At 45.4% G+C, this 72089-nt stretch overlaps 1 protein-coding gene across 8 annotated transcripts; it reads left to right on the forward strand.

Moving 5' to 3' along the window:
* The first annotated feature begins 31757 nt into the window (after positions 1–31757).
* LOC143816098 (gap junction alpha-2 protein-like) lies at positions 31758–54725 on the forward strand. Of its 8 annotated transcripts, none has more exons than XM_077296082.1 (4): positions 31825–31937; positions 32058–32165; positions 32700–32800; positions 53535–54719. In XM_077296082.1, the coding sequence occupies exon 4, from the start codon at positions 53541–53543 to the stop codon at positions 54552–54554; it is 1014 nt and encodes a 337-aa protein (XP_077152197.1). In that variant the 5' UTR covers positions 31825–31937; positions 32058–32165; positions 32700–32800; positions 53535–53540; the 3' UTR covers positions 54555–54719. The 8 variants fall into 8 exon arrangements, with proteins under 8 accessions (XP_077152192.1, XP_077152193.1, XP_077152196.1 ...); XM_077296080.1 differs by having other exon boundaries at positions 32742–32800; XM_077296078.1 differs by lacking the exon at positions 32058–32165 and having other exon boundaries at positions 31799–31937; positions 32742–32800.
* The last annotated feature ends 17364 nt before the right edge of the window (positions 54726–72089 follow it).

Consider the following 72089-nt stretch of genomic DNA (forward strand, 5'->3'; position numbering starts at 1 on the left):
CAAAACTCAGCAGGATACAGTGAGTTAAAATGCTGCAGAATCTGGCTGTGCAGCAGAGCTGGGAGTGCTGCACGAGACAGTTCTGCGCAATGGCTTGACCCTGTGTGGAGCAGAGCAGTGAATGCAGTGAGTAGGATGACACTAAGAATGCATGCAAGTTACAAGTATGACAAACTTATATAGAAATGGTAGTATATATTAAATTGACAAACTATGCTGTTAATGTATTTTCCCTTTCAAGCTTAGGCCCTATGGCTTTTAGGAGTTATTTGACTGCAATTACTTGCATGCTATAGGAGTAATTTTTCCTAATACCAGACAGACAACCTGGAAACACACCTTAAATCTTTGTCCTGGGTGTGATACAGATGAAATGTAACTTAAGAATTTACTGTCCACCAGAGCATGTCTTCTCCTGTGCTTTCCTCTCTGCATCTTTGTTGAGTTTACATGTTTCAGAATATTGTCATAAAGGAATTTTACAGTTTGTAATAAATACATTTTCATAGGTATGAAAAAGATACATAATATAATGTCTCTTTTATGCAATCTAATTAACTAGCTGAAGGACCGCACTGGTTTTGCATATGGTTGCTTTGTTAGTAGCATTAGAGCTTTTATTAACAGGCATCTCAGAAGATTAACCCCTTAATGCTCCATGGCATACTATTGCATCATAGAGTGTGTCAGAAGCAGAGTCCAGTCCAAAGAAGGCAGATGCAGGCTATATTATAGTCATGGCCAAAAGTTTTGAGAATGACACCAAAATTATATTTTCACATGATCTGAGGCCCTCTGGTTTTTATTAGTGTTTGTCTGATGTTTATATCACATACAGAAATATAATTGCAATCATATTATGAGTACCAATAGGTTATATTGACAGTTAGAATGAGTTAATGCAGCAAGTCAATATTAGCAGTGTTGACCCTCCTTCTTCAAGACCTCTGCAATTCTCCCTGGCATGCTCTCAATCAACTTCTGGACCAAATCCTGACTGATAGCAGTCCATTCTTGCATAATCAATGCTTGCATTTTGCCAGAATTTGTTGGTTTTTGTTTGTCCACCCGTCTCTTGATGATTGACCACAAGTTCTCAATGGGATTAAGATCTGGAGAGTTTCCAGGCCATGGACCCAAAATCTCTATGTTTTGTTCCATGAGCCATTTAGTTATCACCTTTGCTTTATGGCAAGGTGTGCCATCATTCTGGAAAAGGCATTGTTGGGCGCCAAACTGCTCTTGGACGGTTGGGAGAAGTTGCTCTTGGAGGACATTCTGGTAGCATTCTTTATTCATGGCTGTGTTTTTAGGCAAGACTGTGACTGAGCCGATTCCCTTGGCTGAGAAGCAACCCCACACATTAATGGTTTCAGGATGCTTTACAGTTGGCATGAGACAAGACTGGTGGTAGCGCTCACCTCTTCTTCTCCGAATAAGCTGTTTTCCAGATGTCCCAAACAATCGAAAAGGGGATTCATCAGAGAAAATGACTTTGCCCCAGTCCTCAGCAGTCCACTCCCTGTACCTTTTGCAGAATATCAGTCGGTCCCTGATGTTTTTTCTGGAGAGAAGTGGCTTCTTTGCTGCCCTCCTTGAAACCAGGCCTTGCTCAAAGTGTCTCTGCCTCACAGTGCGTGCAGAAGCACTCACACCAGCCTGCTGCCATTCCTGAGCAAGCTCGGCACTGCTGGTAGTCCGATCCCGCAGCTGAAACAGTTTTAAGATACGGTCCTGGCGCTTGCTGGTCTTTCTTGGGCGCCCTGGAGTCTTTTTGACAACAATGGAAGCCCTCTCCTTGAAGTTCTTGATGATGCAATAGATTGTTGACTGAGGTGCAATTTTTGTAGCTGCGATACTCTTCCCTGTTAGGCCATTTTTGTGCAGTGCAGTGATGGCTGCACGTGTTTCTTTAGAGATAACCATGGTTAACTGAAGAGAAACAATGATACCAAGCACCAGCCTCCTTTTAAAGTGTCCAGTGATGTAATTCTTACTTATCATGACTGATTGATCGCCAGCCCTGTCCTCATCAACACCCACATCTGTGTTAATGGATCAATCACTAAAACGATGTTAGCTGCTCCTTTTAAGGCAGGACTGCAATGATGTTGAAATGTGTTTTGGGGGTTAAAGTTCATTTTCTGGGCAAATATTGACTTTGCAAGTACAGTAATTGCTGTTAAGCTGATCACTCTGACATTCAGGAGTATATGCAAATTGCCATTAGAAAAAATGAAGCAGTAGACTTTGGAAAAATTAATATTTGTCTCATTCTCAAAATTTTTGTCCATGACTGTATGTAGCTGGTATCAGCCTCTAATCAGTGATCAGAGCTTTTGGAGAGTATGGGACACAATATATAAAGGGGCACTATGTGAGGATACTGGGATTCTGAAACTCTGAATATAAGGACAGTGTAGCAGTTTTAGCAAGTAAGGGTAGACAGTGTAACACTTATAACTAATAAGCTTGGACAGTGTGGCTCATATAGTTCATGGGGCAGAGAGTGTTGGGAGTATAGTTAATAAGGACAGACAGTGTGGTGGTTATATCTAATAATGGAGGAAAGTGTGACGGCTATAGTTCAGAAGGGTAGACAGTGTGAAGGTAATACTTCATAATGAGGATAGTGTTGCACTTATAGTTGATAAGGGGATGGTGTGGAGAGAATATATTATAATAGAGGACAGTGTGGAGGCCATGTACCATAAAAGGCACAGTGTCAAGGAAATACTTTGCGCAGGGAGCACAGTGAGGGTCAATTATTTATTCAGGGGCACAGGGTAAGGCAGATATTTTTATTCAGGGCTATTATAACGACACTTTTTTTTAAGAACTTCTTGTTGAGATTTGCTGCAGAAGACCCAGGGAAGATGGAAGTTGTGGATGTCAAAAGCCACCATAGCTTCTGGACAAGATGGAGACAAAAAGAATGAAAACATCTCGAATCAGAGCAGATGTCACCTATAAAGTAACTGGGTGTAAATGTTTATTTGTGATATAGACTATGTCTTATCAGTACTGCGGTTCCTGTATGGTCTGCAGTTTGATAAAGGTTCTTAGTAGTGATGAGCGAATATACTCGTTACTCAAGATTTCTTGAGCACGCTCGGGGGTCCTCTGAGTATTTTTTAGTGCTCGGAGATTTAGTTTTTCTTTCCGCAGCTGAATGATTTACATCTGATAGCCAGCATAAGTACATGTGGGGGTTGCCTGGTTGCTAGGGAATCCCCACATGTACTTATGCTGGCTAACAGATGTAAATCATTCAGCTGCGGCAAGAAAAACTAAAACTCTGAGAACTTAAAAATACTCGGATGACCCCAGAGCATGCTCGAGAAATCTCGAGTAACGAGTATATTCGCTCTTCACTAGATGTTAGCAACAACTTTTGGTATTTCCTTACCATTGTTAAGGGCATATTGTGTGTGGTTGGTTCATGTACATGTACAAATGTACATGGGTCATGTACAAATGTACATGGGGCTCACTTCATATTGCAATTGATTGCAGTACTAAGCCTTGCAATGTATCCATGTACTGATGGTTTTTCTGGAGATGTATATATATATGTTCTCTGCGTGCTTTGTCAGCACCTTAATGTAGCATAGAATCCTTAGTCACTGTACAGCATGAAAATGTAGTGACAAATCTAGGGTTTCTGGCCATTGATTCCAGTAGGAAACATGTGGTCTGTAGAGTGAATATACCTAACTAACTAACTAAAGCTTAGTTCTGGCCTTGCGTCTCTTGGTGCCAAAATATGTTGTGCTGCATGCACGTTTACTTACTGTGGCATCGCAGTGGGCTTTCAGTGTTTCTTAGAGCTGTGTCTGCTCTGAACGACACTATCAGGACACGCAGGCAAATGCGGAGCTCTTCCAGCCAGTGAGCAACACCGAGGAGGCTTGTGATATAATGCTTCCACAAGATGCAGCACCTTTCCCTTCAAAAGGTCCCTTCTGTTCTTTTACAGCTTTTACAGCAGGAATTCTCTCGCATCCAGACAGGTTCGGATACGATTCAGTTCAACTTCAATCTGCCGCTGCTCTTTACTCAGTTGGGTGCTGTCAAGAGGGGATGTCACTGTATCCCTCTCCAGCATAGCCTCATACCCTCCTCATTCTTTCAGACTCTGCTCAAGATGGCCGCACTTCCTCTTTCTGTCTTTCACTTTTATAAAATCCTCCCCTTTCACATCTTACAGACATATCATAATCTCTTAGCCATGTTCAAACAACAGCGGCATCTTGTGGCCAATTAACAACATTAACTATAAAGAAACAAATCCATTGACAACAAGTACAAAGATTATTCAGGCATGAGTACAATTACATTTATTTTCAATCATACCGCCCTGGTGAGCTGACACACATCTCACATATATATATCCCAGCCCATCCTGTGATGTATATGCCCGATGACTCCAGTGATGTATGTGCCCCAGCGTCTCCTGTGATGTATACTGTTGTGAATTCCATTCTGGAGCTCCCTCCTGTGGTTGCTAATGGTATTTTTGTGAGTTCTGCCCTTGGGCTCCCTCTGGTGGTTTCGAGTGGTACTGCTGCTCCTTTAGGTAGCTGTAGCAGCTGCCTTCACTAATCGCCTTGCCTGGGTTTGTTATTTCAACCTGCTCTGGGCTTTAGTTCATGCCAGCTGTCAATGTTTCAAGATTGGATTTAGTCTTCTCCTTGGATATTTCTCATGGCCTGTTCATTTCAGCAAAAGATAAGTTCTTGCTAGTTCTTGTTAGTCCATTTGCTTGAACCTTATTTCTCAGTTTTTGTTAGGTCTTTTTGTCCAGCTTGTCATTATGATATATTCAGGCTAGCTGGAAGCTCTGGGGAAGCAGATTTGCCCCTCCACACCGTGAGTCGGTGTGGAGATCATTTCTTGTGAACTCTGCGTGGATTTTTAGTTTTGAATTCTGACCGCACAGTATGCTTTCCTATTTCTGTCTATTTAGATTAGTATTTGGCCTCCTTTGCTAAAATCTGTTTTCATCTCTGTGTATGTTATTTCCCCCTCCACTCACAGTCAATATATGTGGGGGGCTATCCTTCCTTTTGGGAATTTCTCTGAGGCAAGATAGTTTTCTATTTCCATCTTTAGGGGTAGTTAGTTCTTAGGCCGTGACGAGGCGTCTAGGGAGAGACAGGAACGTCCCACGGCTATTTCTAGTGTTGGCGTTAGGAGTAGGGTTTGCGGTCAGAAAAGTTACCACCTCCTCAGAGCTTGTCCATGTGTCCTTTTAACCACCAGGTCATTTCAGTGTTGTTCCCTAACCACCAGGTCATAACAGTATACAATCCAGATTCTCTTGTGATGCATGTGCCCCGACAACTCCTACAATGTATATGCCTCCAGTGTCTCAAGTGATTTATGTGTCCCCAACATCTCATGTGATGTATGTGCCGACGCCTCCTACAATGTATATGCTTCCAGTGTCTCATGTGATTTGTGTCCCTAATGTCTCATGTGACGTATGTGCCCCAACCCCTCTTGTTATGTATGTGACCCAAATCCCTCCTGTGATGTATATGCCCCAGAATCTCCTACGTTGTATATGCCCCAGTGTCTTCTGTGATATACATGCCTCTGCATCTCCTGTGATGTACATGCCCCAGCATCTCCTGCAATGTATGTGCCCCAGTGTCTCCTATGTGATGTGTATAGAGCAGCCTCGGTATCTCCTATGTGATGTATATACTGCAAACATTCCCACTGCTTGGGTTCTATAAATGTAACGTGAGCAGCGATTTCCCCTTGTGATGAGACCTGTAGTGTAATATGCATGTGTTCAGAACTTACTCTTGTGAATTATTTTCAAAGTTCATTGCAAAGTGTTGGCTGTGCTTCAGACCAACGCTAATCTGGAAAAGTAGTTGCAAGTAGCAACATCATCCATACCCCCTAACATCATTACACCAAAGAGAAGAGGTTCCAGCCATCACATTAGGAGTGAGTTAATTCAGTGTTTGACTAAATATAGCAGGATAAAAATGAAGTTGATAATTTTGTACGGCCCCTGAGCGATAGCATAAATATTCAAATGGCCCCTGGCAGAAAAAATGTTCTTAATTCCTGCAGTAAGAGCTCTGTAATCGCTCTCCTGTATGTTGATTGACTGCCTGCTCTTCAGCATATATGTGTGCAGAGCAGGCTGTCAATGTACACGAGAGTGATTTCAGAGCACTCACTGTGTAATGAGCGGTCACTATTCCACCTTACTGCACTGGCCCAATAACTGGAAGAGAGCAGCTGCAGGGCGAATAATACTTAATTTTATCCCTAGAGCCATGCTTCTTGTAATTGATTTATATGCTATATATCTGCTGGTACATAGCATTTTTTAGGTGATAGGTTCCATTTGTATGCAACTGTGAAGTGTGCTCCAAATTCCCCAACATAGTGCATATCAATTTAGAAACAGATACTGATATGGAAATTTGGGTTGGATAAATCTATCCCGGTGTGTGTGCTGCTGCTGTTCCCAATAAGACTGAGTATTTTGAGCGCTCAAGGAATGAGACATGCACAAGCATTGTTGTGTCAATAACATTCCATCAATACTGATACTTTATTGTACATACATAGATTTATGATAGCATATAGAAAGGAGTGGTTAGGGGTTGTTAGGGGTGGTTAGTTAATTACCATATTGTCTAGCTCCTCTGTCATTGGCTATCTAAACATATATGGAATATTGTGATTAATGCACATATGACTGCTGATTAAGCAACTAAAATTGAGCTCTCTGCATCTAGGACAGAGTTGAGACATCTGATCAGCACTTAATACATCTGACACTGTTGGTCTGCCATTTCAGCAAGATTCAGCGATATTCTAGACATTATTTCAGGACATCTGGCCTAAGTTCCTGTTTTTGAGATGGAAAACCTCATACAATCTGTCTGGCTTATATCAGTTTATGTCAGCCATTTTAAGCCATTGATTATAATGTATATATTAGCTGTGAGTTTATGAGTATATATGATTATAGAGCAGTATACATGCAAGTGAGATCTACATGATATATATATTTATATCACAAGCCCCCCTTAGATATCACTTGCCCTAATCCTAGCCTCCTGTCCCAAAGCGCTGCAACTCTTTTGTGCTGTCGGTGAACTGACGCAAGCCTAACGCCTGCGCCCCACTCCGTACAGACTTTTCGCAAATGGGCGGTCAGGAGATCTGTCCCTAATGGGGGTTCGTTGCAATCAGTCTCTTAGTCAACAGCATGTGTAGTGAGCGATGTGTAGTCTTTATCAGGTAGGTCATCTATTCAGTCAGGCAGGGCATCCACAACATCATTCTGGCTTGGGTGTCATCTTCTGGTAGGGGAGCTTTCTTGCAATGCGATGAGTGGATCCAAGTGGGTCTTCCCTCCAGTTTCACAGAGTTTGGTGTCATCAGCAGCACTTGAACAGGACCATCAAATCTGGGATCGAGTGGTGTTCTCCTTACAAGCTTTTTTCACCAACTCCCAGTCTCCTGGCTTCAAGGAGTGCATACCGGACACTGTATCTGGATCTGGCAATGAAGAAAAAAACTCGAGAATGGATGTTAGCAAGTTTCTTGGTGAGTTCAATTTACATAAGCAGACTAAGTATCATATTACATAGTCAGCTGCTGAGGGAAAGGATACCCCTAACCTGGGACTAGACCCAAACAAAATTTCACATGGTGACAGCTTTTCTGGGCCTCTGGGAGTGTGCCTAACACTGAGTAGTGTGATTGGGAGTGTGTAGGCCTAAGTCTGACCCTACTGCTGACCAGATCTCTCGTGTGAGATTTGCTGTGAATGCGGATCCCTGGTCACTCTCTATCACTTCTGGGACCCCATAGCTGCATATCTCATCTCTGAGAGTAGCTTCTTTGCAGTAGTCTTTGCTGACTGGTTCCTCACTGGGAAAGCTTCTGGCCATCCTGAGAACACGTCCATGACCACAAGGGCATATTCGAAACCTCCACTTGGCGGCATCTGGATGTGGTCTATCTGGATCCTCTGGAAGGGGTACAGTAGTCTGGCAAGATGATGGGTGGGAACTTTCTTCATTCTTCCCATTCTTCCAGGGTTGCATTTGCCGCAGGTCAGACAGCTGCTAGTGAACTTGGCTGTTAGGGTGGGGATCCCTGGAGCGAACCAGTAAGCACCAATCGGGTCATTCATCTGTGTCTTTAATCTGTGTGTGGGCCCATGTGCCCACTGGACCACCATAGGGTACATGCTTCGGGGTAAACAGGGTTTGTAGTCCATTGAGTATACCCTTCCTTCTTCATGTGTTGCTCCCTTCCGCATCCAGCATTCCTTCTTGTCCTTTGGGGCTTGCTTTTGCAGCTTTTTTAGCTGATCCCAGGACGTCATTTGGTCAGGTTTCTTGTCTTCAGTCGTCCTGTAGTAACCGTCCGGCTCTACGACCTCTCCCACTTCTCCATATTGTCTTCCCTTGACTGCTTCTTTGGCTGCCATATCCGCCAAGTTGTTGCCTCGTGCCTCTACTGTGTTTAGTTTTCCATGCGCTTTGACTGTTAGTACTGCCACCACTTTTGGAAGTTGAAGTGCATTCAGCAGGTCCTTAATGGCTCCATAATGCCTCACGGTTGTTCTGCTTGCTGTGATGAAGTCCCTTGCAGCCCAGATGGGTCCAAAGTCGTGCTATGCCATGCGAGTACCTCGAATCGGTATACATTTTTGCAGTCTTGTCCTCTGCCATCTGGTAGGCCTTCGTCAGCGCTATCAGTTCTGCTTCCTGCTTGACAGACTAGGTGGCAGACTTCTGGACCACAGGATCTCTTGATTGCTGGTCACTGCACATCCCGTGCGGAATCTTCCTTCATCATCTGCAAATCTGGAGCCATCCACATAGAGGATCAATTCTGGGTTGGTCAGTGGCTCTTCTGCCACCTTGGGTAGTCCTGCTGTTTCCTGTTGCATGATGCTGAAGCAATCATGGTCATCCGTCCGGAGCAAATCCAGATCCCATGCAGACTTTTGATCAGAATTTTTATCTGAGGATCCGTATCTGTATCCCCCCTTGGGAGTGGGAGTAGAGTGGGCGGATTGAGGACTGTGCATCTGCAGTTGGTGACATTGTCGGGCAGGAGTAGAGAGCACTGGAGGCAAAGATGCCTGGCGGTGGAGAGATGTTTTGGCTGGGTTTGGTTGAGGATTGCTGAGATGTCATGCGGAGCCAGGATTTCCAATGGTTTTTCCAATGATGTCAGTAGTCCTGTCCAGGAGGGCGTGTTCTGCAACTGCTGCTCTCATGCGGGAGGAAGAGGCTCCCCTTGCAACTGGATCCAGGCGAGCTGAAAAGTAGTCCAAAAGTCTCTGCTTTCCCCCCCTGAAGCTGCATCAGGACTCCAATAGCAAGGCCTTCTTTTCTCAAATAGAGACGGAATGGCTTCTCGTAGTCAGATAGGCCTAGTGCTGGCGCTGAGACTACAGAGCCTTTTAACTTCTTAAACGAGCTGAAAGCTTCATCTGTCAGGAGGAACGGGGTCACGCTGACGTATTCACACAGAGGCTGCATTAGGACTGAAGCATCAGGGATCCAGGCTCTGCAATACGAAACTAGACCAAGGAAGGCCTGTAGCACCTTTGGAGTTGTTGGAGGAACCATCTTCTCCACTGTGGTCTTCCGGTCATCTGTCAGGTGTTTCGCCTAGTGAGCAATACAGTGTCTCTGGAACGTAACTTGCTTCAGGCACCACTGGACTTTGTTCTTTGAGATCTTGCAGTGCTGCTCCGCCAGGTAGAGTAGGAGATACAAGGAATGGGCTTTACACGTGTCAAAGTCAATTGCACAAAGGAGTAGATTGTCCATGTATTGTAGCAGGGTTACTTCTGCATGTTCTGTGACCCAGTTGGTGAGGACTGTGGACATTGCTCTGGTGAACTGTGAAGGGCTGTTCTGGGCCCACTGTGGCATCATTGTCCATGTGTGGTGTCCCCACTGGTGCGTTAAGGCAAACAGGTACTGGTCATTCGGGTGAAGGGGGACACTGAAGAAAACATTAGCCAGGTCGGTCACTGTGAACACTTTTGCTGTGTCAGGCACATTTGAGAGCAGAGTGTGCGGATTCGGCACAGTTGGAGTTTCAAACACCGTGACGTCATTCACAGCTCTCACGTCATGTACCATTCTGAACTTGGCTGGCTCTCCTTTTACAGTCTTTGTCTTGACGGGGAAAGCAGAGGATTGCAAGGCGATGTGCAAGGAACAATGATTCCTATTTCCAGGTAGACCTTCAGTTGTTCAGAGGCAGCTTGACTCTAGGCCTGGCCTGGGCCTTATGAGGGTACGGGGTACATGGCTTGAGTGACACCCGTACTGGGGCAACTTGAGGTTTTCTCACGTCCTGGGGTCCCTTAGACCATAGACTTTCTGGTACTACGTCCAATACCTCCTTGGGTAGGCCTCATCGGTTGTTTAACGTTCTTGTAGGGCCGCCAGCATGACTTTTCTTGGGTCAGGGATGAAGAAAGTGTCACTGTCCCATCTTCCTGGAACACTGTGGTTGCCTTCAACTTCTGCAGTAGGTCTGTCCCCAGTAGGTTGAGTGGGCAGGTTCTTGAAACCACAAACTGGAACAGGATAGAGTGTCCTGGCTGAGTGCACACGCTCAGTGGCTTTGTAAGCTGAGAATGTCTGACTTGACCATCAATGCCCATGCGAGGCATAGAAGATTCTGATAGGCAGGTGGGATCAGCGAGTTCCACAGGTCTCATCACAGTTGCACCGGTGTGCAGAAGAAAAGATCTGACAACGCCATCCACTTTAAGGGTAATTTGAGGTATTGGTTTTGCAGATGAGGTTTTACATGTCAGGAGTAGGGTTGAGCGACTTTCATTTTTTTAAGATCGAGTCGGGTTTTGTGAAACCCAACTTTGTCCAGAGTCGAGTCGAGTGCAGTCGGCCGATTATCGCTAAAAGTCGGGGATCGACCGAAACACGAAACCCAATGCAAGTCAATGGGGAAGCATAGTCGGCAGTGAGTGGAGGCCAGGAAAACACCTACAGTGTCCATTTTAATGCCAAAAACATCCATTCTTGTTTCTGAAGCTTGTCAATCTTAATTAACTTTATAATAATAGTTGGGCATAGGAAATTGGGGGTCATTTGGCAAAAGTTGTGGGGGGTAGGGCTGGTTCAAGGCTTTAGTGGGCCCAGGAAACGTGGACTACGTCACGGTGGTGGAGCAGGGAGAGGTAAGTATTTCAACGTTGCAAGTGCTGTGATCCTGAGCAAGCAGGGGGGGCCCACTCATTCGCATTGGCACTGGCATAGGGCCCCTCAAAGTACGGCGGTGTGTTTGCATGGCGGGGGCGCCTCCCACCAGCAGCGACACTTTTGCGTACTCTGAGGGGCCCTGTGCCAGTGACGTCGCCAACGAGTATGCCCCCCCCACCTGATGAAGGAACCTGCACTTTCATCTGCACCTTCCTCTTTGTCCCTGTGTAAGGTGGTATAACATGCGGGAAGGGGAACCTTACTTTCAGCAGGGTCAGATTCTGGCTGTGTAGAGTGCAAGGGGAATGTAGTGGTCTAGGTCAATGTACCAGCAGACTCATCTAGCAGTGGCTGGGCAGTGGGCAGGATGAGGAGGAAACAGATATAGGGCCAAAGAATAAAGTAGGCTAAATGCAGTTCAAAATTGGTAACAGGACTAAACAGGCGGCATTGCTTTGTTCAGTGGAGTAGCAAACCCAAGAGCAGCAGACACTGTTTTAAGGGCCAAACCACACTAGTAGGCCAAATGCAGTTTAATATCTGCTACTGTAGGCCAAAAGCCAGAAGGTTGAAGCTCAGCTGTATTCAGTTGAGGACAAACACCAGGCAGGGGCAGACACCGTTAGTAGGCCCTAAACACCATTTTTAAAAAAAAAAAAAACAGCACTTAATGAGAGCCAGAAGGTAGAAGCTCAGCTGTATTCAGTTGAGGACAACACCAGGGAGGGGCAGACACCGTTAGTAGGCCGTAACCAAAGTTGAAGGTCAAATGCAGTTTAATATCTGATACTATAGGCCGAAAGCCAGAAGGTTGAAGCTCAGCTGTATTCAGTTGAGGTCAACACCAGGGAGGGGTAGACACCGTTAGTAGGCCCTAACCACCAATTTTTAAAAACACAGCACTTAATGAGAGCCAGAAGGTTGAAGCTCAGCTGTATTCAGTTGAGGACAAACACCAGGCAGGGGCAGACACCGTTAGTAGGCCCTAAACACCATTTTTTTAAAAAAAAACAGCACTTAATGAGAGCCAGAAGATAGAAGCTCAGCTGTATTCAGTTGAGGACAACACAAGGGAGGGGCAGACACCGTTAGTAGGCCGTAACCAAAGTTGAAGGTCAAATGCAGTTTAATATCTGATACTATAGGCCGAAAGCCAGAAGGTTGAAGCTCAGCTGTATTCAGTTGAGGGCAACACCAGGGAGGGGCAGACACCGTTAGTAGGCCCTAACCACCAATTTTTAAAAACACAGCACTTAATGAGAGCCAGAAGGTTGAAGCTCAGCTGTATTCAGTTGAGGACAAACACCAGGCAGGGGCAGACACCGTTAGTAGGCCCTAAACACCATTTTAAAAAAAAAAAAACAGCACTTAATGAGAGCCAGAAGGTAGAAGCTCAGCTGTATTTAGTTGAGGACAACACCAGGGAGGGGCAGACACCGTTAGTAGGCCGTAACCAAAGTTGAAGGTCAAATGCAGTTTAATATCTGATACTATAGGCCGAAAGCCAGAAGGTTGAAGCTCAGCTGTATTCAGTTGAGGTCAACACCAGGGAGGGGTAGACACCGTTAGTAGGCCCTAACCACCAATTTTTAAAAACACAGCACTTAATGAGAGCCAGAAGGTTGAAGCTCAGCTGTATTCAGTTGAGGACAAACACCAGGCAGGGGCAGACACCGTTAGTAGGCCCTAAACACCATTTTTTAAAAAAAAAACAGCACTTAATGAGAGCCAGAAGGTAGAAGCTCAGCTGTATTCAGTTGAGGACAACACAAGGGAGGGGCAGACACCGTTAGTAGGCCGTTACCAAAGTTGAAGGTCAAATGCAGTTTAATATCTGATACTATAGGCCGAAAGCCAGAAGGTTGAAGCTCAGCTGTATTCAGTTGAGGGCAACACCAGGGAGGGGCAGACACCGTTAGTAGGCCCTAACCACCAATTTTTAAAAACACAGCACTTAATGAGAGCCAGAAGGTTGAAGCTCAGCTGTATTCAGTTGAGGACAAACACCAGGCAGGGGCAGACACCGTTAGTAGGCCCTAAACACCATTTAAAAAAAAAAAAAACAGCACTTAATGAGAGCCAGAAGGTAGAAGCTCAGCTGTATTTAGTTGAGGACAACACCAGGGAGGGGCAGACACCGTTAGTAGGCCGTAACCAAAGTTGAAGGTCAAATGCAGTTTAATATCTGATACTATAGGCCGAAAGCCAGAAGGTTGAAGCTCAGCTGTATTCAGTTGAGGTCAACACCAGGGAGGGGCAGACACCGTTAGTAGGCCCTAACCACCAATTTTTAAAAACACAGCACTTAATGAGAGCCAGAAGGTTGAAGCTCAGCTGTATTCAGTTGAGGACAAACACCAGGCAGGGGCAGACACCGTTAGTAGGCCCTAACCACCAATTTTTAAAAACACAGCACTTAATGAGAGCCAGAAGGTAGAAGCTCAGCTTTATTCATTTGAGGACAACTTGAATTAGGGACTGCAGACAGACTTAGCAGGCTGTCCCCTGTGTGGACCATGCATCCAAGACAATAACCCATTGCGCCATAAAGGACACGTAACCTTCCGTGGCCATGCCTACAGGTCCATGTGTCTGTTGTCAGGTGTACCTTTGGACTCACAGATTGACAGAGTGCATGGACAATGCAGTCTTTTACATGCTGGTGGAGGGGTGGGATGGCTTTTCTCGCAAAAGAATTGTCAACTGGGTAGCTCATAGCGTGGTACAGCGTAGTCCATCATGGCTTTATTAATATTAAATAAAATAAAAAAATAGGCTCTATGCACTGTAAAATAGGTTCCAGGGGTAAACGGGCAGCATTGTTGTGGTCAGTGGAGGAGGATTGCAAGGAGGCACCGCAGACAGGCTTACTAAGCCTAAAATACCTAAAAATAGGCTCAAGGCAGTTTAAAATAGGTTACATGGATACACAGGCAGCTTTGTGGTCAGCGGAGGAGGAGTATTGCAAGTAGGGGCCGCACACAGGCTATCAAAGGCCTAAAATAACAAACAATAGGCTCATGGCAGTTTTACATCGGTGACATGGATACACAGGCAGGCAGCATTGTGGTCAGTGGAGGAGTAATGCAAGTAGGGACCGCAGACAGGCTATCAAAGGCCTAAAATAACAAACAATAGGCTCATGGCAGTTTTACATCGGTTACATGGATACACAGGCAGGCAGCATTGTGGTCAGTGGAGGAGTAATGCAAGTAGGGGCCGCAGACAGGCTATAAAAGGCCTAAAATAACAAACAATAGGCTCATGGCAGTTTTACATCGGTTACATGGATACACAGGCAGGCAGCATTGTGGTCAGTGGAGGAGTAATGCAAGTAGGGGCCGCAGACAGGCTTTCAAAGGCCTAAAATAACAAACAATAGGCTCATGGCAGTTTTACATCGGTTACATGGATACACAGGCAGGCAGCATTGTGGTCAGTGGAGGAGTAATGCAAGTAGGGACCGCAGACAGGCTATCAAAGGCCTAAAATAACAAACAATAGGCTCATGGCAGTTTTACATCGGTTACATGGATACACAGGCAGGCAGCATTGTGGTCAGTGGAGGAGTATTGCAAGGAGTGTCTGACCCAGTACTCCCAAAATATAAATAGATGTTAATGTCTCGCAAAAAAAAAAAAATAAAATAAAAAGGGTGGCATACTTAGGTACAGGGGGTGGGCTCATCTGCTGAGTTTCTGACATAGTAATTTGGCAGTAAATATTTAATGGTGCCAATATAGGACATTGACCCAGACTACTTTAAGTAGCATCATAGATGTCTACAAATTGGTATTGTCAGTGCCAGACATTGAATGATGTCAGCGAATAGACTAAACATTGGTGGAGCTGTGCGAGATAATTTTGCACGTGGTAGAGCACAGTTTGAGCTGGGGGGGGGACTCTCTTGTGGCCGGCGGTACCGCCCCAGGGCCCCTCATGTTACAACGGTGTGTCTGACGTTGGGTGCGCACCACCACCGCCAGAGACACTACATTGTACTATGAGGGACCCAGTGGCAGTGCCGTCGACCAAAAGCGGGCACACCCACCTCTTCAGACAAACAGCACTGTAACGGGTGCTTGAGCCAAGTGGCGAGACCACGGCCCCGTGGGGGGAGTTTTCACATTGCAGGAGGTGTAAACATGTTGTATGCTGGACAAACAGCTGCTGCAAATTAACAGATTGGAACACTCAGTAAGACCAGTCCACAAGCAAGCACTTTTTATAGGAAAGCTAGGTGTCAGCCGGGAAAGGTGGGGCAAAATAATTTGAAATCCAGGAGTGGTTCATTTTAATGAAGGTGAGATCATCCACATTTTGGGTAGCCAGACGAGTCCTTTTTTCGGTTAATATTGAACCAGCAGCACTGAATACTCTTTCTGATAGCACACTAGCTGCTGGGCAAGCAAGCTCCTGCAATGCATATTCTGCCAATTCAGGCCAGGTGTCTAATTTTGATGCCCAGTAATCAAATGGGAATGACGCTTGAGGGAGAACATCGATAAGGGCTGAAAAATAGTTAGTAACCATACTGGACAAATGTTGTCTCCTGTCACTTTGAATGGATGCTGCAGTACCTGTCCTGTCTGAGGTCATTGCAAAATCACTCCACAACCTGGTCAGAAAACCCCTCTGTCCAACGCCACTTCTGATCTGTGCACCTCGAACACCTCTGCCCTGTAGCCCCCTGCAGCTTGTGTGAGACTGAGAACCATCACCGGCGCTGTGTGCTGTGAATGCCTGAATCAAACGGTCTACAAGAATAGCTTGTTTGGTTGCTAATATTTGTTCGAGGTTCTCATGTGGCATAATATTTTGCAATTTGCCTTTATAGCGAGGGTCAAGGATGCAGGCCAACCAGTAATCATCATCGCTCATCATTTTAATAATGCGTGTGTCCCTTTTGAGGATACGTAAGGCATAATCCGCCATGTGGGCCAAAGTTCCAGTTGTCAAATCTGCGGTTGTGCTGGTTGGAGGGGCAGTTACAGGCAAACCTACGTCACTTGTCTCCCTTAAAAAAACAGAACCCGGCCTTGCAACGCCACTAATTTCTGTTGGCCCAGGAGAAGCTTCCTCATTCAAAAAGTACTCATCCCCATCATCCTCCTCGTCCTCCTCCACTTCTTCGCCCGCTACCGCGTCCTCAACACGGCCCTGACCAGACAATGGCTGACTGTCATCAAGGCTTTCCTCTTCCTCAGCTGCAGACGCCTGCTCCTTTATGTGCGTCAAACTTTGCATCAGCAGACGCATTAGGGGGATGCTCATTCTTATTATGGCGTTGTCTGCACTAACCAGCCGTGTGCATTCCTCAAAACACTGAAGGACTTGACACAGGTCTTGTAGCTTCGACCACTGCACACCTGACAACTCCATGTCTGCCATCCAACTGCCTGCCCGTGTATGTGTATCCTCCCACAAAAACATAACAGCACGCCTCTGTTCGCACAGTCTCTGAAGCATGTGCAGTGTGGAGTTCCACCTTGTTGCAATGTCGATGATTAGGCGATGCTGGGGAAGCTTCAAAGACCGCTGATAGTTCTGCATACGGCTGGAGTGTACGGGCGAACGGCGGATATGCGAGCAAAGTCTGCGCACTTTGAGGAGCAGGTCGGGTAACCCTGGGTAACTTTTCAGGAAGCACTGCACCACCAGGTTTAAGGTGTGAGCCAGGCAAGGAATGTGTTTCAGTTGGGAAAGGGCTATGGCAGCCATGAAATTCCTTCCGTTATCACTCACAACCTTGCCTGCCTCAAGATGTACAGTGCCCAGCCATGACTGAGTTTCATTCTGCAAGAACTCGGACAGAACTTCCGCGGTGTGTCTGTTGTCGCCCAAACACTTCATTGCCAATACAGCCTGCTGACGCTTGCCACTAGCTGTCCCATAATGGCACACCTGGTGTGCAAAAGTGGCAGCTGCGGATGTAGTGGATGTGCAACTGCGGTGTGTGGACGAGCTCTCACTTCTGCATGAGGAGGAGGAAGAGAAGGAGGGGGGGCGAACGCCTACAGCCAACTCTTTCCTTGACCGTGGGCTAGGCAAAACTGTCCCAATATTGCTGTCCCCTGTGGACCCTGCATCCACCACATTCACCCAGTGTGCCGTGATGGACACGTAACGTCCCTGGCCATGCCTACTGGTCCATGCATCTGTTGTCAGGTGCACCTTTGCAGTCACAGACTGCCTGAGTGCATGGACGATGCGGTCTTTAACATGCTGTTGGAGTGCTGGGATGGCTTTTCTAGAAAAGAAGTGCCGACTGGGTAGCTCGTAGCGTGGTATAGCGTAGTCCATCAGCGCTTTGAAAGCTTCGCTTTCAACTAACCGTTAGGGCATCATCTCTAATGAGATTAGTCTAGCAATGTGTGCGTTCAAACCCTGTGTACGCGGATGCGAGGATGAGTACTTCCTTTTCCTAACAAGAGTCTCATGTAGGGTGAGTTGGACTGGAGAGCTGAAGATCGTGGAACTAGCGATGGTGCCGGTGGATATGGTTGAGTGACAGAGGGTTGGAGATGGTATTCTTGCCGGTGCCCTACATGCAGTGTTTCCTACTGCAAACCTGGCGATTCCCTGACTTCTTTGACCTGGCGACGAAAGCTGCACAGATACTGCAGGTGGTGCGGGAAATGGTGGGTTTACAGTGAGGGAAGGGATGTAGCGTTGCTGACTAGCTTCATTGGCCGAGGGTGCTGCAACCTTTAGGGACGTTTGGTAGTTAGTCCAGGCTTGCAAATGCATGGTGGATAAATGTCTATGCATGCAACTTGTATTTAGACTTTTAAGATTCTGACCTCTGCTTAAGGTAGTTGAACATTTTTGACAGATGACTTTGCGCTGATCATTTGGATGTTGTTTAAAAAAATGCCAGACTGCACTCTTTCTACTATCGGATACCTTTTCAGGCATTGCAGACTGAGCTTCTTTAACCGGATGGCCACGCTGTCCTCCAACTGGTTTTGGTTTTGCCACGCGTTTTTGGCCAGATACGGGCCCGGCAGATGGAACCTGTTGTGATGTTGATGCCTGCTGTGGCTCCTCCTCCTCTGCTTCTGAACTACTGCCACCTGCACCCTGTTCCCCCAATGGCTGCCAATCGGGGTCAACAACTGGGTCATCTATGACCTCCTCTTCTATGTCGTGTGCAGCTTCGTCTGTGTCACCGTGTAAGCCGGTGGTATAGCGTTCGTGACGGGGCACCATAGTCTCCGCTGGGTTTGATTCTGCCTCAGTACACTGCGAGGGCAATGTTCTGGTCTGAGTCAAAGGAACAGCATAGTAATCTGGCTGTGGCTGTGCATCTGTGCACTCCATGTCCGATTCAACTTCTAATGGGCATGGCCTGTTAACTGTTTCACTGTCTAACCCAGGAACGGTTTGTGTAAAGAGCTCCATGGAGTAACCTGTTGTGTCGACTGACGCATCCTTCACTGTTGTTCTGGGTGAAGGACACAAGGAAGCGACTTGTTCCTGACCGGGAGCATCCACTGATGATGCACTGCTCTGACATTTTGCACTTTCCGAGGAGGAGGCGAAAGAGCTAGAGGCAGAGTGAGCAATGAAAGCCAATACTTGTTCCTCCTGCTCCGGCTTCAAAAGTGGTTTTCCTACTCCCAGAAAAGAGAGCGTTCGAGGCCTTGTGTAGGCAGACAACGTTTTTGGCTCAACAACTCGAGACTTAGGTGCTGTACTGCTTTTACCATGACCACCTGATGCTCCACCACCACTACCATCATTACCAGCTGACAATGACCGCCCACGGCCACGACCTCTTCCACTAGACTTCCTCATTGTTTGCAAAACGTAACCAAAGTAACGCTATTTGTTACTGTAAAACTTATAAGTTGAACTCAAACTTCTGTAGGATTTATATATACCTTTATGTGCCTGACACTGAAAGGAAAATCAGGCCCAATGTTACACACTAGGTTTTCTGTGCCCCAATAATTTGAGACAGATGGCACACACAGGAGCAGCACTCAAGCAGACTTGACAATATTTATCTCCCACTAACTATTTTTTTTTTAAAAGGGAGAATTTACCCCAAAAAAACAAAAAGGCCCAGTATTACACAGTGCTTTTCGGTGGCACACAATGAGAGACAGATGGCACACACAGGACTGGCACGGAGGCAAACTTGCCAATATTTATCTCCCACTAACTATTTTCTTTGAAAAGGGAGAATTCACCCAAAAAAAACAAAAAGGCCCAGTATTACTCAGTGCTTTTCGGTGGCACACAATGAGAGACAGATGGCACACACAGGACTGGCACGGAGGCAAACTTGCCAATATTTATCTCCCACTAACTATTTTTTTTGAAAAGGGAGAATTTACCCCCCCCCAAAAAAAAGGCCCAGTATTACACAGTGCTTTTCGGTGGCACACAATGAGAGACAGATGGCACACACAGGACTGGCACGGAGGCAAACTTACCAATATTTATCTCTCACTAACTATTTTCTTTGAAAAGGGAGAATTCACCCAAAAAAAACAAAAAGGCCCAGTATTACTCAGTGCTTTTCGGTGGCACACAATGAGAGACAGATGGCACACACAGGACTGGCACGGAGGCAAACTTGCCAATATTTATCTCCCACTAACTATTTTTTTTTGAAAAGGGAGAATTTACCCCCCCCCCCAAAAAAAAGGCCCAGTATTACACAGTGCTTTTCGGTGGCACACAATGAGAGACAGATGGCACACACACGACTGGCACGGAGGCAAACTTGCCAATATTTATCTCCCACTAACTATTTTTTTTTTGAAAAGGGAGAATTTACCCAAAAAAAACAAAAAGGCCCAGTATTACACAGTGCTTTTCGGTGGCACACAATGAGAGACAGATGGCACACACAGGACTGGCACGGAGGCAAACTTGCCAATATTTATCTCCCACTAACTATTTTCTTTGAAAAGGGAGAATTCACCCAAAAAAACCAAAAAGGCCCAGTATTACTCAGTGCTTTTCGGTGGCACACAATGAGAGACAGATGGCACACACAGGACTGGCACGGAGGCAAACTTGCCAATATTTATCTCCTACTAACTATTTTTTTTTGAAAAGGGAGAATTTACCCCAAAAAAAAAAAAAAAGGCCCAGTATTACACAGTGCTTTTCGGTGGCACACAATGAGAAACAGACGGCACACACAGGACTGGCACGGAGGCAAACTTGCCAATATTTATCTCCCGCTAACTATTTTTTTTTGAAAAGGGAGAATTTACCCAAAAAAAAGGCCCAGTATTACACAGTGCTTTTCAGTGGCACACAATGAGAGAGAGATGCCACCCACAGCAATGGCACGGAGGCAGACTTGCCTATATTTATCTCCCACTAATTTTTTTTTTTTTTGAAAAGGGAGAATTTAGCCAAAAAAAAAAAAATGGCCAAGTATCACACAGTGGTCTTTTCGGTGCCACACAATAAGAGAGAGATGCCACCCACAGCAATGGCACGGAGGCAGACTTGCCAATATTTATCTCCCACTAATTTTTTTTTTGGAAAAGGGAGAATTTAGCCCCAAAAAAAAAAATGGCTAAGTATCACACAGTGCTTTTCGGTGGCACACAATGAGAGAGAGATGCCACCCACAGCAATGGCACGGAGGCAGACTTGCCAATATTTATCTCCCACTAATTTATTTTTTTGGAAAAGGGAGAATTTACCCAAAAAAACCAAAAAGGCCCAGTATTACACAGTGCTTTTCGGTGGCACACAATGAGAGACAGATGGCACACACAGGACTGGCACGGAGGCAAACTTGCCAATATTTATCTCCCACTAACTATTTTTTTTTGAAAAGGGAGAATTTACCCCAAAAAAACAAAAAGGCCCAGTATTACTCAGTGCTTTTCGGTGGCACACAATGAGAGACAAATGGCACACACAGGACTGGCAAGGAGGCAAACTTGCCAATATTTATCTCCCACTAACTATTTTTTTTTGAAAAGGGAGAATTTACCCAAAAAAACCAAAAAGGCCCAGCATTACACAGTGCTTTTCGGTGGCACACAATGAGAGACAGATGGCACACACAGGACTGGCACGGAGGCAAACTTGCCAATATTTATCTCCCACTAACTATTTTTTTTTGAAAAGGGAGAATTTACCCAAAAAAAACAAAAAGGCCCAGTATTACACAGTGCTTTTCGGTGGCACACAATGAGAGACACATGGCACACACAGGACTGGCACAGAGGCAAACTTGCCAATATTTATCTCCCACTAACTATTTTTTTTTGAAAAGGGAGAATTTACCCAAAAAAAACAAAAAGGCCCAGTATTACACAGTGCTTTTCGGTGGCACACAATGAGAGACAGATGGCACACACAGGACTGGCACGGAGGCAAACTTGCCAATATTTATCTCCCACTAACTATTTTTTTTTGAAAAGGGAGAATTTACCAAAAAAAAAAAAGGCCCAGTATTACACAGTGCTTTTCGGTGGCACACAATGAGAGACAGATGGCACACACAGGACTGGCACAGAGGCAAACCTGCCAATATTTATTTCCCACTAACTATTTTTTTTTGAAAAGGGAGAATTTACCCCAAAAAACCAAAAAGGCCCAGTATTACACAGTGCTTTTCGGTGGCACACAATGAGAGAGAGATGCCACCCACAGCAATGGCACGGAGGCAGACTTGCCAATATTTATCTCCCACTAATTTTTATTTTTTTTGAAAAGGGAGAATTTAGCCAAAAAAAAAATGGCCAAGTATTACACAGTGGTTTTCGGTGGCACACAATGAGAGAGAGATGCCACCCACAGCAATGGCACAGAGGCAGACTTGCCTATATTTATCTCCCACTAATTTTTTTTTTTTTAAAAGGGAGAATTTACCCAAGAAAAACAAAAAGGCCCAGTATTACACAGTGCTTTTCGGTGGCACACAATGAGAGAGAGATGCCACCCACAGCAATGGCATGGAGGCAGACTTGCCTATATTTATCTCCCACTAATTTTTATTTTTTTTGAAAAGGGAGAATTTAGCCAAAAAAAAAAATGGCCAAGTATCACACAGTGGTTTTTTCAGTGCCACACAATGAGAGAGAGATGCCACCCACAGCAATGGCACGGAGGCAGACTTGCCAATATTTATCTCCCACTAATTTTTTTTTGGAAAAGGGAGAATTTAGCCAAAAAAAAAAATGGCCAAGTATCACACAGTGGTTTTTTCGGTGCCACACAATGAGAGAGAGATGCCACCCACAGAAATGGCACGGAGGCAGACTTGCCAATATTTATCTCCCACTAATTTATTTTTTTTGAAAAGGGAGAATTTAGCCAAAAAAAAAAAATGGCCAAGTATCACACAGTGCTTTTCGGTGGCACACAGTCAGAGAGAGATGCCACCCACAGCAATGGCACGGAGGCAGACTTGCCAATATTTATCTCCCACTAATTTATTTTTTTGGAAAAGGGAGAATTTACCCAAAAAAAACAAAAAGGCCCAGTATTACACAGTGCTTTTCGGTGGCACACAATGAGAGACAGATGGCACACACAGGACTGGCACGGAGGCAAACTTGCCAATATTTATCTCCCACTAACTATTTTTTTTTGAAAAGGGAGAATTTACCCAAAAAAAACAAAAAGGCCCAGTATTACACAGTGCTTTTCGGTGGCACACAATGAGAAACAGACGGCACACACAGGACTGGCACGGAGGCAAACTTGCCAATATTTATCTCCCACTAACTTTTTTTTTTTGAAAAGGGAGAATTTACCCCAAAAAAAAGGCCCAGTATTACACAGTGCTTTTCGGTGGCACACAATGAGAGACAGATGGCACACACAGGACTGGCACGGAGGCAGACTTGCCAATATTTATCTCCCACTAATTTATTTTTTGGGAAAAGGGAGAATGTAGCCAAAAAAAAAAAAATGGCCAAGTATCACACAGTGGTTTTCGTTTTCGGTGCCACACAATGAGAGAGAGATGCCACCCACAGCAATGGCATGGAGGCAGACTTGCCAATATTTATCTCCCTGCAGTTATCTCAGAAAAGTATGGCAGGCAGCTATAAAAAGGACTGCTGCACACAAAAGTGTGGACAAACACACAAGATAGCTGTGCAGAAAGGAAGGAAATACAGGATTTGTGCTTTGAAAAAAGCAGTTGGTTTGCACAGTGGCGTACACACACAGGCACAGCAACGCAGCTATCAGGGTCAGGGAGCCTTCTAGGGCAGCCCAATGAGCGACAGCGCTGAGGAAAAAAAATGTAGCTTCCACTGTCCCTGCAAACAAAAGGTGGTGTTGGACAGGGAAATCGCTACAGCACAAGCGGTTTGTAGCTTTATGTACCCTGCCTATCACTATCCCTGCTTCTGAAGAAGCGGCAGCAACCTCTCCCTATGCTCACATCAGCAGCAGTAAGATGGCGGTCGGCGGGAATGCCCCTTTATAGCCCCTGTGACGCAGCAGAAAGCAAGCCAATCACTGCAATGCCCTTCTCTAAGATGGTGGGGACTGAGATCTATGTCATCACGCTGCCCACACTCTGCGTCCACCTTCATTGGCTGAGAAGTGGCGCTTTTAGCGTCATTGAAACGCGACTTTGGCGCAAAAGTCGCGTACCGCATGGCCGATGCAACGCTGGGATCGGCTCGGTTTCATGAGACGCCGACTTTGCCAAAAGTCGGCGCCTTATGAAAATGATCGATCCGTTTCGCTCAACCCTAGTCAGGAGGATAGTGTCTTGCGGACCTGGCTTGCTTGCCTCTGTCCTATGGACGGGGTACTTCACTGCTTTCTGAACTTCTTCCTTGACCTGTTTCTCTGGACCAACTCTTGGGTTGCATGGGTCCAGTCTCTTCGGGGGCGTGGGTGCTTTGCACTGGTTCTGGAAATGGCCAAACTTGCCACAGATGTAACACTTGACACTTCTTCTGTCTTCGTAGGGTGGTTGCGCTTCCAGGTCAGTGATCACCATGAGAGGGGCTGTCTTCTGCACCCCTGGTTGGGACTCAATCCCTTTGGCTACTGTGGACAACGGCATGATGGGTACTGTAGCGGCAGCGGGGTCCGGCCTGCTGATTGAAGCTGCGGTGGTAAGATGGGGCCTGCAGGTGCGTCCGTGGCGAGGCCCGGGGGTGCCATGAGACTGGCGGCTGCATCCAACCCAAGGTCTTGGGGCATTACAGGGGCTGCGGCTGCATCTGCCGTCACTTCTTCCCCCTGTTCTGACATAGCTTCTCCCCTTTGCTGACCTTATTGAGGTCGGTGTCTCCTCTCTGGTGTCTGCAGCGGTTCTTCCGGTGTGTCGCTCGGCACTTTGCAGCGTCTTCACCTCTGGCTCCCCTTCTGGCATTCTCAGCAGCACGGCACCCATTTCCTTCTCCGCGCTCTTTGTGGTGCTTTAATGGCAGCAGTTTTGGTGACAATCGGCAATAAACAGTCTCCTAGGCGCACATAAAACATTTTGCTGGGTCAGTCCACTGCCATTGACCTGTTCTCAGGCCTAGCCACTATCAGTGGTTTCCTGATTGGCTGTCTCAGTCCATGCACAAAGACCTGTGCCAACATTTGCCTGTGTATCTGGTCATGAATGGTGAAGCCCAAGTCTTGGAATACTTGCGTTACTCTGTCATGAAACTTCTTTACAGACGCTGTCTTTCTTGGCTCATGTCATGTAAGCTGAGGGCTTACCCTGCCAATCTGCCTTTGGCCCACTCTCTGAGCTGTTCAATTAGCTGTGGCCCTGACTCCCAAGCGTGTACATCTAATTCTGCTGGAAGTTTGAATTGTTCCTTCATGATTGGCCAGAGTGCATCACCTGCTTCTATTTCCATTCATGGCCCAGAGATCATTCCAGGTGGCTGCATATGTTCGCTGGTTCTGCTACATTCTTCGGTAAAATGGCATGGGATGCATCCCTGGGTCTGGAGGATTGTCACCTGACTTGAAGTGCAGTGCACATAGTGTAATGGTGGTGCCTGTGGGTTTCTTTTTCTAGTACTGGACAGCATGTATGATGTTCCACCTTGATCAGAGGAATAGTTGTGATAGCATGTACTGGGGTCATACACTGGCTGATTTTGGACCTAGAAGTTGCTTTTTTCTGTGAGGATGTCTCCCCCCTTGCTGAAGCTGTGATGGATTAGGCTTATAGCTCTATGTTGGTGTGAATGTAGGCAGCTCTGACCGGTGCTGAAATTGTACATTATCAACAAATGGTGATATCAGTACTCCCCCCTCTGCACCCAGGGCTGAGCTATCTGCTGCCTGATGTGTCTGGGGGTTGCCCTCTGCATGGGGGGATTTTCACCTTCTTTCCCCGATATCACAACTGGCAATGGCTGGATTGTGCCAGGGACATAGAAGGGGAACCTTGTGCTGTAAGCACCACATTGTTTGAATTGGGCGTTGGCCCAGCAAAAGAAGAAGAAGAAGAAGGAGGGGTTGATTGAAGGAGGAAAGAGGTGTGGAGAAGGAGAATGTGGAGATAGGTGTGGTGGGGGAGTGGAGAAGGAGGAGAGAGAGAGGGTGAGGAGAAAAGGGAGGAGAAGATGGAAGGTGTGGATGAGAGAGCTAGAGAGAGGGAGAGAGAGAAGAGAAAAGCGTGGAGAAAGAGGAGAGGAAAGGCGAGAGAGAGAGAAGAATGAGGAGAGAAAGATTGACAGAGAAAAAGGAGGATAGAGAAGAACGAGAACAATAGAGTGGAGCAATGATGCCTTCTCCCTGTAGGGAGGGACGGGGCGCGCCACATACTGTGCAAAAAAAAAACTCCCTATACCATAAATTCTGCTAAAAGCAGACTGCACAGATCCGATATCTCCCGTCTTATACACACAAAAATCACTTCCTGGTTTGCTCACATAACTTTCTGTACCACCTAAACGATGTAAGCTCTGCTGCTACTTCATGCCATGTATTAGTATTCAGCAATTTAACATCAGCTAACTTCCCTTATTTTCCTTTCTACGTCATGCCATTCCGCAGCTTGAAGTCTGCCATTCTTATGAATTTCACATACTTTATACCTTCCAAAATTCTTCACATACTTAACACCTTCGTATTCTGCCACTATCACTATCTGGGGGGCTGTTTTCTCATCAGGAAGTAAAAGACCCTCCTGTTGCTTGGCCACTTTATTCCTCATGGCAAAAGCAAAAAATGAAAAACACACAAAAAGGAAAAAGAAAACAACACCAAAAAACTTCTAAAAATGAGTATATAAAACTCCAAAAAAAAAAAAAACGATCAAAAACTCAAAATTTTGATACAAAAGGAAAAAAACTTTGGAAAACTTAAAAAAAAGCTTAAAAAAACTTTAAAAAATATATATATGAAAAACAGAATAAAGACTTTCAAAAGAGTAAAAAAAAAACTATATATATATTTTCCTTCTCCCCTCTCTCTGCGCTCAAAAATAATAGATACAATTTGTTTCACTTCTTCACAAATAGCTACACATAGCTAGCATTGCAGAAACAGCCAGAAAAAACAGATGTGACAGTGTGATTTACAATGCATATATCTCTGCTTGAAAAGGGGAAGTAAAAAGAAAAGAGAAAAAAAAAACCTTTCTTTTCCAATTGTATGCTCTTAAAGCAGCAATTAGTACGTGACACAAACAGAAACAGACAGATAGCCGTCCAGGAGATGCCCCTTTAATTCTGTGACACGTGCAGGTTGCGCTGGGAACAGACTACTGCCAATCGCACTGGGCACACCTGTGCCCGGGCCGCCTGAGTGAGAAGCACAACAAGCGGGAAATCTACCACCCCGGTCCGGTCATCCTGACTGGATCGCCGGCACTACGGGTATCTGCAGTAGCCCTCTAAGTTATCACTACCCGTGCCTGGAACATGGGACTACCTGCCCCAGGACTACCTGTCCTTCCTATGCACGGGAATCCTGCAATAACATATTGAGCGATTTGACCTCCTGCAGTCTGTTACCCAGCCACCACAAACAAAACAGTCACTTCCTTCCTTCTCCCGGATTTTACACAAACACAGAACACATACACAGCACACTGCAGACACCTTGACTAAAATCCCAGGGTTTTGGATACAGGCTTGGACTTTTTACACTACCTGGGAATGCGGTGGTGACCACACCTGACCGGCAAGAGGCGTAGACCCGGACTGGGCACAGGGGACTTTCAGGTAAGATGATAACATTTTCTTACCTTACTTATGGAGCTGCGCAGTCTCCGTCCCGTGAACTAAGGCCGTGGCCAACACCTCCGTCTCTCCGGTCAGCAGGGTCCCCGTGTGCGTTTCGTCCCTTGCCTCGCTGTTGGGGGCCATTTGATATGGAAATTTGGGTTGGATAAATCTATCCCGGTGTGTGTGCTGCTGCCGTTCCCAATAAGACTGAATATTTTGAGCGCTCAAGGAATGAGACATGCACAAGCATTGTTGTGTCAATAACATTCCATCAATACTGATACGTTATTGTACATACATAGATTTATGATAGCATATAGAAAGGAGTGGTTAGGGGTTGTTAGGGGTGGTTAGTTAATTACCATATTGTCTAGCTCCTCTGTTATTGGTTATCTAAACATATATGGAATATTGTGATTAATGCACATATGACTGCTGATTAAGCAACTAAAATTGAGCTCTCTGCATCTAGGACAGAGTTGAGACATCTGATCAGCACTTAATACATCTGACACTGTTGGTCTGCCATTTCAGCAAGATTCAGCGATATTCTAGACATTATTTCAGGACATCTGGCCTAAGTTCCTGTTTTTGAGATGGAAAACCCCATACAATCTGTCTGGCTTATATCAGTTTATGTCAGCCATTTTTAGCCATTGATTATAATGTATATATAAGGTAGTGTTCACATTTGCGTTGTTGTGTGTTGCGTCGGCGACGCAACACACAACGCATGCAAAACGCATTGTTTTGTGACGCATGCGTCCTTTTTTTGCATGATTTTGGACGCAAAAAAAATGCAACTTTCTGCGTCCTCTGCGCCCTGACGCGTGCGCCCAAAGAGACGCATGCGTCACAAAACGCAACACAACGCATGTCCATGCGCCCCCATGTTAAATATAGGGGCGCATGACGCATCCGGCGACGCTGCAGTGCCCGACGCTGCGGCGCACAACGCAAATGTGAACGTAGCCTTAGCTGTGAGTATATGAGTATATATGATTATAGAGCAGTATACATGCAAATGAGATCTACATGATATATATATTTCTATCACAATACTAATAATTTTGCTAGACTATACATTGACATATACCGCTATAGAAAATGAATGGAAAACTTGTGGATGAGTAACATGAAAGCTATATCCTCCTCTTTTCTTTTAAAGGGAACCTTTCATTTCCTCAAATGCTATTGTCCTACAGATGTAGGGTTAATCTTCAGGTTAACAGCATTATAATGTTACCTGACCACCTTATTGAAAGGATCACTACCAGAGGAAGAAAAAACTTGCACACAAGAGATTGGTACACAGAATGAGAATGCTGGGTCTGGAGGAAAATGTGTGTAAATGGGTAAGTAACTGGCTTAGTGATAGAAAGCAGAGGGTGGTTATAAATGGTATAGTCTCTAACTGGGTCGCTGTGACCAGTGGGGTACCGCAAGGGTTGGTGTTGGGACCAATTCTCTTCAACATATTTATTAACAATCTGGTAGAAGGGTTACAGAGTAAAATATTGATATTTGCAGATGACACAAAACTATGTAAAGCAGTCAATACAAGAGGAGATAATATTCTGCTACAGATGGATCTGGATAAGTTGCAAACTTGGCCGAGAGGTGGCAGATGCAGCTTAACAATGATACATGTAAGGTTATACACATGGGAAGAAGGAATCAATATCACCATTACACACTGAAGGGATACTACTGGGTAAATCTGACATGGAGAAGGACATGGGGATCCAAGTTAATGATAAACTTACCTGGAGCAGCCAGTGCCAGGCAGCGGCTGCCAAGGCAAACAGGATCATGGGGTGCATTGAAAGAGGTCTGGATACACATGATGAGAGCATTATACTGCCTCTGTACAAATCCCTGGTTAGACCGCACATGGAGTACTGTATACAGTTTTGGGCTCTAGTGCTCAGGAAGGATATAATGGAACTAGAGCAAGTGCAAAGGCGGGCAACAAAATTAATAAAGGGGATGGGGGAACCACAATACCCAGAGAGAGATTAGCAAAATTAGGATTATTTAGTCTAGAAAAAAGACGACTGAGGGGCGATCTAATAACCATGTATAAGTATATAAGGGGACAATACAAATATCTCTCCGAGGAGCTGTTCATACCAAGGAAGGTGATGGTCACAAGGGGGCATTCCCTGCATATGGAGGAGAGAAGGTTTTTCCACCAACATAGAAGAGGATTCTTTACTGTTAGGGCAGTGAGAATCTGGAATTCCTTGCCGGAGGAGGTGGTGATGGCGAACTCAGTTGAGGGGTTCATGAGAGGCCTAGATGTCTTCCTGGAGCGTAACAATATTGTATCTTACAGTTATTAGGTTCTTTAGAAGGACGTAGATCTGGGGATTTATTCTGACAGAATATAGGCTGAACTGGATGGAGAAATGTCTTTTTTCGGCCTTGCTAACTATATTACTATGTTACAGTATTTCCTGCCGGGAGCTGCCGATTTTCAGTCATAAATGCATGCTGGGAGCAATTACAGTCATCACTCACAGTTTTGTGAGCAGTGCCTGTAAAGCACACCTTGGCACCTTGATGCTTGCTATGCAAAGATAGGCTGCCGAACAAGCTGTCAAAGTGTCATGGAGTGCTTATAGCTGCCGCTCACTGTGTACTTAGTGATGGCTTTAGCCCCTTCATGCATGCTCATATAACTGAAAGCTGGTGGCTACTAGGAAGAATAAAGTTCATTTTCTCCCAGTAGCTGCACTTTCAGTAAAGGCTCATTCAGACTTCAATTTTTTTTATTACAAGTTCTATCCATACTTTCCATGGATAGAACTTGTACCTAGTATAGTCTATGGGGCTGCTCGCATGTCTGATTTTTTTTTCCTCCTGATTTGGTCTCCACAAAATCACTGAGACATGTCTGATATTGATTCAAGTGTCTAATCAAAATCTGCAATGCAAATCTATGGGTCTGTGAAAAAAAAATCAGACAGCACTTGGATGTCACCCGACTGCAGTACATTTTTCCCAGACTGTTTGATAGAAGGTAAACTTTTTTTTTTTTATAATTGTCATTTTTATTGCATAGCTACAATTTTCTTTTTTTGTTTCTAAAGCTTTCATCCCACAATGAGTTTTTGGTGCATGCATGCACATTTTTTTTCTGTGGCTTTTCTGCATCTAAAGCAAGTCTATGGGAAAAATCTGCCTGTAAAACTCAGTGTATCCGCAAGAGAAATTGACTTGTTGCAGATTTGAAACCCGCACCGCAGGTCAGTTTACAAGGAGTAAAATTAAAGCACAGTGGGCAGGAGATTGCTCTACGTCCCATCCACTTTGCTGGAATGGTAAGCCTCTGGGTTTTTATGCAATGAAAATATGCAGCATCAAAAACTCATCTTAGGCCGGTTTCACACGTCAGTGGCTCCGGTACGTGTGGTGACAGTTTCCTCACGTACGGGAGACACTGACACACGTAGACACATTAAAATAAATGTGTCTCTGCAGATGTCAGCGTGTTTTCACGGATCGTGTGTCCGTGTGCAAAACACGGAGATATGTAAGTGTTCGTGGGAGCGCATGGATCACACGGACCCAAAAAAGACTTTTTTTAAAGTCATAGGGTTAAAATTGAAACAAATTGTTTCAATACACGGACAGCACACGGACGATAAACACGGATAGCACACGGATGACACACGGATGGCCTACATGCACACACGGATAGCTCCGGGACCGTTTCTTCCGGTACCGGAAATATCTGGACGTGTGAGACTGGCCTTAGAGGAAAATTATGAAAACTGAAGACCTGCTATGCATAGCACAAGTGATCAGATGATCGCAACTTCTAGTCTCCCATGGAGACTATTGAAGCAAATAAAAAAAAGTTTTAAAAAAATTATAAAAGTTCAAATAACCTCCTTTTCGCCCCATTCAAAATAAAACAATGAAACAAAAATAGACGTTTGGTATCCCCATTTTCAGAAACGTCTGATGTATCAAAATATAAAAATAATTAATCCAATCGGTAAACAGCATAAAAAGAAAAAAAAAAATGGAAACCCCAGAATTATGTTTTTTTGGTCGCCGAAACATTGCATTAAAATGCAATAACAGGCGATCCAAAGATTGTATCTGCACCAAAATGGTATCAATAAAATCGTCAAATTAAAAAAAAAAATCATAAACATCACTCAATTTCCCACAAATTACTAAGTTTTTGTCATGTAATCTTGGAATTTTATTGGTAAAATTTTTAGAGTAAAAGGGCACTACTTGTAAAAATAGCTCAGCATAAAAAAAAAAAATAACACTGCAATTTCATTGTGAAAAAAGCAGGTAGGATTTTTGGGTGTTTTTTTCTTTTTGCAGCTCCTGCTGCCTACTTCTGTGAATACACTCATCTTAGTAGAACATACAGAACCAGAATCTGTGAGGCTGTCCACCACGTCCAGGATTGTGGAATCCTCCCATTTATACATCACCTGTGCACATGAGGTGCAGATGGCCTACTAGGACTTACCATGGTGGTGGATCTAAATGGGCTCGCTCAGGAGTGGCAGCTGTGGATTTAGCAGAGGTGAATTTATCATTTAACTCTTTCTTTAGTGATAATAACAGACCTAAGTAGGTTTACTTTTGGAGATGAGAAAGACCACAGCTAAAATTTCACATATTTCTGTTCATGGCTGCATCATAGTTTCAGTTTAGAAGGAGAACCCTGGAGCCATACTGGATCTGCTACCTGTCCTTGGCCTCGTTCAGACATCCAGGAATCATGATCATGTTCTATTCATGATTTTCACGGGTAAAACATTAAATTCTGTGGTGTTATTTACATGTCCGTGTTTTGGGTTTTTTGTGGACCGCCTGTGCTATATCTGGTTTTAATTCGAGTTTTAGATCAAAATTTCCAATACAAGTCTATGGGTCTGTTAAAAATCTGTGTTCCATCTATGACTTGCATTGCATTGTACTGAAGAGGAGAAGCTTTGCAATTTGTTTATTTTTGCGTAGGAGAAAATCACTGAAGAAACAAAGATGGTAAAAACTTGACCAAACACCAATGAAAATCGGGTCTAAAACACAAATGAAAACTGTCATTGTTTTTCAATGCAAGAAAAATCAGATTTCTGAATGAGGCCATACCACGTGGCAGGTTGCATTCTGCCAAAGTATGCATCCTTGGTTTTGACAGATAAATTAGTGTTGTGCGCAGCGCAATTTTTCCTGTAAAGCATTATGGAATATGCAGGCAGATCTTGAAAAACATAACTTATCAGCATATGGCACTTTATTGTATTTACAACTAACTTTTACTTCCTGCTAAAACCAATTAAAGTTTCCTTATATTTCTACATGTGCAACCAAATAATTACACAAGACTGGCAGTGGAAGAGTCAATGAACGGAGAGACGTCCTCAGCAACCCCACTAGCTGCAGGTATTCTATCATTGTGTCATCAGTATTTTTTACAGAAGAAGGCCGGCCTCACACTGGGCGTAAGACAATACGCCACGTATTATACGTCCGTACTACGGCCGTAATACGGAGAAATGTTCCCAAAATATTGATCCGTAGTCAGGGTGTGTCAGCGTATTTTGCGCATGGCATCCTCCGTATGTAATCCGTATGGCATCCGTACTGCGAGATTTTTGCGCAGGCTTGCAAAACCGACATCTAATGGATTTATGTGCTCAAATGTTCGGGAAAACATATATACAGTATATATATATAAATATGTCATTGAGACACATATATATATATATATATATATATATATATATATATATATATATATATATATATATATATATATATATATATATATATATATATATTCTGTATTTAGATTTCATTCAGCGCGATATCTGTGAACAGCCGGTAATTCAATTGCCGGCTTCTCATTTCTCCTGCACAAACCCGACAGGATATGAGACATGGTTTACATACAGTAAACCATCTCATATCCCCTTTTTTTTTGCATATTCCACACTACTAATGTTAGTAGTGTGTATGTGCAAAATTTCAGCGCTGTAGCTGCTGAAATAAAGGGTTAAATGGCGGAAAAAATTGGCGTGGGCTCCCGCGCAATTTTCTCCGCCAGAATGGTAAAGCCAGTGACTGAGGGCAGATATTAATAGCCAGGAGAGGGTCCATGGTTATTGGCCCCCCCGTGGCTAAAAACATCTGCCCCCAGCCACCCCAGAAAAGGCACATCTGGAAGATGCGCCTATTCTGGCACTTGGCCACTCTCTTCCCACTCCCTCTAGCGGTGGGCTATGGGGTAATGAAGGGTTAATGCCACCTTGCTATTGTAAGGTGACATTAAGCCAGATTAATAATGGAGAGGCGTCAATTATGTCACCTATCCATTATTAATCCAATTGTAGGAAAGGGTTAAAAAACACACACACACATGATTTAAAAGTAGTTTAATGAAATAAACACAGCGGTTGTTGTAATAATTTATTGTTCTCTCAATCCATCAGGAACACCCTCGCTTGGCAAAATAATAAACGCACAAGATACATACCTTCTGGTGAACCGTCTCGTCCCACGATGTAATCCATCTGAAGGGGTTAACTAATATTACAGGCAGGAGCCCTGCTAAATGCAGCTGTGCTCCGTGCCTGTAATCCCCGGCGAATGAATGAAATGTAGGTCATTGACCTACATTTCCTTCAGTCGCGGTGATGCGCCCCCTGGTGGATGTCCTCATATGACCTGGAGCGTGGGAAAAAGTTCCCAGGCTGCAGTTCATTAGAACATCCACCAGAGGGCGCATCACCGCAACTCAATGTAAGTATAGATCACTGCTTTCCTTTCAGCACCCGGGGATTACAGGCACGAGTGAGTGGTTTATCGCAGCTCTGCTTGTAATATTAGTTAACCCCTTCAGATGGATTACTTCGTGGGACGTGATCTGACATCAGAAGGTATGTATCTTGTGCGTTTATTATTTTTCCAAGCGAGGGTGTTCCTGATGGATTGAGAGAACAATAAATTATTACAACAACCGCTGTGTTTATTTCATTAAACTACTTTTAAATCATGTGTGTGTGTGTTTTTTAACCCTTTCAGACAATTGGATTAATAATGGATAGGTGACATAATTGACGCCTCTCCATTATTAATCTGGCTTAATGTCACCTTACAATAGCAAGGTGGCATTAACCCTTCATTACCCCATAGCCCACCGCTACAGGGAGTGGGAAGAGAGTGGCCAAGTGCCAGAATAGGCGCATCTTCCAGATGTGCCTTTTCTGGGGTGGCTGGGGGCAGATGTTTGTAGCCAGGGGGGCCAATAACCATGGACCCTCTCCTGGCTATTAATATCTGCCCTCAGTCACTGGCTTTACCATTCTGGCGGAGAAAATTGCGCGGGAGCCCACGCCAATTTTTTCCGCCATTTAACCCTTTATTTCAGCAGCTACAGCGCTGAAATTTTGCACATACACACTACTAACATTAGTAGTGTGGAATATGCAAAAAAAAAGAGGATATGAGATGGTTTACTGTATGTAATCATATCTCATATCCTGTCGGGTTTGTGCAGGAGAAATGAAAAGCCGGCAATTGAATCACCGACTTTTCACTAACACCGCTGCGTATTTCTCGCAAGTCACACTGCAGGTCCGTGTGGAATCCGTATTTTTCTCGCCCTCATAGACTTTCATTAGCGATTTTTTTTTTTTGCGCAATACGCTGACAAACGCAGCATGCTGCGATTTTGTACGGCCGTAGAAAGCCGTATATTACGGATCCGTAATATACGGCTGATAGGAGCAGCCCCATTGAGAATAATTGTGCCGTATGTAATGCGAGTTTTACGGACGTAGTTTCTGCGCTCTTACGTCCGTAAAACTCGCTAGTGTGAGGCCGGCCGAATACATAAATTACAAAGCATCTCCTCTGCAATGCTAAACCTTTAGTGACTGAGCCAATTTTGACCTTAGTGACCAAGACAAATTTTTACAATTCTAACCATGTGCTAATAACTCTAGAACACTTCAACGTATCCCGTATGCGATTCTGAGATTTTTTCCATGACATATTATACTTCATGAAGGTGGTAAAAATTTCTTCAATTTCGCTTGCATTTATGAAATAAACACAAATTTGGAGAATTTTGCAATTTTCAAACTTTTTATGCCCTTAAATGAAAGAGTTATATCACACAAAATAATTAGCAAATAACATTTCCCACATGTCTACTTTACATCAGCACAATTTTTGTAACATCACTTTTTTGTTAGGAAATTGGAAGGGTTAAAATTTGACCACCGATTTCTCATTTTTCCAACAAAAAATGTTGTTTGTTTTACAAACTACACCGCACAATGCATTCATCTAGGGGTGCAGTGATCATATTGACATCACGGGTGTGTCACAGAATGTTATACCATTGGGTAGTGAAGACAAAAATAATTACATTTTATCACCAAAAATGTTACATTTACATTTTCATATGGGAAAATGGGTAAAAAATGGCACCAAAGTGTGTTGCAACATTTCTGCTGAATGTAGAACTACCCTATTACTGCTTAGCCATATAGCGAGACTGGGGAGGGACGGAGCACAACTGGCAAATAGCGCTCCGTCCCACCCAAGTTTTGCTGTTTGGCTAAGCAGGTGAAGAATTGGCTTTATTTTATTTTTTCTTCGTGCGGTATAAGCAGCTAGATGACTTTGAGTTGGTGCGATTACAGCGATACAATATTTATATTGGGTTTTTTTGTTTGGCTGCTGTCACACACTAAAAGATGCATTGTTTTTTTGTTTTTTTTCACAAACTAGTTTTTGCATCACCATATTTTGAGAGCTATCATTTTTACATAATTCAGGTAACAGTCTTGTGAGGACTCGTTTTTTGCAAGACGAGTTGACGTTTTTATTGGTACCATTAACCAAGCTCATGACATTTTTGATCGCTTTCTATATCAATTTTTGGGAGGCAGAATAAGCGAAAACCAACAATGTAAGAAATTATTATTTTTTTTATTTTTTTTTAATGCTGTTCAGCGTTTGGTAAAATTGATAAGACAGCTTTTGGCTCTTTTACACAATAAAGACTATTTAATATTAAAAAAAAAATTTGCATCATTTTACCCCGAGAGCTCTAACTTATTTATTTTTTGGCTGATGGAGCTGTATGGCGGCTTGTTTTTGGTAGGACAAGATGACATTTTCAGTGACACCAATTTTATTTGCATTCATCTTTTTAATCACGTTTTATTCCACTTTTTGTTCAGCGGTATGATGATAAAGCATAATTTTTTGCCTTTTTTTATGTTATATTTTTTTACAGTGTTCACTAGAGGGATTCATTAGCAGGACAGTTTTTTTTATAGCTCATGTTGTTACGGAGGCAGCAATACCAAATATGTGTACTTTTATTGTTTGGGGATTTTTGTTTTCATTTTTTTTTTTATGGGTAAAATATACAATTTTATTATTTTGTGATATTTTTACAACTTTTTTTCACTTAGTCCTACTATAAGACTTTCACTTTTTGCAGTGTGATCGCAGTTATAAGGCTTAGTGATGCAGGAGCATTTCTATACCTTATATCCTGTCAGTACTGCGGACACAGGTTAGTTAGATCGTGCGCTGCACATGATCTAACTAACTGCTAGTGCCTGGTGACCCGGATGTCGCCACAACATCGGGTCACCATGGCAACCATTGGGCTCCAGCGATGACGTCTCTGGGGCATCGATCCAAGTGCAGAGGGGCTTTCTTCCCTCTGCTTGCTGGCAAAATGCTGCAACTACAGCATTTAGAGGGTTAAAGTGCTGGGAGAGGTGCGGGCACTGAGAGCTGGGTGTTAGCTGTCAGAATAAGGGTATGTGCACACGTTGTGGATTCTGCTGCGGATTTTTCCGCAGTGGATTTGGAAAATCCGCAGTGCAAAACCACTAAGGTTTTCACTGCGGATTTTCTCGCGGTTTCTTCTGCGGATTCCTCTGCGGTTTTTCAACTGCACTTTCCTATTGGTGCAGGTTGAAAACCGCTGCGGAATCCGCACAAAGAATTGACATGCTGCGGAAAATAATCCGCTGCGTTTCCGCGCGGATTTTTCCGCAGCATGTGCACAGCGTTTTTTTTTTCCCATAGGTTTACATGGTACTGAAAACTTTGGGAAAACTGCTGCGGATCCGCAGCAAAATCCGCAGCGTGTGCACATACTCTAACAGGCGACCTGGACGTTTGTATACATCTAAGGTCTTTAAAGGGGTTAACCCCTTAGTGACAGAGCCAATTTGGTACTTAATGACTGAGCCAATTTTTACATTTCTGACCACTGTCCCTTTTTGAGGTTATAACTCTGGAATGCTTTAACAGATCCTGCTGATTCTGAGAGTTTTTTTGTGACATATTGTACTTCATGTTAGTGGTAACATTTCTTCTATATTACTTGCGATTATTTATGAAAAAAATGGAAATATGGTGAAAATTTTTGAAATTTTGCATTTTTCAAACTTATATTAATAACATTTCCCACATGTCTACTTTACATCAGCACAATTTTGGAAGCAAATTTTTTTTTTGTTAGGAAGTTATAAGGGTTAAAAGTTGACCAGCAATTTCTCAATTTTACAACAAAATTTACAAAACCCATTTTTTTTTTTTATTTTTTTTTTAGGGACCATCTCACATTTAAAGTCACTTTGAGGGATGTACATGACAGGAAATACCCAAACTTGACACCATTCTAAAAACTACACCCCTCAAGGTGCTCAAAACCACGTTCAAGAAGCTTATTAACCCTTTACGTGCTTCACAGGAACTGAAACAATGTGGAAGGAAAAAAATTAACTTTTTTTTTTGCAAACATTTTACTTCAGAACCAATTTTTTTTATTTTCACAAGTGTAAAAAGAGAAAATGAACCACAAAATTTGTTATGCAATTTCTCCTGAATACAGCGATACCCCATATGTGGGGGTAAACCCAAGGAGCGCCATTTGACTTTTTCAACGCAGAATTGGCTGGAATTGAGATCGGACGCCATGTCGAATTTGGAGAGCCCCTGATGTGCCTAAACAGTGGAAACTCTCCACAAGTGACACATTTTGGAAACTAGACCCCTTAAAGAACTTGGGTAGATGTGTGGTGAGCACTTTGAACCCCAAGGTGCTTCACAGAAATTTATAATGTAGAGCCGTGAAAATACACAATTCTTTTTTTTTTTTCCTCAAAAATGATGTTTTAGCTCGCAATTTTTTTATTTTCTCAAGGGTAATATGAGAAATTGGACCACAAAATTTATTGGGCAATTTATCCTGAGTACGCTGATACCCCATATGTGGGGGCGACCATTGTTTGGGTGCATGGCAGAGCTCGGAAGGGAAGGAGCGGCGTTTTGGAATGCAGACTTTGATAGAATGGTCTGCGGGCATTATGTTGCGTTTGGAGAGCCCCTGATGTGCCTAAACAGTAGAAACCCCCACAAGTGACACCATTTTGGAAACTAGACCCCCCCCCAAGGAACTTATCTAGATGTGTGGTGAGCATTTTGAATGCCCAAGTGCTTCCCAGAAGTTTGACGCAGAGCCGTGAAAATAAAAAATCTTTTTTTTTCCACAAAAATGATTTGTTTTAGCCCCCATTTTTTTTTTCTATTTTCACAAGGGTAACAGGAGAAACTGGACCCCAAAAGTTGTTGTCCATCTAGTACTTAGTATGCTGATGCCCCATATGTGAGGGTAAACCACTGGGCGCACGGGAGAGCTCAGAAGGGAGGGAGCACCATTTGACTTTTTGAGTGCAAAATTAGCTGTCTCGTTTGGAAGACCCCCCTGATGTACCTAAACAGTTGAAAACCCCCCAATTCTAACTCCAACCCTAACCCCAACACACTCCTAATCCCAACCCGATTCCTAATCACAACCCAAACCATAGGCCTAATCACAACCTTAACCCCAAAACACCCCTAATCCCAACCCTAACCCTATTCAAAACACTAAGCCCAACACACCCCTAATCCTAATCTCAACCCTAACCTCAAACCTAACACTAATCCCAATACACCCCTAATTCCAAACCTAACTCTAATTCCAAACCTAACTCTAATGCCAAACCTAACTCTAATGCCAAACCTAACTCTAATGCCAAACCTAACTCTAATGCCAAACCTAACTCTAATGCCAAACCTAACTCTAATGCCAAACCTAACTCTAATGCCAAACCTAACTCTAATGCCAAACCTAACTCTAATGCCAAACCTAACTCTAATGCCAAACCTAACTCTAATGCCAAACCTAACTCTAATGCCAAACCTAACTCTAATGCCAAACCTAACTCTAATGCCAAACCTAACTCTAATGCCAAACCTAACTCTAATGCCAAACCTAACTCTAATGCCAAACCTAACTCTAATGCCAAACCTAACTCTAATGCCAAACCTAACTCTAATGCCAAACCTAACTCTAATGCCAAACCTAACTCTAATGCCAAACCTAACTCTAATGCCAAACCTAACTCTAATGCCAAACCTAACTCTAATGCCAAACCTAACTCTAATGCCAAACCTAACTCTAATGCCAAACCTAACTCTAATGCCAAACCTAACTCTAATGCCAAACCTAACTCTAATGCCAAACCTAACTCTAATGCCAAACCTAACTCTAATGCCAAACCTAACTCTAATGCCAAACCTAACCCTAATCTAAACCCTAATCCCAACTCTAACCCTAACCATAGCCCGAACCCTAGCCCTAACCCTAACTGGACAATAGAAATACATATTTTTTTTTATTTTATTATTTTTTCCTAACTAAGGGGGTGATAAAGGGGGGGTTCTTTGCTATTTTTTTTATTTTGATCACTGTGATAGGATCTCACAGTGACCAAAATAAAAAAGAGGAAGAAATCTTCGGCCGGCCGGCCGGCATATCACTGCGCATGCGCCCGCCATTTTCTTACCGAAGCAAGAAGCCGGCGGCCAGGAGAGGAAGCAGGAGGACCCAGGGACACCAGTAATTATAACAGGGTCCCCGATCCCCCTATTTCTCTGTCCTCCGATGTGCGATCACATCAGAGGACAGAGAATAAAACACCACTTTCTTTTTTTTGCGGTCGCCGGTAAACGGTTATTTACCCCGGCAGCCGAGACCCCCAAAGACCTTCCGGTTGCCAGCCGGCGGGTGCACTGCGCCCGCCATTTTTTTTTCCCAGAAGAAGATGGTGGCGCCCATGGGGAACCATGAGGAACACCGGGGAGACGGGTGAGTATCGGGGGGCAATCGGGGACCCCTTTTCTCTGTCCTCTGATGTGCGATCACATCGGAGGACAGAGAAATTAAATGGCAAATCGCTTTTTTTTTTTTTTTTTTTGCGACCACCGGTAAACGGTCAATTACCGGCGATAGCAACTTGGGGGTCGGTAAAAACCGACCCAAATCATGTTCTCTGGGGTCTCGGCTACCCCCCGGCAACTGAGACCCCAGAGAAAATCCAACTCTGGGGGGCACTATACACTTTTTCCACAGCGTCGTTAATTAACGGCACTGTGGTTTAAGTACCCTTAACTGCCGCCGTTAAAAGGCGTATCGGCGGTCGTTAAGGGGTTAAAATGGCTGCTGCTTTCCTGCCCTCATCTATATCATCTGATATGTGATCATGATTAAATGCGCATATGTTGTGCCATGTGAAGAGACCTGCAAATATCAATGGTTGCCATGGACAATAGCAGTTCTGTTTGGGGCTAGCTCAGCCATATATAAGAAGCCAGGGTCTAATATGTTTAGTTAGTGCCTGGGCAAATCTATATGATTACTAGCGAATAGCTTCAGATAACTCCTTATCTGAATAGTTATAGCTCTTACCGAATAGCTGCATCGGGAACCCGGATCCCTGGAGCGCTCACGATAATCAGCTGTCGGCAGGGCCGGACTGGGACCAAAAAGCAGCCCTGGCACAAAAAAAAATTCACCAGCCCACATACAATGAATTACATACACTTCATATATGATGTACACCGCACACATGCTGGACAACACAACCTCATTATATACACATCAAATAGTCACACAGACACACACATACATGTACACAGCACACATGGTGGACAACACAGGCTCATTACATACACATCATATAGTCACACACATCATACATGTACACAGCACACATGGTGGACAACACAGGCTCATTACGTACACATTGCTCATTATTACACACACATGCAAGTATTACACACACGCAAACACTACAGATATTACACACACACTACAGATACCGCACACAAGTATTACACTACAGATACCGCGCACACATTACACACACTAGATACCGCACACACACGACAGAAACCGCACACACAAGTATTTCACTACAGATACCGCACACACATTACACACACTACAGATACCGCACACACTACAGATAACGCACACACATTACACACACACACTACAGATACCGCACACACAAGTATTACACTACAGATACCGCACACACATTACACACACTACAGATACCGCACACACATTACACACACTACAGATACCGCACACACTACAGAAAACGCACACACATTACACACACACACTACAGATACCGCACACACAAGTATTATACTACAGATACCGCACACACATTACACACTCACACACACACTAGATACCGCACACACACTACAGATACCACACACACACACACACACACACACACACACACTACAGATACCGCACACGCATTACACACACACACTACAGATACCGCACACACAAGTATTACACGACAGATACCGCACACACATTACACACTCACACACACACTAGATACCGCACACACACTACAGATACCACACACACACACACACTACAGATACCGCACACACATTACACACACACTACAGATACCATACACTCATGTTTTGCACACTCACAGACTACACACACACTTCTGTGGTGCAGAGCAGGCTGATGTCCATGCGCAGCTCTTCAGGTTCTCCCGCTCACAGCAGCTCTGTCCCGGCACCTCCCCGGTCTCTCCTTCTCTGCCGGGAATGAAAGCAGAGAGATCAGAGCAGGAGATAATGTCACCGCGCTGACTGTGTGCTTCCAGTGAAAGTTAGGGAAGCAGTTTCGCAGGCAGTTATTACCTTTCAGCTCGCATGCTGCTGTTCTCTGCCACTGTTCTCTGACGCTGGTACTAGTTGCCACTCAGCCAACATGCGCCGATCGAGCGGCCCACTACACGCATCGGCCCTTCTGGCATTTGCCCGAAGTGCCCGATGCTCAGTCCGGCCCTGGCTGTCGGCACCGCAGCTGCATGGGTCGCTGCTGTGTGACGGTCACAGCACATGCATGGAGAACCCAACATACAAGCTCTCCATGCATGTGTTGTGAATGTCACACAGCGGTGACACATGCTGCTGCGGTGCCGACAGCAGATTATCGGGAGCGCTCCAGGGTTCCGGGTTACCGGTGCAGCTATTCGGTAAGCGCTATAGCTATTCGGATGAGGAGTTATCCAAAGCTATTTGCTCATCCCTAATGATTACGTTAAGGGTATGTTTCCACGTTCAGGAAACGCTGTGTGTTTGACGCTGCGTAGAGCCACAGCGTCAAACACGCAGCGTCCAAATGTTACAGCATAGTGGAGGGGATTTCATGAAATCCCATCTCCACTATGCGTGGTAACACGCACCCGGCCACCCTGCGATTCCGGACATGAAGCGCGTCTTTTAAGATCGCTGCGCCACCGCAAGGTAAAACACAGGGCCCTATGTGTAGGGGTGCGATGATTCTGGATGTGTGCAATGAACACATCCGGCATCACCGCGTCACAGAAGGGGGCGGAGCTTAGGGTGGAGCAGGTTTGCCGCTCCGTCCAAACCGCCGGCCATCCTGAAGGTGGACACGTACCCTTAGGGTATGTGCACATGTATTCTTTGCCACTGCTGATTTTTCCGCAGCAGATTTCATAAATCTGCAGGGCAAAAACGCTGCATTTTTGCTGCAGATTTATTGCGGATTTACCGCAGTGGTTTTTTTTTTTTTTTTTTACAACTGCGGTTCTCCATAGGGGCAGCTGTAAAACCGCTGTGGAATCCGCAGAAAGAAGTGACATGCTGCGGAATGTAAACCGCTGCGTTTCCGTGCAGTTTTTTTCCGCAGCATGTGCACAGCGTTTTTGGTTTCCCACAGGTTTACATTGAACTGTAAACTCATGGGAAACTGCTGCGGACCCGCAGCAAAATCCGCAACGTGTGCACAGAGCCTAAGGCTATGTCTCCACGTTCAGGATGGCCGGCGGTATCGCCGCAGCGGCAAAGCCGCTCGGCGCTAAGCCCCGCCCCCTTTCTGGGACGCGATCATGCCGGATGTGTTAACGCTTCACATCTGGGATGATCGCTCTCTCCCATAGGGCCCTGTGATATGCCTTGTGGGGACGCTGCGTCCCCGCAAGGTGTACGGACATGCTGCGATCTGAAAAGACGCGCAGCATGTCCGGAGTCGCAGGGCCGCCGCGTGCGGGTTTCCACGCATAGTGGAGACGGGATTTCATAAAATCCCCTCCACTATGCTGGAACATCTGGACGCTGCTTGTTTGACGCTGCAGCTCTGCGCAGTGTCAAACAAGCAGCGTTTCCTGACCGTGGAAACATACCCTTACATGTTCACCTTTAGTGCTGTGTCGCCTGTGGAAAGCAATAAAAACTGCACTGGTTTGGACCAAAACTGCATTCCCTGTGTGAACACTACCTAATGCCTACCAGAGAGAGTGAATCCCTACGGTATTTATACATGTCTCTCTCTGACAATTTTGCAACTCTTTGTTGTAAAAAAAAAAACCAAAAAACAAAAAACTGTGACTAGATGATGGCTGTAAGGCTACTTTCACACTTCCGTCTTTTGCCCTCCGTCGCAATCTGTCGCAATCTGTCGTTATGGGCAAAAAAACGGATCCTGCAAATGTGCTTGCAGGATGCGTTTTTTGCCCATAGACTTGTATTAGCGACGGATCGCGACGGATGGGCACACGTCGTGCGACGGAGCCGTGTTTTGGCGGACGCGAAGCACAAAAAAGTTCAATGTAACGTTTTTTTGTGCAACGTGTCCACCATTTCCGACTGGAAGATTAGTGAAAGCAACAGCCTAAAGGTACCGTTACACTAAACGATTTACCAATGATCACGACCAGCGATACGACCTGGCCGTGATCGTTGGTAAGTCGCTGTGTGGTCGCTGGGGAGCTGTCACACAGACAGCTCTCTCCAGCGACCAACGATCAGGGGAACGACTTCGGCATCGTTGAAACTGTCTTCAACGATGCCGAAGTCCCCGGGTAACCAGGGTAAACATCGGGTTACTAAGTGCAGGGCCGCGCTTAGTAACCCGATATTTACCCTGGTTACCATTGTAAAAGTAAAAAAAAAAAAAAAAAAAAAACACTACATACTCACATTCTGATGTCTCTCACGTCCCCCGCCGGCGTCCACAGGGTTAAAACTGCTTTCGGCAGGAGCGCTTGCTATTGCACGCACTGCTGCCGAGAGCTTCCCTGCAGCACTGAATGTGTCAGCGCCGGCAGTAACAGCGGTGATGTCACCGCTGTGCTCTGCTTTACGGCTGGCGCTGACAGTCAGTGCAGGAAGCTCTCGGCAGCAGCGCAGCATTAGCAAGCGCTCCTGTCGAAAGCAGTTTTAACCCTGTGGACGCCGGCGGGGGACGTGACAGACATCAGAATGTGAGTATGTAGTGTTTTTTTTTTATTAACTTTTACAATGGTAACCAGGGTAAATATCGGGTTACTAAGCGCGGCCCTGCACTTAGTGACCCGATGTTTACCCTGGTTACAAGTGAACATATGCTGGATCGGTGTCACACACACCGATCCAGCGATGACAGCGGGTGATCAGCGACGAAATAAAGTTCTGGACTTCTGGACTAGCTCCGACCAGCGATGTCACAGCGGGATCCAGATCGCTGCTGCGTGTCAAACACAACGAGATCGCTAGCCAGGACGCTGCAACGTCACGGATCGTCGTCGTTCTCGTTGGAAAGTTGCTCAGTGTGAAGGTACCTTTAAATTTCAAACATGTATGGTAGGACCCAGTAGCGTAGCTACTGAGGGGGCCATCACCCCGGGCCCTGTCACATGAAGGGGCCCCACCGGGAGCCAGGGCCACTGCAAAACACCGCATAGGAGGAGAGCAGTATAATGTCTGCTCCCATCTGACGGAGACTCTGCAGGCTGCTAGCACAGTGGCCGGCTGCAGAGTCTCCCCCCTGCAGTGAATGGTTTCGCCCGTCTGACCTGATCATGAAGCTTTTCCCCGGCTGCAGTTTTCTTCACTCTGTGCAGGCTGGGATTGGCTCAGGCACGCTGGGTCCTAGTGCCCACCTTGCATTACACCTAGACACTTCCTGGTCCTGCCTGCAAACTTTATCAGTAAGTGGGGATGGAACATTTTAGGTTTCTTAAATTCAGGTATGTCACTGTGAAGTGACTGTGAGACCATTGGGGTATTGTGGGCTCTGAAAGTGGGTGAGGGGAGACAGGGTACTGGGGAGTGAATGTGAGACCATGGGGGTATTGTGGGGGAGGGGAGACAGGGCACTGGGGGGTGAATGTGAGACCATGGGGGTATTGTGGGGGAGGGGAGACAGGGCACTGGGGGGTGAATGTGAGACCATTTGGGTGTTGTGGGGGAGGGGAGACAGGGCACTGGGGGGTGAATGTGAGACCATTTGGGTGTTGTGAGGGCAGAAGGTGGGTGAAGTGGGACAGGGCACTGAGGGGGTGGATGTGAGTTGATGGGGGCATTGGGGCTGAAGTGGGGGAGTGGGAACGGGGCACTGGGGCTGCATATTATGTTTTATATTATATGCACTCCATCATGTAATATTTGCTGTCTGGGGAGGCTGGAGATGGGGGGGTTGGGGAGGTTTGATACTTACCACTTGGGTCTTTTATGAGTATTAGTATAAGAAGCCCCCATATAGTAACCAAGAGCTGGATCACATTTAGGCTATGTGCACACTTTGCGGTTTTTACTGCGGATCCGCAGCAGTTTTCCATGAGGTGTACAGTACTATGTTAACCTATGGAAAACAAAAATACGCTGTGCACATGCTGTGGAAAAAAAACGTGCGGAAACGCAGCGGTTTTCATTCCGCAGCATGTCAATTCTTTGTGCGGAATCCGCAGCGGTTTGGCACCTGCTCCATGTTAAAAACTCGCAGGTGTTCAAAACCGCAGTGGAAACTGCACTAAAAAAACGCGATAAATCCACCGTACTTTTGGCACTGCGGATTTCAGCAAATCCGCTGCGGAAAAATCTGCAGCAGAATCTGCAAAGTGTGCACATAGCCTTACAGCACCACTCCAGCATTTTTTTAAAATTTCACTGCTGGAGCGGTGCTGAAAATCCAAGTTCCCTGCCCCCTGTCTGAAACTCATCTTCTGGCGTCTTCATCTGTTTTTGTCTCTGCTCGGCTCCGTCTCCTGCAGTTTGTGGCCTGTCCTCTGCTCCAGTGTTTCATGGAGCAGTGCAGAGGTCACTAATCAATGTGAGTCTATGGGAGCCTCGTTCTGGCCTCTTTCTCACTCTCAGGCTATGTGCACACGGTACGGATTGGCCGCTGCGGATTCACATCAGTTTTCCATGCGGTGTACAGTACCATGTAAACCAATAGAAAAACAAATCCGCAGTGCCCATGGTGTGGAAAATACCACGCGGAAACGCTGCATTGTATTTTCCGCAGCATGTCAATTATTTGTGCGTATTCCGCAGCATTTTGCACCTGCTCCTGTATAGGAATCCGCAGGTGTAAAAACGCAGGTGAAATCCTCACAAAAAATGCAGGAAATCCGCAGTAAATCCACATGTAAAACGCAGCACATTTTACCTGTGGATTTTGCAAAAACGGTGTAGAAAAATCCGCACACGAATCCGCAACGTGTGCACATAGCCTCATAGTCTTACGTTGAGCGCTTGTGACATAGCTTCTCACTTCTGGCCTGTCAGAAGCTGCGCTCACAAGTTTGAGCCGTGGGACTGCAGCAGTGCCACAAAATAGTGAATGGAGGAGGATGAGTAAATGACCGGGGGCAGGGGACTTGCGCTTAAAACACCACTCCAGCGGCGAAAAAAAAACCCCTGCTAGAGTGGTGCTTTAACAATTTAATAATAAGCAATTTGTTACTATAAAGTTGATAAAGGCTTGGAATAAATGTCTGCAGTCACTTTATGTGACTGAAGACTGCCAAATCATGACAGGGAGCTGTGGGCTCATCATACTGTGTATAAGGGAGCTGTGGGCCCATCATACTGTGTATAAGGAAGCTGCGGGCCCATCATACTGTGTATAAGGGAGCTGCGGGCCCATCATACTGTGTATAAGAGAGCTGTGAGTTCATCATACTTGGTATAAGTGAGCTGCGGGCTCATCATACTGTGTATAGGGGAGCTGTGGGCTCATCATACTGTGTATAAGGAAGCTGCGGGCCCATCATACTGTGTATAAGGGAGCTGCGGGCCCATCATACTGTGTATAAGAGAGCTGTGAGTTCATCATACTTGGTATAAGTGAGCTGCGGGCTCATCATACTGTGTATAGGGGAGCTGTGGGCTCATCATACTGTGTATAAGGGAGCTGCGGGCCCATCATACTGTGTATAAGGGAGCTGCGGGCCCATCATACTGTGTATACGGGAGCTGCGGGCCCATCATACTGTGTACAGGGAGCTGTGGGCCCATCATACTGTGTATAAGGAAGCTGCAGGCTCATCATACTGTGTATAAGGAAGCTGCGGGCTCATCATACTGTGTATAAAAGAGCTGTGAGTTCATCATACTTGGTATAAGTGAGCTGCGGGCTCACCATACTGTGTATAGGGGAGCTGTGGGCTCATCATACTGTGTATAAGGGAGCTGCGGGCCCATCATACTGTGTATAAGGGAGCTGCGGGCCCATCATACTGTGTATACGGGAGCTGCGGGCCCATCATACTGTGTATAAGGAAGCTGCGGGCCAATCATACTGTGTATAAGGGAGCTGCAGGCCAATCATACTGTGTATAAGGGAGCTGCGGGCCCATCATACTGTGTATAAGGGAGCTGCGGGCCCATCATACTGTGTATAAGGGAGCTGCGGGCCCATCATACTGTGTATACGGGAGCTGCGGGCCCTTCATACTGTGTATAAGGGAGCTGGGAGTCCATCATACTGTGTATAAGGGAGCTGCGGGCCCATCATACTGTGTTTAAGGGAGCTGCGGGCCCATCATACTGTGTACAGGGAGCTGTGGGCCCATCATACTGTGTATAAGGAAGCTGCGGGCCCTTCATACTGTGTATAAGGAAGCTGCGGGCCCATCATACTGTGTATAAGGGAGCTGCGGGCCCTTCATACTGTGTATAAGGGAGCTGCGGGCCCATCATACTGTGTATAAGGGAGCTGCGGGCCCTTCATACTGTGTATAAGGGAGCTGCGGGCCCTTCATACTGTGTATACGGGAGCTGCGGGCCCTTCATACTGTGTATACGGGAGCTGCGGGCCCTTCATACTGTGTATAAGGGAGCTGGGAATCCATCATACTGTGTATAAGGGAGCTGCGGGCCCATCATACTGTGTATAAGGGAGCTGCGGGCCCATCATACTGTGTATAAGGGGGCTGCGGGCCCTTCATACTGTGTATAAGGGGGCTGCGGGCCCTTCATACTGTGTATAAGGGAGCTGCGGGCCCATCATACTGTGTATAAGGGAGCTGCGGGCCCATCATACTGTGTATAAGGGAGCTGCGGGCCCATCATACTGTGTATAAGGGGGCTGCGGGCCCATCATACTGTGTATAAGGGGGCTGCGGGCCCTTCATACTGTGTATAAGGGAGCTGGGAATCCATCATACTGTGTATAAGGGAGCTGCGGGCCCATCATACTGTGTATAAGGGAGCTGCGGGCCCATCATACTGTGTATAAGGGGGCTGCGGGCCCTTCATACTGTGTATAAGGGAGCTGGGAATCCATCATACTGTGTATAAGGGAGCTGCGGGCCCATCATACTGTGTATAAGGGAGCTGCGGGCCCATCATACTGTGTATAAGGGGGCTGCGGGCCCTTCATACTGTGTATAAGGGAGCTGCGGGCCCATCATACTGTGTATAAGGGGGCTGTGGGCCCTTCATACTGTGTATAAGGGGGCTGCGGGCCCTTCATACTGTGTATAAGGGAGCTGTGGGCCCATCATACTGTGTATAAGGGAGCTGTGGGCCCATCATACTGTGTATAAGGGAGCTGTGGGCCCATCATACTGTGTATAAGGGAGCTGTGGGCCCATCATACTGTGTATAAGGGAGCTGTGGGCCCATCATACTGTGTATAAGGGAGCTGTGGGCCCATCATACTGTGTATAAGGGAGCTGTGGGCCCATCATACTGTGTATACGGGAGCTGCGGGCCCATCATACTGTGTATACGGGAGCTGCCGGCCCATCATACTGTGTATACGGGAGCTGCCGGCCCATCATACTGTGTATACGGGAGCTGCCGGCCCATCATACTGTGTAGAAGGGAGCTGCCGGCCCATCATACTGTGTAGAAGGGAGCTGTGGGGGCCTTATACTGTGTATAGGGGAGCTTTGAGCTCACCATACTGTGTATAATGGAGCAGTACATGAGGGAACTTAGGGGACATTATTTAATGTTAAGTGGGCATTACTGTATTGTTATAGGGGCACTCAGAGTATTGGGACCATCAAAGTTGCATATGGTCACAATATGGCGGTAAAGTCAATGTTCGTTTTTGTATATAGATTTATTTTCAATAACAGAGCGGTCATATTCTGAGGTTCCACTATATTCTCAATTAGAGTGTGCAACCGTAGCTGTAATCAGGGTTATCTGGTTAGGGGCCCACTCAGATGTTTCGCCCCCCCAAGTTGAAACCTTAGCTACGCCTCTGGTAGGACCATATACCTATGTTTAAGATAAATGAAAAGGGCATAGCATTGAGTACATTTTCTTGAGACTAGTTTTGACCATGCGATCATAAAAGCATGCAGTGCAATTACTACCTTTGTGCAATTTATGATATTTGATCACACTTTTTTTTTTTTACAAGTGAAATAAATTAATTTCACTTGTTTTGCCTTTAAAACAGCATGGTCAAAACACACTTAGCAAAACTGTGGCAATTTGTGTTAATACCGCTAGTAAATATAACCATAAGGGGAGGTTTTTTGGACCATGCAGCATTTATGTCATCAATCTTCTATGCTTCTTTGAATAATCCATCAAGTAAAACTGTACAATATTGAATTCACAGTTTTACTTGTAGGTTGCCTAGACATCTCAATATTTTTTTTTCCTTCAGCAGTCTACTACCAAGCTTCAATATTAAGTTTGTTTTCCATTCTATCCCATACGTGTTTTGCCATGCTAAAAAAGGTTAATTCAGTTTGGGCAACCCAATATTGTTTTATATTGCTCCATTTCCGCTATTGCAAAGGAACTGTTTTAGCCATCATAAGCACATAGCTCCGGACAGTAAGAGCCATGATTAAGAGAAATGCCCTGGGAGAAGGATGCTGGGGGGTGATTTTTTATTTTTATTTTTTTTTTTTTTTCAAGATTTATTGTTGCGTAGTTTGGTCGCAGAAGAAACTTGTGAGAGTAGATTATGTGGGGTAATTCAACTTTTATCTACACAGAACATGTTGGTACATGCATCAGCTTCTTAATACAGAACAGAAAGTCTAAAGGACCTTTTACGAGAAAGTGCAACCAAAGTACTACAAGTATATGCATTACTTTCAACTAACCATATAACAGTAACAACATCGCCATCTACTGTCAGAAACGTGTAAACTCCGCCTGCACAAAAATAAGTATGTATCTGTTGCATATCTGCCAACAAATAGCAGCTTTTCACGAGCTGAGAAGGAGGGAGGTCTATTCAAATCAATGGGCTGGTGAGAGTTGATTAGTATATTAAATGTTAACACCTCCTGGAATGCAACTACTGCGCACTCTCAGCCAAGTCTGGGTGGGCATGAGTGTCACAGCTCCATGGAAACCATCTGTATACTATGAAAGCTAAAAACTCTCATTGCTGAAAAATTACAGCAGATGGACGAAGCAAGACAATAGCTAACTTGCTTATTTTCATGCTGTCTAAAGAAGGCAATCTAATAACTTGAGAAATCAGCTTTTTATGTCCATCATGTTGCATTCAGAGCTTAATAATGGAAGACAAATTCACTGACTGACAGACTGTTTTTAGTAGTATAGATGGTAAGCCTGAATTCTAACATCTATGTATCATCATGGTCCAAGTATGGACCGCTATGCGCAAAGTGGTCGTGGGTCTCCTAACCCAAACTCGACAGCCTCTTATATTACTACTAGATGGTGGCCCGATTCTAACGCATCGGGTATTCTAGAATATGCATGTCCACGTAGTATATTGCCCAGTCACGTAGTATAATGCTCCATGCAGTTATGACCCCATATATTGCTCCATGCAGTTATGGCCTCATAGATGCCCCATATAATGCTCCATGCAGTTATGGCCCCCTAGATGCCCCATATAATGCTCCATGCAGTTATGGCCCCCTAGATGCCCCATATAATGCTCCATGCAGTTCTTTATGGCCCCATAGACGCTCCATACAGCGTTGTGCCACATGTAATGCTGCTGCTGCAGTTAAAGAAAAATCACATACTCACCTCTCGTCGCTGCTCCTCAGCGTCCCGTCTCTCCGCACTGACTGTTCAGGCAGAGGGCGGCGCGCACACTAATACGTCATCGCGCCCTCTGACCTGCACAGTCACAGCAAGAGGACGGGAAGACGGAGCAGCGCCCGGCGGATGGAACGCGGACAGGTGAATATGAAATACTCACATGCTCCTGACGCTGTCCCATGGTACCGCAGCTTCTTCGCGCCTGCGTGAGAAGGACCTGCCATGACGTAAGGGTCACATGACCATGACGTCATGCCAGGTCCTTCTCGCGCAGGGCCTGTGATGACGTCGCGGTCACATGACCGTGACGTCATGGCAGGTCCTTCGCGCATACCATCCTTGCCACCGAAACCTGCCGGCGGAAGGTGAGTATATAATGATTTTTTATTTTTTTAATTATTTTTAAACATTAGATGTTTTTACTATTAACGCTGCATAGGCAGCATCAATAGTAAAAACTTGGTCACACAGGGTTAATAGCGGCGGTAACGGAGTGAGTTACCCGCGGCATAACGCGGTCCGTTACCGCCGGCATTAACCCTGTGTGAGCGGTGACTGCGGAGAGTATGGAGCGGGCGGTGGGCACTAACTGCAGGGGAGTAGGGAGGGACTAATCGGACTGTTGCCGTCGCTGATTGGTCGCTGCAGCCATGACAGGCAGCTGGCGAGACCAGTCAGCGACTTGGATTCCATGACAGACAGAGGCCGCGACCAATGAATATCCGTGACAGACAGAAGACAGACAGACGGAAGTGACCCTTAGACAATTATATAGTAGATGATGCTGTAAATTTTGGGTACCTACGGCCTAACCATGTTGTGAACACCTTGGTAATTTCAATGTTCAAAAACTGTTTAGGCTTTACATTAAAGCAATTAACAATGTTGGGTTTGAGAACCTTGGACCCACCTGAGTAAATCATTCTGGGGGACCACCCTCCGGTTATTAAAGATAATTTGTATTTTCATTTTTGCTGTAATTTGTCATATCTGTCCAATCATCAGTTCTAACTCCTTCCACTTTTGAGATCAAAGTGACTACAAAGATTGGAAAGCTTTGTGCCACTTTGAGCCACAAAGAAAACTAGTAATGTACAAAACACTGAGAATTCTAATAGCGTGTAAGATGCACATTGTTAGTATTCTGCTGCATTTCATAGTCCTTGAGGTCATCACCACTCATGGAATTTGTTTACATGCGGACTCATGCCAGCCGCTTCTATCAATGCTTCATTGAAAGAAGCAGAAAACAAGTGGTCAGAACGTGACCACAAGTATGCAAATCGCATATGAGCGATCACATCACAACCACAAAGACTGTAAAACACTGCAGAATCATAATACATAGTTAAAATTCCCAATGTTATAGTCTATCGCTATATTTTTATTTTTTGACCTGGAAAACACCTTTTTACTAACATTTGTCTTATAAAATATTCTGATTCAACTTTCTTGTATATTTTTGTATTTTCAGTTAACTATGGCAGGATGGGATCTGCTTAAAATATTGCTTGATGAAGTCCAGGAGCATTCCACACTCATTGGAAAAGTTTGGCTGACTGTGCTTTTCATCTTCAGAATTCTTATCCTTAGCTTGGCAGGAGAGTCTGTTTGGGGAGATGAGCAGTCTGACTTCACTTGCAATACAATACAACCTGGTTGCATCAATGTCTGTTACGATGAGGCTTTTCCTATATCACATGTACGATACTGGGTGCTACAGTTCCTTTTCGTCAGTACTCCCACCTTGATTTACCTTGGGCACGTTATTTATTTGTCCAGAAGAGAAGAGAAACTGATGCAGGGGAATGCGGAAGAAAGAAGTGCTGCAACAGCAGAATCAAAGACTGAGAATAATAATGCAAACACTCAAGCGTCTACCAAAAAGATAAAAATCCATGGACCCTTAGTCTACACCTATGCAGTCAGTGTGATTTTCAAAAGTGTATTTGAAGCTGGATTTGTTTTGGGTCAGTGGTACCTGTATGGTTTTGTGATGCCTCCAATTTTTGAGTGCTCAAGAGTGCCTTGTAAATACAAAGTAGACTGTTTTGTTTCCCGACCCATGGAAAAGACAATCTTCATTATCTTCATGTTGGTGGTTTCACTCATATCTTTGCTACTGAATTTGCTTGAACTTATTCACCTATTTAGCAAACAGTGCCAAAAACGTGATTTCAGAATGGAAGTTTCTTGCAATTCTGTACATAAATCTACAAAATGCTTACCAAATAGAGGCAGTTCTCATCAGTCTTACACTAATCCTACACCAAGTGACCAAGAGCTACCAGTATACAGCAAGGGTTCTAGTAGGGATCACTGGCCAAGCATTCATATGGAAGAAAAGGTTAACCCTGCTGAGAAAGCAAAGACCTTGTCTGATGGCTGGTCCCAAAGTGGGTTATCCATGATAGTTGCTGATGGTCCACTGGTGGCTAACTTGGCAACCATTCCATGTAGCTCCCGTTCAGCTTGCAAGCAACATTATGTTTAGTTAATTCTAAAGAGCTTGTATGTTCGTTTTTCGTTTTCAGATTGTAAAGATGACGGTCTAGGTATAATGTCTCCTGGGTTTGAAACTGTATATGACAAAACTCAATGATACTTTAAAAATATGTTACACAGCACAGTGGTTGCATTGTCACAATGTTAAGCATAACTTTATAAAATAAAATAAAAAAAACCCCACAATATTAGCTCATTTTGAGCACTGTATTGTTTGTGACTTGGACAGAAAAGAAGTCAGAAGGCCCTGAACAGATACACAAAAATGTTTTCCAGCAAATCAGTATGGAAAAATATAAAAACTTTGTAATGTTTTTATACTCTTTTCTTTTTTTCTGGAACCCCACCTAATCTCTAAAATGACCTTATTATGAGTTCACTAATCATAGCGTAACGTTTGCTAAAGGGAATCTGTCAACAGGTTTTTGCCACCTAATCTGAGAGCACCATAATGTAGAGACAGAAACCCTGAGGGTATGTGCACACGTCAGGATTTCTTGCAGAAATTTCCTGAAGAAAACCGGGCATTTTCTGCAAGAAATCCGCATGCTTCTTTTCGCATTTTTTTCCCGTTTTTGTGCTGAACACTAGCATTTTGCAAGCGTAATTAGCTTGCAGAATACTAGCGTTTTCCAAGCGATCTCTATCATCGCTTGGAAAACTGATTGACAGGTTGGTCACACTTGTCAAACATAGTGCGTGACAAGTGTGACCAACTTTTTACTATAGATGCAGCATAGTAAAAAGATATAATGTTAAAAATAAAAAAAAGGTTATACTCACCCTCTGATGGCCCCCGATCTCCTCAGCGGTGCACGCGGTGGCGTCCGTTCCTATAGATGCTCTGTGTGAAGAACCTGCGATGACGTCGCAGTCACGTGACCGCGACGTCACGGTCACATGACCGCAACGTCATCGCAGGTCCTTCACACAGAGCATCTATAGGAACGGAAGCCACCGCGTGCACCGCTGAGAGGCGGGAAGACTCCGGGGCCATCAGAGGGTGAGTATATCACGATTTTTTATTTTAATTTTTTTTTTTACCAATTATATGGTGCCCAGTCCGTGGAGGAAAGTCTCCTCTCCTCCACCCTGGGTACCAACCGCACATGATCCGCTTACTTCCCACATGGTGGGCATAGCCCCATGCGGGAAGTAAGCGGATCAATGCATTCCTAGGTGTGCGGAATCCCCGCGATTCCGCAAATTAATGAACATTTTTCTGCGACATTTCCACAAGATATACGAAATACACTGAAAATGATGGGAGGCATATGTAAGCGTTTTTATCGGGTTTTTATAGCGGAAAAAACGCGAAAAATCCTGAACGTGTGCACCTACCCTGATTCTAGCTATGTGTCATTTACTGGGTTACTTGCAGCAGCTTTGATATCACTGTTTTATCAGCAGCAGATTATCATTAGAGGGCTTTATTCTTGCTGTGTGTTTATTTAAAATACAACTATAGGATTAGTAATAGGTGTTTTATAGACGCCTCTTCATTACTAAGTCGTGGGCTTGATGTCACCAGAAAATACAAAGGTGACATCAACCCCACAAATATGAACCCCACTTGCCACTGCTACATGTCAAGTGGGAAGAGCCAGGCAAAGCGCCAGAACTGGCACATCTAATGGATACACCTTTTTTGGGTGGTTGTGGGCTGCTATTTTTAGGCTGGGGGGCCAATATACATGGCCCCTTACTAGCCTGAGAATGCCAGCCCCCAGCTGTCTGCTTAAGCAAGGCTGGTTATCAAAAATGGTAGGAACCCCACGCAATTTTTTTTAAATTATTTATTTAATTATAAAAATCAGAGTAGGGACCGCTCTATTCTTGATAACCAACCTTGCTGAAGCTGATATCTGAGGTTTGCAGCCCCCAGCTGTCAGTTTTGCTGGCTGGTTATCAAAAATACAGGGGAACGCACGCCGTGTTTTTTTTTTTTTAATTATTTATTTACAGCGTGGGTGCCAGCTGATGAATACTCCCATCAGGTGCTTCTGCTCTTGCTGTTTTAGAGGCAGTAGCGTAGCTACCGAGGGGGCAGGGGTCCAGTGCTCTGAGGGGGCCTACCCGGAGCTACGCTACTGTAGCGCTCCGATACAGTTACCTTCTGTGGCAGAGCAGGGAGAATCGATCTCCCTGCTCTGCCGCTATGGGGCCCCTGAGCAGGCGGGGGGCCCGGTGCCAGCAGTGGGCCCATCGCCGTCATCGGAAGATCAACTACCGGCATTAAGCCGATACAGCTGATCGCGTTGATGGGAGAAGGAGCGCTGCGCTCCTTCTCCCATCATCCCCCTGTCCGTGTCGGAGGCTGACGTCGCCGACACTGACAGCGAGCGCGATGACGTCACTACCCGGCACCTCCTGTCAGGAGATCAGCGGGAGCAGCGCAGGAACCAGGAAGAAGAGAGGTGAGTATTTTATTTTTTATGAGTGCTGCTGCCTTATTACAGGGTCTGCCTATGGGGGCTACCTTATTACAGGGTCTGACTATGGGGATCTGCCGTCTTAATACAGGGTCTGCCTATGGGGATCTGCCGCCTTATTACAGGGTCTGCCTATGGGGGGCTGCCTTATTACAGGGTCTGCCTATGGGGGGGCTGCCTTATTACAGGGTCTGACTATGGGGGTACTGCCTTATTGCAGGGTCTGCCTATGGGGATCTGCCGCCTTATTACAGGGTCTGCCTATGGGGGGCTGCCTTATTACAGGGTCTGACTATGGGGGTACTGCCTTATTGCAGGGTCTGCCTATGGGGATCTGCCGCCTTATTACAGGGTCTGCCTATGGGGGGGCTGCCTTATTACAGGGTCTGCCTATGGGGATCTGCCGCCTTATTACAGGGTCTGCCTATGGGGATCTGCCGCCTTATTACAGTGTCTGCCTATGGGGGCTGCCTTATGCTATAGTCTGCATATAGGGAGTGCATTATACTATATTGTGGACTATTTGGTGCATTATGCTACTGTATATGGAGGCTATCTAGGGGGCCATCGTACAGTGTGGAGATTAGTGTGGGGGTCATTATTCATTGATGGAGCCATCAAACAGTTTGGAGGCTACTAAGGAGTCAGTATACTGTGTGGGTGGTACTATACAGTGAGGGGGCATTATACTGTGTATAGGGAAGCTGTACTGGGGGGAGACATTATTCAATGTAAAGTAGGCACTTGTTATAGGGGAACTCAGGTTACTGTAGATATCAAAGGGGCACACAGGGCATTATTACTTTCTAGGGGGCAATATATGTGCACTGTTTTCAACGGCACTTGCACCCGGCATTACTATATTATAGAGGGGTGCTTTAGAATTTAGAGGGCACAGAGAACCACACAGCAGGTGCAGTAATAGGGACACATACGGCAGCAGCGGCTCAGTATTGGGGTATCAGGTGCAGTAATAGGGGCACATACGGCAGCAGCGGCTCAGTATTGGGGTATCAGGTGCAGTAATAGGGACACATATGGCAGCAGCGGCTCAGTATTGGGGTATCAGGTGCAGTAATAGGGACACATACGGCAGTAGTGGCTCAGTATTGGGGTATCAGGTGCAGTAATGGGGACACATACGGCAGCAGCGGCTCAGTATTGAGGTATCAGGTGCAGTAATAGGGACACATACGGCAGCAGCGGCTCAGTATTGGGGTATCAGGTGCAGTAATAGGGACACATACGGCAGTAGTGGCTCAGTATTGGGGTATCAGGTGCAGTAATAGGGACACATACGGCAGTAGTGGCTCAGTATTGGGGTATCAGGTGCAGTAATAGGGACACATACGGCAGCAGCGGCTCAGTATTGGGGTATCAGGTGCAGTAATAGGGACACATACGGCAGTAGTGGCTCAGTATTGGGGTATCAGGGGCAGTAATAGGGACACATACGGCAGCAGCGGCTCAGTATTGGGGTATCAGGTGCAGTAATAGGGACACATACGGCAGTAGTGGCTCAGTATTGGGGTATCAGGGGCAGTAATAGGGACACATACGGCAGCAGCGGCTCAGTATTGGGGTATCAGGTGCAGTAATACGGACACATATGGCAGCAGCGGCTCAGTATTGGGGTATCAGGTGCAGTAATAGGGACACATACGGCAGTAGTGGCTCAGTATTGGGGTATCAGGGGCAGTAATAGGGCCACATACGGCAGCAGTGGCTCAGTATTGGGGTATCAGGTGCAGTAATAGGGACACATACGGCAGCGGATCAGTATTGAGGTATCGGGCAGTAATAGGGACAGATGGCAGCAGTGGCTCGGTATCGGGTGTAGTAATAGGGACACATGGCAGCAGCGGCTCAGTATTAAGGTATCAGGTGCAGTAATAGGGACACATGGCAGCAGTGGCTCAGTATTGGGGTATCAGGTGCAGTAATAAGGACACATACGGCAGCAGCGGCTCAGTATTGAGGTATCAGGTGCAGTAATAGGGACACATACGGCAGCAGCGGCTCAGTATTGGGGTATCAGGTGCAGTAATAGGGACACATACGCAACAGCGGCTCAGTATTGGGGTACCAGGTGCAGTATTAGGGACACATACGGCAGCGGCTCAGTATTGGGGGTATGCACATGGCAAACACTGGATGTTCGGGCCCCTCATTCAAGTGAATGGGGTCCGGGTACTTGTTCTGGTACCCGAGCCCGAACTTTTTGTAAATGTTCGGCCGAAACTGCCAGACCCGAACATCCAGGTGTCCACCCATCTCTGGTTGTAAATATACCACTGGTCACAGCAAGTAAAGATTTGAAGTGTAAATGGAGCCAAAATAAAGAGCGAAAAATTTGATTTAAATGATTACAATACCCCCACAGCTTAAATGGATTAAAACATTGGAAATATTAGTGACTGTGGGCCAGGCTATGGTATTCACTTCTGATTTTTGCTGCACACACGCTCATGTATAAAACAAGAGAATTAAAATCTGCTCCTTAGTGGAAATTGGAAATGTACAGTTAGGTCCACAAATATTTGGACATTGACTGAGTCTTCGTGTTTTGGGCTCTGCATGCCACTATTTTTATTTAAAGTGAAACAACTGTGATGCAACTGAAGGGTAGACTTTCAGGTTTAACCTCTTCACGACATGAGCATTTATGTTTTTAACCCCTGTGATGTCGCTGTCAATAGTGACATCGCAGAGGGAATGAGATCCCTCTGTGCTTCAATCGGCACAATGCATTAGTGTGGTCAATGGTCTCCATGGTGACCACGGGCCCCAAGATAGGCAACCATCCCTGAGTGACGCCGTTGCTATCAGCTCATGCCTACTCCCTGCATGTCAGACACTTCTTTAATGCTCGGCAGTGCAGAAGCATTGCAGAGTATTAGATCAGCGATCTGTCATGATATAGTTGATTTAATGATTTCTCATCCTGGGACAATGTAAAAAAAAAAGTTAATAAAAATTGTTAAAAATATATATATTTTTTAAAATCACAAACAAACAAAAGAAATATATTTAATCCAATAAATATATTTATATTGTCAGGGAATTAATTTGACAGGACTTTCTTAATCCCAAAAATTACTGATATACCAGGCTGGGAAGGTCACGAGTACCACTCGCTGTGATCTTTGGAGCAAACAGCTCTCTGTTGCGCCCTATTGTTCGGACAATTACACGATAGGTCAATGATCAACGGAGAAGTCTGCAGCCTGTTCGCACCACTAGGCCGGCTATCGGAAAATTAATGGTGAACGTGCGGCATATACACCTCCGTATTCCAACATATGGAATATGTGTATACACCCGGGTCAATGCTAACTCCAAGATAGCCCCAACCTACTCGCTGCCACCACTAATTGGTCTTGGTCAATTAGACACCGTTTATGGTAGCTTATGCCTTCGAGGCGTAGTTCACAGAACAGAACGATTACATTTTATATTTAATCCAAAGGGAGGCAGTGTTTATGGAAAAATATACAAAAGATTTTACAAGGGGGACAAACCATACAGCATAAACGGTTACATAAAGTAAAAGGGATTAACAGGAGAACTTACTACCGCAGAGACGATTCAGATTAGCCAAAGGAGAGCGCTTCGATTTGGCCGTCAATAAGCGAGATCCCTGCATACACGATATGTAGATCTGTGTACAAACGCTGATGAAAATTGGGTTTGATCTTTTATCAGACCTTGAGTCCCACCCACACACCCATCTGTGATTACCTCACATGGGCCCGATTGTGGGCTGGTATGAAGCGCGCCGATACAGTTACATTCTGCGGCAGAGCAGGGACAATCGATCTCCCTGCTCTGGCGCTATGGGGCCCCTGAGCAGGCGGGTGGGCCCCTTGCCTGTCATCGCAAGGTGAGCGGTATCGGCATCTAGCCAATACAGCTCACCGCATTGATGAGGGAAGGAGCGTTACGCTCCTTCTCCCATCATCCCCCTGTCAGTGTCTGGCGTTGTCGACACTGACAGCGGGCGCAATGACGTCACTGCCCGGCGCCTGCTGTCAGGAGATGAGCGCAAGCGCGAAACACCGCTGGAGGAAGAGAGGTGAGCATTTATTGTGTTTTTTATGGGGGCTGCCTTATACTACAGGGTCTGCCTATGGGGTTACTGTCTTAAACTACAGGGTCTGCCTATGGGGTGCTGCCTTATACTACAGGGTCTGCCTATAGGGGTGCTGCCTTATACTAAAGGGTCTGCCTATGGGGGTGCTGCCTTGGGCTATATTGAGGACTATCTGGCACATTATACTATATGGAGGTTATCTATAGGGCCATCATACAGTGTTGGGATTACAGTGAAGGGGCCATCATACAGTGTTGGAGCCATCAAACAGTTTGGAGGCTACTAAGGGGTCAGTATACTGTGTGGGTGGTACTATACAGTGAGGGGGCATTATACTGTGTATAGGGGAGCTGTACAGGTGGAGACTCGGGACATTATTAAATGTAAAGTGGGCACTTATTCTTATAGGGGAACTCAGGTTACTGCCAAAGGGGCACACAGAGGGCATTATTACTTTCTAGGGGGCAAAATATGGGCAGTGTTTTCTAGGGCACTTGCGCCCGGCATTACTATATTATAGAGGGGTGCTTTAGAATTTAGAGGGCACATAGTACCACACAGTAGGTGCAGTAATACGGACACATACGGCAGCAGCGGCTCAGTATTGGGGTATCAGGGGCAGTAATAGGGACACATGCAGCAGAGGCTCAGTATTGGGGTATCAGGGGCAGTAATAGGGACACATACGGCAGCAGAGGCTCAGTATTGGGGTATCAGGTGCAGTAATAGGGACACATACGGCAGCAGCGGCTCAGTATTGGGGTATCAGGGTCAGTAATAGGGACACGTACGGCAGCAGCGGCTCAGTATTGGGGTATCAGGGGCAGTAATAGGGACACATACGGCAGCAGTGGCTCAGTATTGGGGTATCAGCAGGATGAGGAGTTTGTGCAGGTTGGGAATAGATGGTAATGGCTGGAATATGAGGAGTGAAACGTGTCTTTGTTGTATTCTCTGCAGCCGAGCCCTGGGTGGAAGAAGTTGTCATGTCGGTCTGGGCCAGATGGAAAAGACGTGAAAAGTGAACGATTCCATCAGAAAGAACATCAGTGGTAAGTCATTATCTGTAAATGTGCAGTAATCACTTATGTTCTGTAGGACTGGTATCTACCACTGACCATATGGCGGTAATATCCATGTTGGTCGTTATATAGAGATTATCTTCAGTAACAGCGCGGTCATCTGCTGAGGTTCTCCTCCACTATTAGGGCGCGTCACCCAGTTGTAATGAAGGTTACCTGGTTAGGGGCCCACTCAGAAGCTTCGCCCCCCCCGAACCAAAACCCTAGCTACACCTCTGACTTCCACATGCATATAATAATAATCTTTATTTTTTATATAGCGCTAACATATTCCGCAGCGCTTTACAGTTTGCACACATTATCATCGCTGTCCCCGATGGGGCTCACAATCATATCTTTGCAATCCAAGTAAGGAAACTGTTGTTAAATATTTGAATCTTTATCCCTGGAAACAGCATGGCCAACACCACTGAAAATGTTAAATTTTCCCTCCTAAACAACCTGGCATTATTCACTTTATCTTGTGTGCCTTGCAGTTACACACAAACGTGTTGAGCTTCTACGTCATTTTGCCGATTGTAAGAGAGGGCCTTTGGATGCAGTGTAAAATATGTAAGTGTACATTCAGCTGCTGGGGTTCAGAAGGGAGAACTCTGCTAATAAGCTACATTGCAAAGTTAATTCTTATTATACAGATATATTGTTCTATTATTACTGGGATTTCTGGTTCAGTTGGCAGTGAGTTGTTCTCTATAGTGACCATTAGATGGCGATATTACTCCACTAGCCACTTGCCATCTCATTTCATAAAGGGACAGCTCATGCATACCTGTGAAGCATGAACCCTGAAACAATGTTATATGATGGGTTTCTATGGTCTGGCTGATATAAACTAATTTACATACTTTTTCCTATGGAGCATTTTGGAGACCTTATCTAATAAAAATAAAAAATATAATATTTTGTATAAAAGTGAAAATTTAGCCCTAATATAAGTGACATACAAAAAAGGGGGAAAAAAATCAGAAAATTTGAATGAATCAAGAATGTGAACACAGTAATATTTAAACAGGACTTTTTACCAGTATTTGTATGTTAAAGTTTCCACATCCAATATTGCCTGAAGAACTACATAGAACATGATTTTCTTTTTCCGTTTTAATTTCTCATCCCCAAGTAGAAGATATTAGTTAGTGCTATTATGGTGTTAATATGGTAATTTCAACTAATCAAGTGGACATTAGCTTAGATTCTTCACTGGGACGTTTACTTTTTCCCCTACATGATGATGAATTAAAAGCAGATAGTGTGCAGAAAACAAAAACACAAATGTCAGAATCCGTTTTCTAGTGTGATCTTCTAAGACATGCAATGGCACACAGCTCTGCTCTACTCCTCAGATCACACAGATCTCCACCTGCTTCTTGGCAATAGCTTAGGCTCAAAGTCACACTTGGGTCCCACAGTGGAAAATCCTCAAAAAGGAAGAATACTAAAAAGGCGTCTAGACAGGAGGTTAATTCTGTCCACCATCACTGCACACTGTGACAACTGGCCCACTTGACCCACTGTTCCACTGGCTGGGCTTACCCTGGTGGAGGGGTGTGACCAAGTGGTTACCTGGTCTTCGCTAGAGCCTCTGATTGTGAGGATAGGCTTGCACCACAGGGTAGCCACCAGGTACCACTCCAGGGCAGTTCCTGGACCCACAGCAGCAGACCAATGGATCAATGCAAGGATGGGAGGTACAGAGGGCACAGGCAGAGACAGGGCCGGCGTCAGCGGACGGCAGGGTCGGGCAGATGCCGGGGCCCCCTGACTTCTGGGGGCCCCCCGGCCCCCAGGATCCGACGGCAATTTTTTTTTATTTTTTTTTTCTTACTTGGGACTGGCCGCCGACTCGCCGATCCAGAGACAGAGGGGACGGAGGAGACGGAGTCCCCGCTGAAAGCCCCGCCCAGCCATATGTTGCCCAGCCCCTCCACGCGGAACGTCCTTCAGCCGTTGCTTGCTGGACCCGGAAGCGAGCCACTGCTGCACCCCGGCGGAATTCCGGACGCAGAACCCGCCGGCTCGCAGGACACAGGTGGCTCTGTCTGTGTCACAGTCACAGAGCCACCGGCTCCAGACCACGGCCGTCGGCCGTCCACTTGCCCATCTCGATCTCCCCATCTCCCCTCGTATCGGCAGGTTCACCGCCACTGTATATACGCTGCACACCACTGTCACCACACCTGCCCGCCAGAACCAGCAGACAGCAGCCAGTAAGTACTCAATTAACGTCCACTATGTATATACATATGTGTTACTTACTGTGTATATATCATATGTATTTGTATATATGTGTGAGTGTGTGAGTGAGTGTGTGCGTGAGTGTGTGTGAGTGCGTGTGCGTGCGTGCGTGTGTGTGCGTGGCAGCGTGAGTGAGAATGAGTGTGTGCGCACACACAGCCAATATAATGAATAAACATTACTTTCCTTGACTGAACTACATGTGGAAGTGCTGCGTTATACACTATATATGGGGGAAGGGGGGGCCCAGGACCATTCTTTGAACATGGGCCCTTTGGCCTCTGTGTCCGCCACTGGTCCTATGTGACATAGGAGCGCAGACACAGGGAGCCGTCCGGTCCGCTGGAGCCACGGCGCATGGCAGCGCAAACTGAGCCGCTGAAGCCGCTGTGGAACATCAGCGCACACTCAACGCCGGGGATGCGAGCATCCTGTCCGCTGAAGCCACTGCCGCTCACCGTCTGACAGCATTTTTGTAAGTACACTGCATGGTATATATATATATATATATATGACCATGCTAGTAACGGTTGGACCCCCTTTTGCCTTCAGAACTGCCTCAATTCTTCGTGGCAGAGATTCAACAAGGTGCTGGAAGCATTCCTCAGAGATTTTGGTCCATATTGACATGATGGCATCACACAGTTGCCGCAGATTTGTCGGCTGCACATCCCTGATGCGAATCTCCCGTTCCACCACATCCCAAAGATGCTCTATTGGATTGAGATCTGGTGACTGAGGAGGCCATTTGAGTACAGTGAACTCATTGTCATGTTCAAGAAACCAATCTGAGATGATTCTAGCTTTATGACATGCACATGGCGCATTATCCTGCTGAAAGTAGCCATCAGATGTTGGGTACATTGTGGTCATAAAGGGATGGACATGGTCATCAACAATACTCAGGTAGGCTGTGGCGTTGCAACGATGCTCAATTGGTACTAAGGGGCCCAAAGAGTGCCAAGAAAATATTCCCCACACCATGACACCATGATGGATCCATGCTTTCATGTTGTTTACGCCAAATTCTGACCCTACCATCCGAATATCGCAGCAGAAATTGAGACTCATCAGACCAGGCAACGTTTTTCCAATCTTCTACTGTCCAATTTCGATGAGCTTGTGCAAATTGTAGCCTCAGTTTCCTGTTCTTAGCTGAAAGGAGTGGTACCCGGTGTGGTCTTATAATGGCGGTGATGCAGAGAATAATGAAAGTGATGTAGAGATGATGATGATGGGGACATGATGGTGCTGATGCAGAGAATAATGGCGGTGATGCAGAGATGATCGAGACATGATGGCGGTGATAGGAAAAATAATGACGGTGATGCGGAGATGATGGCGGCGATCCCTTTTTATTTTTTTTAGGCTAAAATGGATAGCACGGATCAAGGCCAAGAACTGGCAAGTCAACATGGACCTCCTACAAAGAAGTACAAGTCTGGAAGTCAGAAAAGAAAAGATAAACAGTTATTGGAGGACAAAATCAAGAAGCTACCTTCTATTGATCGTTTCTTCAGGAAGAGTGCATCTAAAGAGAATGAAGAATCTGTGATTTCTACCATGTCTGATGTGCAGCCAAATGTTAGTGGCTCATTAGAAGCGTGTTCCAACATTGAGGAAATAGGTGACATGCCTTTGGATTCTCCAGACCAGCCAGTCCTGCCCTGTCATCCTGGACCTGTGCCAGAACTCAGTGATGATCCAGCAAAATGGCCTGATGTAATCACCAACCTTCAGAGATGCCAAACTATCAAAAGGGGACCTAAACAAGTAAATCTTCACGATTTTCCACTCACAGATTTTCCGGATGGTAGTAAGAGACGATTTTCTTCTGTTCATTATTACAGGGTGATAGGTACTGGAGAAAAGGTTCCACGTGATTGGCTAATATACTCAATGCTTGGTGACTCCATATATTGTTTTTGTTGTCGGTTATTTGACAATCAAAGTAGATCAATATTCTCCAGCCCAGGTGGATTTAAAGACTGGAAGCATGTCGGTGGTAAGGGATCTTTGCACCTCCATGAAGTATCTAGCAGCCACATGTCTAATTATGTCAAGTGGAAAGAGCTAGAGGCAAGCATCAGTTCAGAGAGAACTATTGATAAAGATTTGCGCCAACAACTCAGTTTAGAAGAACAGCGGTGGCGTGAAGTATTGTTGAGATTGTTAAAAGTTATTCGATGGATGGCAAAAAATAATCTGCCATTTAGAGGATCGTCAGATACAGTGTTTACAGAACAAAATGGAATTTTTCTGCAGTTACTGGAGTTAATCTCCGATTTTGATCTGGTTCTGAAGGAACACTTGCAGCGTGCTAAAGAAGGAACCAATGTCCACTACCTAAGTAAGGATATGCAAAACAAGTTCTTGCAACTGATCGCAGAAGCAGTGATTGAAATAATAATTCAAAAGGTAAAACAAGCTAAATTTTTCAGTATAATAGTGGACTGTACACCAGACATCTCCAAAAAAGAGCAGTTGTCACTTGTGCTGCGATATGTGGAGATTGATAAAATAACAAAAACAGTGGAGGTAAAGGAAAGTTTTCTGCAATTCGTTCATGTCACAGAAACAACTGGAAGAAGTCTTGCAGGAGTTGTTTTGGAAAGACTGAGCGAACATGGATTATGTGTATCTGACATTCGAGGTCAATGCTACGACAATGGTGCCAATATGAGGGGGCAATACAAAGGAGTGCAGGCCATAATTTTAGAAAAAAATCCCTATGCCTTTTTTGTACCCTGCTCGCCACATAATTGGAACCTTGTCATTGTACACGCTGCTGAAAGTTCGAGCCAAGTCAAACGTTTTTATGACGTCCTAAATCGCCTTTATACATTTTTCTCTGGAGCGACAAAAAGGTGGGAAGTGGCCAAAGAGCATTTGTCACAGTTGACACTTAAGGCTTTGTCTCAGACACGGTGGTGTGCTCGTCTTCAATCATTGAAAGCTGTTTTATTACAGTTTCCCCAGCTTGTCGAAGCCCTAGAAGTATTTGTACATGGTACTACTACTACATATTCAAGTGACACATACAGCGAGGCAAAGTTTTTATTAGACTGCATATGCTCATACCCTTTTGTTGTCTCATTATGTGTTTGGTATGATGTCCTTCTGCAGGTTAATCAAATTAGCCTGGCTGTCCAGACAAAGACCATTAATCTCGCTGATGTCCTTCCACTTGTCGAATCTGTGACTGCTTCTTTTAAAGAATATTTGTCATCAGGATTCAAAACAGCAGAAAGTAAAGCTGTTGGTATTTGTGAAAAGCTCGATATCCCGATTGTGTACCCAACTCACAGAATGAGAAAAAAAACTCGACAATGCAGTGATAAAGATTGTCAAGAGCCAGCATGCCAGCAAGCAAGTAGTGGATCGTCATTTTTAGACACAAGGACTGAATTTGAAGAAACTTACTTCAAGCCTCTGCTTAACACCGTCCTTGAGGAAATAGATACAAGATTTAATTTTTTGAAACAATTCACTACCAAATTTGGATTTCTAACGGACCTCAAGAAATCAGCCTCTGATGGATCGGTGCTGGAGCAACATTGTTTAAACTTTTCTGATCCAGCAGTTGATGGGGAGGATATGCTGGAAGAATGTAAAACACTGGCTAGGATGTTGCCAGATGATCATCTAAGCCCACAAGAGACTTTGCAGTATATAGTGTCTCACTCACTGTACTTGACATTTCCTAATCTTGTTTTAGCATTGCAATTGCTGTTAACTGTTCCTGTCTCAGTGGCATCAGCTGAAAGGAGCTTCAGCAAACTGAAGCTGATTAAGAACTACCTCAGGTCCCAGATGTCTCAGGACAGGTTAAATGCTTTGGCCGTTCTTTCCATTGAGGCAGAAGAAGCTGAGTGTGTAGATTTTAATGACGTTATACACTGTTTTGCTTCAGAGAAATCAAGAAGAAAGGTTTAAAGGAGCACCTAAGAAAAGTAACTACTGTTAAAGATCTAGCAAAAGGCATAAATTGTTTAAATTTGTTTAGAAGTTTACAACTTACAGAGAAGCTAATTTATCAAAAGTTTCCCTGATATATTGCACTTTCTCTATTTTGCACTAGTGTTTTTATAAAGTTTACATAGTTTTTTTCTAAATAAAATATTTGGGTCTCTGTGGTCCCTGCTGTTTTACTGTCGCCACATGATTTGCTCCACAAGGGGGCCCACTGAGGTTCTGTCGCCCAAGGGCCCATGAAAACCTGGAGCCGGCCCTGGGCAGAGATGTATTCAGACAGTACAAGGTTGGGGCAGGCAGCACAGGTTCAGGATGAAAAGCCTTGGTCAGGAACAGGGAGATCAGATAGCCTGGTTGGTAAAAGAATACAAAACAGGCACATACTTTGACTGGAAGCTAGTAACTAATTGCTGACTAGAACCACGACTCAGGCAAGCAGTGAAAGGACGAGGTCTCCTATAGCCAGGTGGAGACACCAGAAAAATGTATCAGTGCTGCAAGAGGTAAATCCAATGAGATGGCCAGACACGGGGAGAAGTAGAGCGACGAATCTAGCGAGTAGGATGGCACTGAGAAGGCCCGCAAGTTACCGGTATGACAGTATCCTCCCCCCTTCTTTTTTGGCTAGATCAATGGAGAAACCTATCAAGAATGGTAGGGGCACAGATGTTTTCAGCAGGCTACAAAAGACATCTCCTTAGGATCAAAAGCCTTCCAATAGCTCAAGCAGAAGGTCTCTCCCCGAACATTCTTAGAATCAAAAATTCCCTTTACCTCAAAAATATCTGAGGGACCCTTAGGAAGAGAAGTAGAGGCAGGAGTATGGGGTCTAGAAAAGCGATTCAAGACGACTGGCTTCAGGTGCGACACGTGGAACGAGTTTGGAATTCGTAGATTCACCAGAAGCTGAAGACTATAGGTCACCAGATTGCTTAGTTTAAAGATTTTGAGGTGCAAACTTATAGGAGGGTACTTTCAGGCAAATGTTTAGGGAAGTTAACCAGACTTTATCTCATGGGTCTGTACATAGGCGTAGGACTTCTCTTCTTGTCTGCATGAGAGCGTCATCTCGGACACCTCTAAAAGGAGGGAGGCCCGAGTTTGCAGCCAAATCTGGAAGAACTCATCATGCGAAGAGTCAGCTGCTGGTACCCCAGAAGAAGCACTTATGGATGCTGAGGGGCAGAGACAGAGTGGCGTAGGTAGTTTGCTAGAATCTACTCCACTTGCCCATTAGTATGGGAATGGTACACGAAGGAGAAATCTATCTTAGCAGCTTGCAATGAGCTCTTCAAAATTTTGATGTGAACTGAACCACACAATCAGAGACAATGCTGAGTAGAAGACTATGGAGCCGAAACACATGCTGAAAGAACTGCATAGCGAGCTTGGGAGTGGAGGGAAGATTGACCAGGGGAATGAAGTGAGCCATCTTGGAGAACCGGTCCACTACAACCAAGTTGGTGTTGTAACCCCCAGAGGCAGGTCTGTGATGAAATCCATAGCAATATGTTGCCAGCAGATGGAAGGAACTGGCAGAGGCTGAAGGAGAACAGCAAGCTTGTTCCTGGGGACCTTGTTTCTGGCACACTGTGAAAAGGTGGCACACTGTGAAAAGGTGGTTACAAAGTCCCAAACATCCTTGGCCAGAGAGGGCCACCAGAAGCGGCAAGCAATCTCAGTGGACTTGTATATGCCCACATGGACAGCCAGCTTGGATTAGTATATGAGTCGCCCGCCAGGGCCATGGGGTACCGGGTCTGGTGTTCACAGGGAGATGTCATGGTGGCGACCCAGTCTGTGGCCCTGGGTGCCGATGTAAAAGGGAAATTGAATAAAGTTTATGTTCGTGATGCCACCTGTGGTATTCAGTCAGTGGGGACCGACGCTGCTTTAAGGGGTCCTCTGGGGTGATGTTATGGCAGTTAGATGGTATAACTTCCCACAGGTGTAGTATATCCCCAGGGTGTGTAGATGGAAGATGGTGAAAGGCGCAGTAAAGAACGAGGACACAGGTTTGCAGTCTCTTTACCTGGTTTACTGAAGGTTTCAGGCAGCCACAGTCCAGGGTGCCAGATCACAGGATCGACAGAGTCCGGCCGGCTTGGAGGCAAGTTGGGAGTCCCCTTATCCAGGTGGAGTTAAAAGCCTTCCTCTAGCGCAGTGGTGTTGTATTCCCTTACTGCCTATGGCTTCTAATAAGGTCCTCACAGTTCTTCGCTGTCCTCCATATAGGATAGGACACAAACCCATATGACAGGTGACTCCAGTGTTAGAGTCCCTTACAACCTCGGTGTTCCGGCTACCGGTTATCTGCGCTTCAGAGGGGGATCGCCCATTCGCAGCCATCCTCCCCTGATGTCACTCTCCTGTGCTTTTCTCTCCTACATGCTCGCTGCAATCTGTTCTGCTTTCGGAATTATCTCTGTCCAGGAGCTGCAGCACTTTCTCGTGGCTGCACGGCCCCTCTGCTTCCTTCCCCTCTGTCTTTCTGACAGGAACTCTGTAACTTTCCCTCCAAACCACAATATATATAGGGGAGTCACCTAGGAATAGGATCAAAAGCTCCCCGTTGTGGCCTGGAGTGTGAACATGTTGCATCCTTCCTTGCCTCTGCAGCGCCCCAGGGTCCTGGTCATTGCAGTAATATCATTCTCCTCTAGGGGGGAGTGATGTTACGTCTGAAGGCAATAAAGGAGATCTCTTTACCAGGTATCACAAACATACAACACACTTCATACTCCAGTCCACCAGGGGGAGCTATGCTCCTATTTATTAGGGCACTCTTCACAATTAGGTAAAAACTGGTGGCCTGGATAGGAAGTGAGTGAGATGCTAGCTGAGCTTCACTCAGGCAGTTGCTGGCTGAGCTTCGACTCAGGTAGTTGGTCCCTGACAGGGGTGGGATCCTGTCAGCGGCCTAGACCGAAGGTCATGGAGCTGCGCCTGCCCGACGAGCGGCAGTTCCTAAGAAATGACACGAACAGAGAACTGTATTGTAGAGAGGGTGAGGAACGAAGTCATAGCAAAAGGAGTGGAAACCAGAAGGAGTTCTGCACTGCACAGGCTGCCTCCTTCTCAGGCGCAACATCCCGGTAGCTGGAACACAGAGGGAACAACAGTCCTTTATGCCTTGCTCCAGAGACCGGCGGGACAGCTAATTTCAAGTTACTGATCCGCCCCATACCCAGGAGGCAAGGTGGCACCCACGAGAGGTCGGGGCGTGCTAGAGTCCCTGTAAAAAGCCTCAGGCCACCAGTCATAGGGGTTGTCCTATCCATCAGGGGGACAGAGAGAGAGAGAGAGACATAACATCTAGAACATCTACAACAGTTGTGAGGACCTTATGAGAGGCTCAGCAATAAGGTACTACAACACCAAGGCGCTAGAGGAAGGCTACTGATTTCCACGTGGATAAGGGGACTCTGGATTTGCCTTCGGACCGGCCAGACTCTGCCTGCCCTGTGATCTGGTGCTCTGGACTGTGGACGCTGAAGCCTTCAGTAAAAAGGTAAAGAGACTGCAACCTTGTGTCCTCGTTCTTCACTGCGCCTTTCACCATCCACCATCTACACACTGGGAAGCTCTGGGGATACACTTCACCTGTGGGAAGGTATACCATCTAACTGCAATAACATCACCCCAGCGGACCCTGTTGTGAATTCTGCTCTTGGGTTCCCTCCGGTGGTTGTTTGTGGTAATACAGTTGT

This window comes from Ranitomeya variabilis, chromosome 3 (assembly GCF_051348905.1).
Source record: "Ranitomeya variabilis isolate aRanVar5 chromosome 3, aRanVar5.hap1, whole genome shotgun sequence".
Taxonomy (NCBI): domain Eukaryota; kingdom Metazoa; phylum Chordata; class Amphibia; order Anura; family Dendrobatidae; genus Ranitomeya; species Ranitomeya variabilis.

Coding starts and splice junctions, on each gene's coding strand:
- LOC143816098 (XM_077296077.1), top strand. CDS start 31,851: ATGAGGTGCAGATGGCCTACTAGGACTTACCATGGTGGTGGATCTAAA. Junction 31,938..53,534: donor CAGCTGTGGATTTAGCAGAG/GTGAATTTATCA, acceptor TTGTATTTTCAG/TTAACTATGGCAGGATGGGA.